Source organism: Vigna angularis, chromosome 11 (genome assembly GCF_016808095.1).
Source record: "Vigna angularis cultivar LongXiaoDou No.4 chromosome 11, ASM1680809v1, whole genome shotgun sequence".
Taxonomy (NCBI): Eukaryota; Viridiplantae; Streptophyta; class Magnoliopsida; order Fabales; family Fabaceae; genus Vigna; species Vigna angularis.
Genome location: NC_068980.1, coordinates 14,481,743 through 14,553,831, shown reverse-complemented (window position 1 = coordinate 14,553,831; position 72,089 = coordinate 14,481,743). Strand labels below are relative to the sequence as shown.

Below are 72,089 nucleotides of genomic sequence, written 5' to 3'. Positions count from 1 at the left end.
CCTTAAAAGTGTTATAGTTCACTTGGAACTGGCCAAATTCAGGAGGAAGAGAGTTCATGATAAATTGTACTAGAAAAGACTCATTCACCTCCATTCCCATTGACTTCAATCTTACTGTTATATTAGTCATTCCAGTTACATGGTCATGTATGAGTTGTGACCAGTCAAACTTTTTGGTAGCCAGCTCACTCATTAGAGTTCCCACAATAGACTTGTCAATTATGTCTGATTGTGAGTACTCCTTGATCATTTTCATGAATTCCTTTGTGTTTTCCATTTTAGGCATAGAATGTTTTACATTCTCTGCCATAGACATGTGCATCAAGTTTAGTGACAACCTGTCAGACCTATGTCAAGCCTCATAAAGAGACTTCTCATCACTTGTACTGGTCTTTGTAATGGTTGCAGGCATTTTATCCATCATAATAGCCATATCTAAGTCTAACACACCCAGTTTGAACTGAATTTGTTCTGACCAATCAAAATAATTTAGCCCATTAAACTTGACCACATTGTTGCTCAGACCTGATAGATTCATGTAAGTTGGAAATAATATACAAGCTCATACATTAATGTTTTGATTAAAATTAATGGATTCAAACAAAATAACTACGCTAGTCATATATTTAAGTTCACCTTTGGGTGACACTTAAACTGATAGGTAATCATTTAAGTTATTCATTTAAGTTCACCTTTGGGTGATTCTTAAACTGAAAAATTCCATACAATTAAGAAACTAGAATGCATATACTTTAATAAACAATCAATCATACTTAAGTCTATATGTATGCTATCTTTGGATATAAAACATATTTACTAAGTATATGAAATGTCTCACTTTAATGTCATCAAATATAAACAATGGTTCACCTTTGGGTAATCCATAATATCCTTATAATAATTACTAATTACTATATATTCATAATTTAACATCCTTTATATTATGAATAATGTTCATAATACTTCTTCAGAAATTGACCACATAATGGTACACACGGTAAATACACACTCCAATGGAATTTCAAAATAATGAATTTACATTCTCCTAATAGTGTTTTTGGATTCAAAACACCATAACATGAACAATTTAAAAAAACAACAAAATTACTAAAACTTTTAATTTTGATTAGAATTATAACTCACCCGAAATTCAACTTAATTGAATTTTCTTCATCTAAGTTTAATTAACAATTACATATAATTCATAAAACACAGCATTATGTCATGTGTGTCAGTATATGCACTTTTCTAATTAAAAGCATTCGTAACCTTCAAACTTTTAATTCATATTTGATTTCCATTTAATGCACAACAATGTTTAGAATTTAACATAAGCGCAACAGTAAAATTGCTTTACTCTCATAATAGTGCTGCAACAATAAAGTTGTGTGACAACCAAAATTAAAAACTTTTGGCTTCCAGGAGTTAAATTCAAGGGAATTGACTTTTCTTTCATGCAGGATTTTAATTTTGGCCTATTCACATTGCATCGTCGTGCAACAATAAAGTTGTTTTGATAAGACAATCAAATAAAAAAAACTTGTGGCTTCCTGGATCAAATTCATGTAACAGTGAATTGAAATTTTCTTTCATGCCAACAAAAACAATTGATATCATAAATAGTAAAATTAAACATTTGAAAATTTAAAATCCCTAAATTTTATAATTCAAAATCATAAAATCCAGAACCAGACTCTGATACGACTTGTAAGAAATTTCTTTAATTTTCAATTAAATGAAGAAACACACATGATCTTGAATTTCATAATCCTCACTATTCTCACATACATAGTAGAAGAAAACTTATCTGGATCCATTGTATAGTTCTTTCCTGTCAATTGTTCTCCCTTCTTTTACTCCTCTTTAATGCTTTTTTGATGATATGGAAATTTCCAAAGATGTTTTTCTCTGTCAAAGTCACTGTTTCTTTTTCTTTTTGAGAACATTACTTTTTCTCTTTCACTTCTTAGAAACTTAACGTGTCAATAGCAGTAAAATATTTTTCCTCTTTTATGATATTTAACCAAGTTTAATAAAATATCAAAATGTCCTTTATTGAAGTGAGAAGAAAGTGATTAATTTAAATAACTCTAAAATAATCCCTATAACTTTAATACCTTATATTCTAATAATCATCACATTAGCATCAAAGTTATACTTTAAATTACATGAACCCATTCTTAAATTAATATAATTTAAGATACTCATCTCATTTAAATTACAGAAGTACTCATAGTTCATTAGGTAACCTAAACAATTTATATGCATATACATATAATAAACACACACACAATATTACCTTAGTTTTTAGTTTTATAATCCTTCTTTTTCTTTCATTACACATTTCTTTCCTCTTTCTCCTAATTTTTTAACTTGTTTATATCTATGAAATTCACTCACTTTTGCAAAGAGATGTCCCTCTTATCATAATCTTTATACGATTAATTTTAAATGATGTATTATGAATTATAGTCAATCAAATAGTTTTATGTCTATTTTGATGACATGCCTTGTTTCCAAAATTGGGGGCCCAAGTTTATGGATTTGATCACATTCCTGCTTTGTATTATCAAGATTTTGAGTTTTCATCCACCTATGTTGAGTGTTTAGAGAGAGAGAGAGAGAGAGAGAGCTCTAAGGGGCTTTTATGTGAATGATTGGTATTTGTTCAAAGAAGGAAAATTTTATATTCTCCAAGGTTCACATAGAAAGCTCCTAATCTAAAAAACATATGAGGGGGATGGGCCATTTTGGGGTAGAGAATACCCTTAGTTTATTAAAAGAAAAATTCTTTTGGCCACATGTGAGAAAGAATATCCAAAGACATTATCATATATGCATCTCATGTTTACAATTTAAGTCTAGGACAATGCTTCATGAACTTTATATCTCATTACCAGTTCCTTCAACCCTTTGAGAAGATTTTAGCATGGATTTTGTTCTAAGTCTCCCCAAAACTCAAGGGGGTTGTGATTCCATTTTTGTTGTAGTTGATCGTTTTAGTCAAATTACACACGTTATACCCTGTCATAAGGTGGATTATGCAAGCAACATTGCTAGGCTCTTCTTTAGATATGTGGTGAGTCTTCATGGTATACCTTGCACTATAATGTCAGATAGAGACTCTAAGTTCCTTAGTCATTTTTGGAAAACCTTTTGGTCAAAACTAGGAACTAAGCTTAATTTTTCAATTTCTTGTCACCTACAAACTGATGGGCAGATAATTTATACAATTAATAAAAAATTTAATAAATATTTTGGTTCATAAAAAAATTTATTTGGTACTCTGATTTAAAATTTATACAATTATAATTTCTTTTTAAATATTTGATATTACAAAACAAGAATGAATCCCTTTACTATTGAATATTTGATAATATCATATTTCTTTTAGAGTGATTTTTTATTTAAAATTAATAACAATTAATTGATATTGAAATAATAAAAAATGGGTATGAGCATGAGTATAAGTATATACTTGTTACAAAGTGAGGATGGAGATGAGATAAAAATGTTATACTCATTAGGTATGAGTGTGAGGATGAGGATGATTATTTTTAGGAATATGCATTATATAAGGAAACCCTTCCTCATCCCGTCCTGTTGTTATCCCTAACTATACCTAAATAACTAGAATTTGTTACCAACGAGGAGCATTGGTACTTTGAAGATAAATGATTTTGATGATGCTGCAAGAAATAAACTCGAAGAATCAAGTTATAATTGTTTTAAAAGCACTTTTGTAGTTTTCAAATGTATTAGGAAAGATTTCAAGCATGTAAAAACTTAGAAATCTCGTATATTTAAGATAGTTACGTATATAATCGATTATGTGGTGAAATAATCGATTATCATGAGCTTTCCTGAAAAACCATTTCGCTCTGGAATAATCGATTATTACTTCAAATAATCGATTATCACTAGTCCTGATGAGAACTGCCCATGTCCCTGGAATAATCGATTGTTCCTCAAGATAATCGATTATCACTTTTTGAAAAACCTTGTAACGGACTTGAATAATCGATTATCACTAACAATAATCGATTGTTACTGGCAGTTGTAATGTGTCTTTTCAATTTCAGACCAGCTGTCTATATATATTTGTTTTAAAACCCTTAGAGGGTTAACTTTTCATTTTGAGAGTATTAGAGTTTTGTGCCTAAGGGAAGTTCTCTAAAAGTGAAAAGGGATCTATGCCATTTGAGAATACAGTTTGTCTGAGGAAGTTCTCAAGTGATAGAGTTGCATAAATATTTTAATTTTGACCTTGAGGCGTTGCAAGTTATCAACACAGGATTAATTAATTGTACATATGTTTTGATGATGTGAAATTGTTAGTCACGTCAGAAAAAACTAACAGAGTTAATCATAAATAACTAAATATTGAATTTTCTAAAATAAGAAAAACAAAAATGGATCAAAGTGAAAAAGAAAAACTAAAACTGAAATCATTATAGTTTGAAAACAAAAACATATTTAATAAAAAAAAATATTACGAAATTTGGGAAATTTTCTTAAATTTATTTTTGTAAGTTATTTTATGTTATTGTTGATTATTTTTATAAATTTTATCATGGTATTAGTCATTTTATCCCATTATATATTTTAACTATATTTATTTTATTTGTTTGATATAGTAGACTTTTTTATTTACTAAACTTCTTTTGAATTGAGCTGTACACCTACGATGGAGTTGATATTGACTTTGATGATTGCATGACTATATTTGGTTTTGATAGATTTGTGTTCATAATTAATTATGTTGACACATTGTGACTTCAATAAATAGAGTCAATATTAGTTGAGACGTGATAAGACTATTTATGTCATTCATAATGTGAAAACAACTACAAAATTAAATACAAGTCAAATAATAAATTATAACCGATTACTATGATATTCTTTTACAGTAACCGAACCATGAACTTAATTTTGTTTTCACTTTCGTTTTTAAAATTAAAATACTAATATTTTAATCTATGTTGCACCTAATTATTTCACTCTCTGTACCTAACGCAAGGTAAGTGATGAAATTTGCATATTTAAAAAAATAGTTAAATGAAAAGTGAGGTATTAAAGTGAAGAAAAAGAAAACAGAAAGATAGCAATCTTAAAAGGATGCAAAACGTCATCAAACTTTTGAAAGTATTATGTTGAAGCTTTTTTGTCATCAGTTAACCTTTTCATGTCTCGCATTATGTATTATGCTGAAACTTCATATTTAAAGTACAATTTACTTGTACAGTACTTGTTGAAATAGGCCTTGTATAATACTTTAGATATGTTATATTAATTAAAACATAATATAGATACTTCATTACTTTATATGTTTTAGATTTGTATTTTTGTAAAGTACAGTTTCATTTTGTACAGTGCATGTTGGGAAGGGACTGTACTTTTTCAAATAATTAATACTTGCGGTGTTTTAGGTTCAAAGCCTTTAAATAACCTTTAAAATACTTTTTCTTATCTTTCAAATATAAAATATAATATTTTATTAAACATTATTTATTTTTGTTCCCAACATTCTCAAATTTGGACCTCCAAACAGTGCTGTGGTTGTTGTAGAAAGAGGGTGAGGGGTGAAGAACCAACAAACGACAAGTTGCTGCTGCTGCGCCGTACATGGTAGCTAAGTTGCAGCCACCCAATCAATTAATCAAACGGCGCAAAATGGCCCCAAACCATTACCAATCTAACAATTCGGACAACTACTAAATAGATTATGGAATGATTTGTATAATATCTATATTAAAAAAGAACAACAAGAAGAGCTTTAGTTGATTAATAACATAAAAAGTATCATGACAGTCTAAAATGTTTAAATTTGAATTTTATACATATCATAATTTGTAACACGAGATTGACACTGAAGTAAAAAAAGTAAAAAGTTAGGTTTAATCTTTCGGTAGTTCTCTATTTTCGTCCAGATTTTTAAATAAGTCTTTTTCTTTTTCGACATCTCAATTGGATTCTTATTTATGTAAAATTGCATCGAATAGAGGTTTGCCGTTAAATTGAAAAGACGTCATTAAGGAGGGTGTTACGTGGCATGCTGACACCCTGGTGGTCAGCCACTCGGTTTGGTGGTCGGTCACTTAGTTTGGTGGTCGGCCTGATGGTTGGCCACTCGGCCTAGTGATCAGTCTGGTAGTGTCAGGAGACCGTACGATACTAAACAAGTCATATGTTACTGCTATAACAAATAATAAATCTTCATTGAATTGGCTTCTCATATACCAATTCTCATAAATCTTCATTGAACTGGCACTACCAGGCCGACCATCCACCAGGCTGACCAACCACCAGACCGAGTGACCGACCATCAGGTCGACCACAAAATTGAGTGGCCAACCACTAGACTGAGTGAACGAATACAAGGTCGACCACCTGACTGAGTGGCCGACCACTAGATCGAGTGCCCGACCACCAAGGTGTCAGCATGCCACGTCAGCATGCCAACTTCCCTTACACATGTATTCTGTCAGCATGCCACGTAACACCCTTCTTAACGGCGTCTTTTCAATTTGACGGCAAACCTCTATTTGATTTAATTTTACAAAAATAAGAACCCAATTGAGACGCTGAAAAAGAAGGAGACATATTTAAGATTATGGACAAAAATAAGAACCTACCAAAATATTAAACCAAAAAATTATAATTCTCTTACAAATACGAGTAAAATTATAAAAATGATTAAAATTTGTGAATCAATATGATATATCATGTTTGATTAGATTGAATTGAATTTTTTTTTAAATTTCAATATATATTAATTTTGAACTAATTCACTAAAAATTCGTGATAAGTTAAGTTGATTTATTAAATACCTTTTATTGGATTAATTATTTCGAGTGAAATTATTTTTATATAAAATAACTAAGATGAAAAATTCATAAATTTATATTTAATAACTCAATTTTATATAAAAACAAATTTAAAATTGTTATAAAGTTAATAAAAATTTTATTCAATAAATTTTGTATGGAAATAAAATTTTATATTTGATTGAATATAAATTTAATTTATTTAAAATATTTTTCTTTATTTAAATTTAAATTATAAATTGCTATATATTTTAATATAAAAATATGTAATTAAATAAGTTAATAAATCAATTTGTATAAACACTTATATATAATGGAATTAGGTTTTAATTTTTTTTCTCATTAATAAATAAATTGAATTATAATAACTCATTAAGTAACCCGTAATAAATCGAACAAAATAATCAGTTTTGACATTGATAACTCCACTTATGAATGCGAATGTTAAATTTTGAAATAAATAAGTACTAATCTTCTTTTTCTACTAAAAGCAAGATCTCTAATTCTTGCGGGCTTTCTTTTTGTAGAAACTTTAGCATCAATAAATTCCATTAACTAAATAAATAAATTAATTAAATCAGTTTAAAGAATTAGAAAATAAAATAAATTATGACCCCACGCACCCTTCTGACGCCATAGCCGGAGGGCGGCGGGGATGACCTAAGCTTTGTCGTCACGCGCGATCTGCGATCTCTCTCGGTTCACGCGCCGTGTTGTCTTTTTCAGCCTTTTTATCTTTTGTTTTTGTGTTCGTTTCTTTTTTAGAAATAAAATAAAATAAAATAATCACAATACAGCAACATGAACAGTAACACTTGAGGGAAAATTACGAAACACCCTTTTTCACCTTACCTTTTTCATTTTTACCCCAAAAAAGTCAACCGCCACCGTTTGTCTATATCTGAAGCAGACACAACCCGGTTTCACTGCGTTGGACTTGGACCGGCCGGTTCAGTCGATGTCCGTGTCCATCAAAATCAATAGCAATCACAAACAAGGAGTGTGTCTCCATCTGCAATGAGTTTCTGTGTTGTCTTGCCACCTTTCACTGTCAATTTTTTTATTTTTATCTCGAAAGTTTTTATTTTTCCACCACCCATGTTTGTTAACTTAAAAAGCTTAGAGCTTTAAATACACGCATATGTAAAAAAATAGATTTTGGGTTTGTGGGATGGGTGGTGTGGACCCAGATCCGGTTCTGATTTTGAAGGTATAGAGAGGGACTTAACATGAGGAACCGTATGTTGCAAGCCATAAAGGTTGCAACTCGGGAGGTAGGTGAGTGCTGAGAGTAAATTGTGGGGGAATTTCATGCCTTTTCGGGAACAACTATTAGAAAGTTGTTTCATTGTTAGAAGAAAAGAAGATAAGGTGGGTTTTTGATTTTGTAATTGGGGTTTGCATGTTTTTAATAATGGTTAAAAAGGGTTGGTTGTAACATTGGGAAATTGGGTTGTTCAGAAATGGGCCAATGATGGAAATGAGAAAAAAGAGAGAGAAAGAGAGAAAGACCTCAGCATGCAGATTGAAGAGATGATTTGATTTGATGTAAAGCCTGTGTAGTTGGGGCTGTGCTCTCAAAATCCGAGCATGATGTGTCAAACTCCCATGGCATCAATCTCTCACACACCCCCACCTAGCATCACCTTCCCCTTCTTGCTTGATAGTGATGGATTCGATTGGATTGATGATGGATGGATGGATGCGATGGCTGGGTGGGGTCATTCATTTTTTCAATTAACCAATTTCCTCATTTCAAAATCACACTGTTTAAGGCTCTACTAATTAACCCCATCATTAGCACAACAAGAGGTTAGAAAATGTGGAAACATGGAACATAAAAACATAACTAGGATAACATAAGAAGCATGTCTGTCTGAGTTTGTTCCCACGTATTTTTGTTTCCTGGGCTAATGTTTGTTGAGGAAGGAAAAAGGCGTCTCAAAAAGTGAGACATTATATCCAATGTCTTGGTTGATAGGCCCCTGTGGGTGTAAAATCAATGAATCAATCTTCAGCTGTTTATGCCCTTGCTTTCTGCTTCACTTTTTCCTCTCTCAGTTTCACAATACTCACTTTCAGTAACATTTGTTTTGTTCTGTGAATGGTCATCTGGTCACCAAATGTGTTATGGTATTAAAAGCTGTTGCCTTTGACATGTCATGATATTGATACCCTCTTGTGATTAGATTGTATATATAACAGTAATAATTCTCTAGTTTTGGTTGTATTCACACTTGTACAAGAGTTTCTCTCTGCTCTCACCGTCTTCTTTCTTTTTATCTTTTCTATTTTTGATATGTCATGTAAAATTGATGGCTGTTCAAAATTATGTGTACTCTGAGAAAAGAAGCTATTTCATTTTCTCTCCCACCACATAAAAATTCCTCTAGCAGCAGCTATGATTATGATACAACAGTTAAATGTATCAATCAACCATTGATATGTCATGCAAATCCTGCTAACTATCATGGTAATTCAGAGTTACTGAGCCTTTCTCTTTTGGAATATGAATCTCCAACCCACATGGTTCTAGATTTTTACAGTGAGATTTTTGAATTTTTCACCAGAGAAAAAAAAAAGTTCCATCAGATAAAGCTGAGAGCAAAGAAAATAACTAAAAATGATTTTAACAAATACCAATAAAGGTTATATATAAAATATGATGGGAAAACGAGGTAGGAAAATCCCATGACACCCCTACGGCTAGAAGGAAAAGAAGTCGCTGTGTATAGATAGTCTCAGTTTTTCTCGTAGCTTCGTATTAAAAAAAGGGAGCAGATTTATGTATTTGTCTTGTATATGTCACTAGATGTATGTCATCATCAGCAAGTGTAACTTTCCACATAAACCGTTTTGTTAGCCGTAATTAATTGAAGGTATATTTATGACATGAAAAATAAATAATATAATAAAAACAGGTCCTAATATTGTATGATAAAATCATCTTGGGACCAGAAGTACATTGCAATGTTTATTATCAGAGAGAGGATTTCGTGAAAGCATAACTAAAATAAAGGAATTGTTCTGTGAGTTGTTAGAAACCAAATGCAATTACGCTGTCTGCACCTTAAGATTTTCTTGTATTCTTGTGTTTTAGCTGTGTCTTGTTTAAAAAGGCCGAGAACACAGTAAATTAGGCTTGAACAAAAATAATAATATGTCATCACAGCCATAGAAGGCAGAATAAATTTTAATAGAGTTGTTGAGAATGAGAGTGGTGAAGCAAAAGAGTACCAAGTAATACATAAATAAAAAGTGGGGAAGTTGGCGTGTAATAAACATGGTTGGTGTTTCTGATTATACAATTTTTGTCCTGCGCTGACAGAGAAGATATGAAACAGCTTTATCGATACATATACATGGTGAAAAATCTCGCATTCTATTTTCCTATTTTAAAAGAAAAAAAGTTTTTTCTTTTCCTTTCTTTTTCTTTTATCTTTTCCCTTTATCACTATCTCTATTCTTTTTTCTGTTTCAATGTTTTCCTTTTTTTTTTTATTTTCTTACTAGTTGCGATATCTCTCATGAAACCACTTTCTGTTCCCTTTCTTACAATTTCTTCACTGACAAAGGAATACCTGCACATTTCCTCACGCACGCACGCATACTCAATCGCCACCACTCCCTCGTACATCACCCTCTCTTTCTCTCTCTCCCCTTCCTCTTTCTCTTTCTCTTTCTCTCTCTAGCTATGTGGATCATGATGAGGACCCTGTCAGAGAGTAGAGAGAGCTATCAGAAGAGGATAGTGCAGAGAAAACACAGATTTTTCCAGCCATATCATACCTTATTATTTCACCTTTTTCTCTCTGCCACCCGATTCATCAAATCCCCATGAGACCACCCCTTATAATCCACCCTCTCATCTCCAATCCCAAACCAAAAAGCCTCACCCTCTAAAGTGAAAAAAAAAAAAAAAAGTGACCACCCAAAGCCCAAGCCAAGTTATAAATCCCTCTTTCACTATTTTGTTTCTGTTGTTCCCCTTCCCCATGCCATGACTCTCATCTCCTATATATAATCAAAGCCATAAAGTGTTAGCATCCAAGATTCTCTTCTTCTGGTTTCATTAATTTCTCTCACACTTTTCACCTCCCTTTTGCTAGTGCTCCTTCTTCCTTTTCTCTGATGGACTCCTCCTACCATCACTTGGACCACACTGAAGCTCATCTGCCACCAGGCTTCAGGTTCCATCCCACTGACGAGGAGCTCATAACGTACTACCTTCTCAAAAAGGTTCTAGACAGCAACTTCACTGGTAGAGCCATAGCTGAAGTAGACCTTAACAAAAGTGAACCATGGGAGCTCCCAGGTACACGCTCCACAACCGTTTCTTTTTCTTTCTCTTTCGTTCACTTGTTCCTTGTTAATCACTTCGTACTTTCCATAGTGGTAGCACAAAGAAGTTTATTTTTGTTTTCCTTCTAACTTTTTGGTTGCTTCTTTCTGGCAGAGAAAGCTAAAATGGGTGAGAAAGAGTGGTACTTCTTCAGCTTACGTGACAGGAAGTACCCAACTGGGTTACGAACCAATAGGGCTACCGAAGCTGGTTACTGGAAAGCCACTGGGAAAGATAGAGAGATTTACAGCTCCAAAACTTGTTCTTTGGTCGGGATGAAGAAAACCTTGGTTTTCTACCGCGGTAGAGCTCCCAAGGGGGAGAAAAGTAACTGGGTCATGCATGAGTACCGGCTGGAAGGCAAATTTGCTTACCATTACCTTTCTCGCAACTCCAAGGTCAGTATTATTTTATTTAAATAATTTATCTCTTTAAAATATCCTATTTTGTGTTGTTACATTCAAAGCATTGAAGAATGTGTACCTTTTAACCCATGATGAGCCGCATTTTAACCATCCAAATTTGCAGTGAAGGAACTTTAGTTAGGTGGAATCTGGTTTTCCTTTAGCCTTCCATAAGTAGGTTCCATTTACCAATGTTTTTGATGAGTTTTCCCTTTCAATTCTTTCCATGTTTTGGTTCTCGATTAAGATTTTGTTTCTCTTACCTTCCTTGTTCTCGCTCAATCTCCTCACAACAAATGTTTCTTCTCCCTTTTGACCTTCAGTTATTACCCTCAGGTTCATCAAATGTTTGTCAATTTTCTTTCTGTCAAAACATGGTTGCATGAGCCCCACAATCTCAGCTAATTATTTAAAACGTGGTTATTTCTCGTGATTCATATTCCGTTTTTGCAGAATGATTTAACAGATTTGCACAGCAACAGCTTTTAACACTCGACTATGTTCCTAAGAACAATTTAAGAACAGTTATAATTTATTTGGTTCTATGTCACATGCATTAATGAATATTGTTGGTGTTGCACTAACACGAACCCTTGTAATTTAATGAAGGACGAGTGGGTCATATCTCGCGTGTTCCAAAAGAGCAACACAACCAACGGAGGCTCAGTTATGTCTGCTTCGAGTGGCTCCAAGAAAACGAGAATGAACACCACCAACAGCACTCTCTGCCCAGAACCAAGTTCACCCTCTTCAGTTTACCTTCCGCCTCTTCTGGACTCTTCTCCCTACACCACAACAACCCCAGTAAACTTCACTGACCGTAACAACTGTTCCTACGACAGCACCACCAAAAAGGAGCACGTGTCCTGTTTCTCCACAATTGCTGCAGCCACCGCTGCTGTTGTCTCCCCCAACAACTTCACCAATGCAAGCTTCGACCTTCCACCATCTCAGCCTCTAGGAGTGGATCCCTTCGCTAGGTTTCAGAGAAACGTTGGTCTCTCCGCCTTCCCAAGTTTGAGGTCACTGCAAGACAACCTCCAGCTACCGTTCTTTTTTCCTCCGGCAGCACAGCCCTTGGGCGGTGCCTCCCGTGAACTCCTCTGGCCGATGCCGGAGGAGCAAAGGCTGGTCGATGCGGCCCCCAACATTCCACTGGGTGTGTCGGAGCTTGATTGTATGTGGGGATACTAGTTTATCTTTTGAAGACCGTTGACAGCGAAATCAAGTCATTGATAAGCACAGTTCCTCATGTTATGTTTTTTAAGCATTTCAGTTATGTTCCATAATGGCCTTGTATGGCTTGAACTACGATTATCGCATTCAGTGTTTTTGTTTTCGTGTGTTAACTAGGGCTAGTTGATGTAACGGTAGTTTGGTTATTATGTGGTATGGTCCACTTTTGGATTTTTGTTCTTGGAAGTGTTTGCGATGTCTGACGTGTTTATCGTGAGAGTAAATGCATGTTATTAAAGAGTCTCAGATCGTGTGGGGTTTGATTTTGATCTTTGGACCATTACAGGATTTGTGTCTCTGGAAATCTTTGCGTTTTCTGCGTTTGAGTTATCGTCTATGAACCGTTATAGAATTACAAATGTTTGCGTTTCTGACCTGTGGGTCTTGTAACTAAATGCTTAATATTTAAGGAGTAGCAGCGCAGGATCTTGTTTGCTAGTGCTAGATACGTTTGCAACCTTGTACCACTAATAGATCTCCACATATTTTAATATTCCTCTAAGAAAAATTATATAGATATGTGAAAACATTAATATGATGTATAGAGGATTGTATCAGGTGAAAAACTAAATGGAATTATCCAAAATTAGATTCTTTAATGAAACATTGGTGCACCTTAATTAAGGTTTCGTGTGACCAACACCTGAGATGATGTCAGGTGATATAGATGATGTCATCTTGTTAACGATAGAAACAATCCATCACGTTATGAGTGATATATCTTTCTTTAATAATTATAGGTAGGCGTGATTACTCTTGAATATCTTGCTAGATGTGTAGCAAATCACAAGAATTTTGTGGTTTCTGTTTCATATTTTCCCAGTAAATGTTTTAATATATGGAAGACCAAACATAGACATGGAGCTATGGAACATAGACATGGAACTGTGGTGGATATCCTTCAAACATTAACATGAATATAAAGTAAATCTAAGTTCTCATTAACAATAAATTGAAATTGGAAAGAGTATGAAGGAAGAATAACATCAACGAGCCTGTTACTTGGTTTGTACGTGGATTTTTCTTTTATTTAGAAAATGAGATCAAATATCTAAAGGCAAACAATGTGAAATATCTTAATAAAATCGAAAAATCTTTGCAAATCCTTGTAACTAATTGATTTATCTTTGGTCTATTCTTCTCTTTTGTCGATATCATGAGTAGCGACCATTTAACTTAGTATGAAACAAGGTTAGGATATCATACAAATATATTTTGTTGAGGTATTTTCTTTTAAACTTGAGATTGTTTGAATCCTCCATTAATTCTCACACTTAATAATGTAAGGACCAAGGACGACTTAATAATGTGCTTAACAATATAAGTGGTCTAAAGTATAAATAAATATTTTATTATTTAACTTAAAAACTTTACAGATAAAAAAAATATATTTAAACTTCATTTATCATAAATCATCATCTAAGACACTTTTATTTTATCTTTGTTATAGAATTTTAGAAGATTTGTTTTCTTTCTTTATATTAGTATATCAATATTAGAGATTCTAGTGAAAAGTAGAACATAGTCCGATGAAAAAAATGTTTTGTACTTGCATGTGTTATTTCTATATACATAGATGACTCTATTACTTCAGGAGCGTGAGGGTATATTTAAATTGTTTTTTATAGTTTAGTTTAGTTTGTAATAGCTTTTCTATGAAAATAGTTAAGTTGAGAGTTTAATATTGGGTAAATAAGTCTTCTTTTCTTTATAATACCTTAGAATGAGGTGATGTGATCATAATATTTGAGGAACTTTGTACTGTTTGAATCTTGAAAGGAGTGGTGAAGATATTTATGGTGTAATATGATTAAGGCTTAATTGTTTGGGTAGTCTTCACTTTCAGGACAATGTATCTACTTGATCTCCGTTTTTTAAAAAAAGTATCAATTTTGTCCTCTAATGCGTTAATATCCATCAATCAAGTGTATTCCATTAATTTTTCAGAAGTAGCATTAACAATGTGGTGATGTGGCAAAACACAAATGAGTAAAAATGTGTAAATGTGCATTGCAATGGTGTTCTTCGCGTGTCTTTTAATGGAGAAGTCTGAGCCCTAGTAATAGACATTGTTGCAGTGCCTTTCAATTGGAAGCATATCCCTGAAAGTCGAAGGATTATGATGGATCTGAACCTCAACCTCCTATACATACTTTAATTGTCCCAGCCCTAACTCTTCCCCCTGAAAAGTCCACAAATCAGGCCAAATAACCATTGGAAAAGGAAACTAATGTTGTAAAGAATTTTAGATCCCCATGCACATTATATTTTTTTAGTGAGAAAATTGATTGTGACAGAGAACGCAAAGTTGTGAAAACAGAAAAGGCGAAAGAGAACAATGACAATCAAGCTCAAGAGTTGTATTACAAGACAAGCAAGATCTAAGGAAAAAATGTACTAGTGAATCAAGCAGGTATACTTACTCTGGTGAAATGAAGCAATTGGGTGTGCCATCTTCCTTTCGTTGTTCAAGAGCTGCTACTATTGTTGGCATATCTCCTTTTCCAAGTAAATGTCAACATCTCTTTCTTGGAGCGAAGTCACTTGCTAATTCCAAACAAGATAACAGTAATCTCTGTACAAATTGAAGTTTCCTAGCATAGGATCTACGAGTATTATAAAATCGCTTCTCTTCTTTGTTGTTGGAATCCCTAATTTGTAAACATAACTAATTAATGTTTATTTCTAAACCCTAATCCCAAATTTTCACACCAAAAAGCGCCTTTATGGGTTATAAATCATAAAACAAATGTCACGACAACACAAAATTCCCACCATAGCATGCCCAATAAGTTAAAGTTAACTATTTAAACGACGTGAACAAAAATGGACTTAATTGATGCACATTAATGCATTTGAGGACGAAATTGACACTTTTCTAAAAACAAGGATCAAGTAGACACACTACCCTAAAAGTGGTGACCACCTAATTAAGCAATTAAGCTTATGATTAAATGTTTCTTGTAGACAATTTGGTTACTTATGTGGTTTGCACAAGATATTAAAGAGTTGGAATTGTATTTAGATAATTTGTATAATTTGAGTGAGTAGATTTTAAATGAGATGTGTTGCATTCTCAATAGTTAAAAGTTGGAATATTTCAATTGGATGGAGTTGGTTCAAGTTGTAGTTAGTTTGGAACAATATATTTTATGTTAGGCATAAGAAGAAACATAGTTTAAACCATTTGAATGACTACATTCTACAACTTTTTTTTTTTAAATTATGGAGAGTTGTTAAACAAGCATAACTTTTGCTAAGAAAAATCAAATTAATTGAAAACTAAGAGTCATGTTGTTCGACGTGTCAAATTTGTGGAGGAGCTTTTTAAATAAAAACTTAATGGTTTGGTCGCTAACGAAGTCAACTTTAATTGAGTGAGTAAATTCTCATTTAGAGGGTTATTTGTACAAAAACTCCTATTGATTTATTCGTGAATACTTTAATCATTAAATGAGCAAAGTGTTGTTACATGTGTTTAATTTTCTAGGCAAGCAATGTGTTGGTTTAGTGAGAGACTATTTTTTAAACTTAAAAAAATGTTTCTAAATGCTAAAATTTGTTTATCTTTCACTACTTGTTTACATTTGAGTAATATATTATATTTTAATATAATCATAATGTAATGGATGGTGAATTACAATTTATTAGAATTTAAATTGAGTTAAAGATATATGAAAGTGAAATTTTGTGTGATGATATGGTTGCGATGTGACATGTGGTGTATATTGAACATAATTATTTCAAGGGAAAAATATGTTGAGATGTTTAGATTGTATAGTGAATTTGGGATTTTGAAGGACATAATTCTAACTTTACTAATACTAGACTTACATAAAGGAAATATTAATTAGTGAGAGTCGAAAGAGCCTCATATAATAACCTTTATGACATAAAAAAGAACTATGTATGGTAAATCGTAGGGATTTGTCTTGTCATATGAGTAGACTGAGTTCATGTTACACAACTTTGTTGTGGTGATGATTCAATAAATCTAAAAGGACAAATGGAAATCTTTGAGTCTAATTTAATGCAAGAATCTTCTAAAAGTAAATTCAAATGTATGTAATGTGTGTTAGTAGCTCGTCACATGAGATATAGTCTTTTGATATAGAGAAAGACACTGTTTTTTTATCAAAGTCCTCCTTTTATTTTCACTAGTGCAAAAATGAGATTCCATGACGTCATATAACAACAGCTAAAATGAAAACATCATCAAATGGAATGAGGTGTCATTTTGTAATTACGACAAACTTTTCAACAACGTTCTTAGACAATCATCATTAAAGTGGTGTAGTGAAGAAATGTCAGTGGTTATTTTACACAATCTTCACTAAAAGTTGGTGCATATTGTTAAAAAGTTGGTGCATCTTTTAGCTTCTCGCATCCATAAACATGCATTTTTTTCTCTCTCATTCCCACTCTCATCGGCATCCTATGTCGTTGTCCATCCTTTTCAGCCCCCACATTGTTACTGCCTTAGTGCAATGTCGTCGCTCGTGTGGCCAACGTTGTTGTTTGTCGCTCATGTTGTTGTCTACTCATGTTACCACTACTACGTGTTTTACTCATGATATCACTCGCTACCGCAAACCATTGTCGTCACAATTTGCGTGTCGCTACCCTCGTCGTTTGTTCCTCGTTGTTGTTGTTAATCACGTTGCACTGCTCACATTTGTTTGTGAGCGTTGCTATTGGTTCTTGTCGTCACCCATTCGCTTGTATCTCATGACACAATATTCTTACCCTCGTTTTTGCTTTCCGTTTGAGGTAAGTTTTCTTTTAATACGAGTAGGTTTATTATTTATAAAACTAGATATGATTTAGAAATATTTTATTAATATTTATTACTTAGATAATTGTTTTTCACTAGTGTAGAAAAGGCTTTAGACGTCTGTTATTTTGGGCTTTTAACGTCAGATCCCGATCCGACGTCTTTATGGGTGACATTAATGGGACGTCGGGTCTCTACAGGTCCGATGTCTTTATAGACGTCAGATTACACCAAAATCGATGTCTATAGACGTCGGACATGGCATTAACCGATGTCTACTACAACTCGTGTCTTTGGGTAGCGTAGTAGCACCTTCTTCCTTTGCTTGTTTCCTCATAAGAAAAGGTTACGTCTTTTGGACCTCTTATGGCATTTTAATCGAAAACCGAATTTGGGTCCTTGCCAAGTTCCATTCCAACTAGGCAATGAAAACGAATACGGTGACATGAGGATTAGGCAAGGACCCAGATTCGGTTTTGGGTTGAAATGCTATAAGAGATCCAAAAGATGCAAGCTTTCCTTACGAGGAAACTAGTAAAGGGAGAAGGTGCTATGACGCTACCCAAAGACACGATAAAAACTGCACCAAAACACAACGAAAACTCATTTTAATCGGTTCAAATGGAAGATAATCCATCAAAGACTAATTTAATCGGAGTAAACGTAAGTTTAAACGGTTCAAAAGAGACAAAAGACACCTAGAAATGCAATGTCGCAGAGAGAAAAGGCAAGAAGGAAGACGATGAAGTGAGCGTAACCGTGAGTTCGATTTCTGATTTAACAGGAAACTAGACGTTGGGCACAGGGGGCACCGACGTCTATTCTCGACTAGACGTCGGGGACCTCACTAATATGACGTCCATTCGATTTAAAAATTAGGTTTAATACATCATTTGGTCCCTACTTTTAGGGGTTTGGTTCAAAGTAATCCTACCTTTTAAAAAAGTTCAGTAAGACCCCATATTTCGTTAAAAGATGTTCAATCCGGTCCTTTCCGCTCATGTCGTTAAAAACATAACAATGCAAATGCCACGTCATCATCACCATCTCCAGACAAACCCTAATTTCTCTCCAAAAAACCCTAGCCGCTGCACCATTCAGCGCCGTCACCGCCATCCTCACCAGCAGCCGTCCTCACCAACACATCATGTGCCACCACCAAAGCGTCTTCTCCCTTCTGTTGCACCTCCATAACCTTCGCATCTCACCTTCGTTCTCGCGCCACCACCCAACGCGATCCCTTGCTATGCTGCGACTACCAATCTTCACCATTTTCACCCTCGCACCAGCCAAATCGTCGTTGCGCCAGTAGCACTACCGTCCAATCTCCACCACAGAATCGTCCACCACTAACCACCAGCCAAATCGCCAGCTGCTGCAGATCGCGAATCGCCACTCTTCTCCACCACTAATTGCGTCACTGCTTGCCTCCACCTGCAATCACAATCAGACCTGCAAGCAAACCGTGGAGACCTAGGGTTTCTCGCGTTCTCGTCGCATAGCTTTGGTGGTGGGTGTGATTTTTTTATGACACAATTCTTGGACTCAAATATGCATTAGCTTATGTTCAAAAAAGGTAAGCTAAGTATTTTGTTGATAGATATTACAATTAGATCATAGAACTTATATATGTTTATTAAGCTTTGTTTAGAACTGTATTTATCTATATTTAGAATTATATATGTTCATGAATCTTTGTTTAGAACTTATATTTGTTTATGGAGCTTTATTTATAACTTATTAAATTGTTGTCTTGCATGATTGGAAAATGAATATGTATCTGAAAATTTATGTAGATTGTGGCTTTCATAAAAATAGTCATTAAAATAAATAAATAAAACGTCATTTTTAGCCAAAATTTTGTAGTGAATCGTCTTTGTATGTTTTCGCTAATTTGTTTTTTTACTTTTTTTTCATATTTATCGACGAGCATGACAAAATCCAGTTTTTAATCTATTTACAAAGTCATTTGAATTGTTATCGTTTTGTCCAGACTTTAACGAAAATTATATCTACGATGATCCAAACGTTAGAGAACCATTTTGATCGTCATTGAAAATTCAATCTGTAGTAGTCTTTATTGTAAATATTAAACTTGAAATTAATATCTAATAATCCAGGTCTTTAAAAATTCAAAATCACTATAAAACCCTAACATAAATTATCTTAAAAGGTACCAAAAGAAATAATTTAATAGTTAGCTCTAAAGGAAGTAGAGATAGAAAGCTACAACCGTACTTACCTAAAGTTGTTAGGCATGTAACTTGTCTACTAAAGATATAAACATGAAGAATTTGTCTAATTTGATTTGCAGAGACGGCCATTATAGGTCTTACCTCCTAGTACATTCTCACATTTTGAAAATACAAAATGTTTTAAAGCATCACCAAAATATGTCACAATTTTTCATTTTGTAAATTTCGCACATAAACTTGGAACAAAAAGGCCTTCAAAAATGAAATAAGACCTAAGATAAATTCAAATATCAAAATATATTCTCTTGCCCAATGGCACTTCAATAATCTTATTAAAAAAGACTCTAACAATAATCCTAACATCATCTTAAGATGTGAACTTTAAACATAATTTAATTCTATTAATGAGATTTATCTTGACTTATATATTTTTAATTAGTCTGTGAAAGCTGTAATAAAAGATTTAAAGAATAATTCTGATGTATATTTCAAAGAGTAGAGTACCATACATATACATTCAAGGATCCTATAATTCTTCCTCTATTAAAAGAATGACAGGTGCACAAATCTGCACAAATTATAATATTATCTAAATTATAACTAACACAATATTTGATTGCCTAATATCCTTTAATAGAATATTTGGCATATCTTAACACCCCCACTCAAGTTGGTGCATGAATATCACACATTCCCAACTTGAATAGAGACTCATTAAACAATCTTCTTGACACTCCTTTGGTGAGAACATTAGCCAACTGCAATTCTGATCTTACAAAAGGAAATGAAATTATTCCAACTTCAAGCTTTTCTTTGATGAAATGTCTATCAATCTCCACATGCTTTGTTCTATCATGTTGCACAGAATTGTGAGCAATTGCTATAGCCGAAGTATTGTCACAATATAAACTCATAGCTTCATTTTGTTTAAAGTCCAAATCTGATAGCACATTTTTAATCCACAAAAGTTCACATATACTTAGTGCCATGCCTCTGAATTCTGCTTCAACACTAGATCTTGCTACTACAGGTTGTTTTTTACTCCTCCAAGTTACAAGATTCCCTCCTACAAAAGTAAAGTATCCAGAGGTAGATTTTCTATCATCTTTTGAACCTGCCCAATCTGCATCAGTGTACCCTTCTACCTTTAAGTTTTCATGATTTGAGAACAAAATTCCTTTTCCAGGAGCAGACTTCAAATATCTCAAAATCCTTTCAACAGCATCCATATGAAGCTTCTGTGGGTCATGCATAAATTGACTAACAACATTCACTGCATAGGTGATATCTGGACGTGTGTGGCAGAAACAAATTAATTTTCCTACCAGCCTTTGGTATCTACCTCTGTCTATGCTTGCTGAATCTGAGCATTGAAAGAGTTTATGATTTTGTTCAATTGGTGTATCGGTTGGTTTACTCCCAAGCAGCCCAGTTTCTGACAGTAAATCAATAGTATATTTTCTTTGGCATAGAAAAATATCATGTTTTGATCTAGCTACTTCAATACTCAAAAAATATTTGAGGTTTCCAAGTTGTTTCATCTCAAATTCAGATGCAAGGTATTGTTGTAAACTAGAAATCTCATCTTGGTCATTCCCTGTAACAATCATGTCATCTACATATATAATCAAAGCTGTAATTTTTTCTTTTCCTCTCTTAAAAAATAATGTGTGATCAGAGTTACTTGCTTTATAGCCAAAAGCCTTCATAAACTTGGTAAACCTTCCAAATCATGCTCTTGGGGATTGTTTTAATCCATATAGAGTCTTCTTTAATTTGCAAACCTTCATTCCAATTGAATCAGTCATGCCTGGTGGAAATCCATATAAATTTCTTCTGAAGTTTCTCCGTGTAGGAAAGCATTTTTCACATCAAATTGTAGAAGAGGCCAATCTTGGTTTGCAGCTAGCGGCAAAAGTATTCTCACAGTATTGAGCTTGGCTACTGGTGCGAATGTCTCTTGGTAATCTACACCATAAGACTAAGTGTAACCTTTTGCCACAAGTCGTGCTTTATACCTCTCAATAGTTCCATCAACTTTATGCTTAATTGTAAAGACCCATTTGCAGCCCACCGTTTTCTTCCCTCTTGGTAAGGACACAAGATCCCAAGTGTTGTTTTTTTCTAAAGCTGCCATCTCCTCAACCATTGCTTCGGTCCATCTAGGATCTGCCAAAGCTCCCTGTACATTACTAGGAATATAAATTGAAGATAATTGAGATACAAATGATGCATATGACTGAGATAACATGTGAAATGACACATATTTACTAATGGGATATTTAACTTTGGCTTGGAGGTCTGGTTCATATTTAACTGGAGGTTGACCATAGTTAGAACGAGGTGGAAGAATATATTGAACAATAGTAGACTCAGTGTTTGGTGGGCTGGTGGTCTCACGCAGACAAGAACCAATTCCACGATCAATTTCATCTAAATTAGTATTATCAGAGATAGGATGAGAAGGTACCTCTGAAGAGTCAAATTGAACCTGTGGAGAATATTGATCCAATTGGTTATGATCAGAAGACATTGTATCATCCAGAAAAGAAGGGTCCATATTTAGGATTGGCTCACTTCCTGCAGAATGATCCTCACACAATAATTTATCTTCACAATCAAACATACCAACATCATGATTATGCACTTCACTTTCATTGTCTCCCTGAAGTGGAGAATCAACATAAAAAAATTCATGCTCATTAAATGTCACATCCATAGAAATATAAAATTTCCTTGATGGTGGATGGTAAGCACGATAACCTTTTTGAGTTGATCCATACCCAACAAAAACACATTTGATTGCTCGTTCTTCAAGCTTTGTACGTTGATGTGGGTGTAAGTGAACATATATAACACATCCAAAAATATGAGGTGGTAAATAAACTATGGGAGGAAGGATACAATGATCAGACAACACATCAAAAGGCCTTCGAAAGTTAAGCACACTAGAAGGGGTTCGATTAATTAAATAAACGGCAGAGCTCACAGCCTCACCCCATAAATGAGATGGAACATTACCATCTATCAAAAGTGATCTTGTCACCTCTAATATATGTCTATTTTTCCTCTCAGCCACTCCATTTTGTTGTGGTGAATAAGGACATGTAGTTTGATGCAAGATGCCTTTAGAGTTCATGAACTCTATTAATTCAATCTTAAAATATTCCCCTCCATTCTCTAATCGAATGACCTTAATAGAAGTGTTAAATTGTGTAACAATCAAATGATAGAAGAAACGAACCACATCACACACATCACTTTTATATTTAAGCAAATATACCCAGGTTACCCGAGTACAATCATCAACAAAACTGATAAATCATTTTTCTCCATTATGTGTAGATTGCAAGGCAGGGCCCCAAACATCTGTGTGAATTAATGAAAAAGGAAAATCAGTTTTGTTATTGCTTAAAGGAAACACAACACGATGATTTTTTGCCAAAACACAAGTTTCACAAAAAAAAATCAGAAATATTGCACTTTTTTTTGTTTTTATCTTGTATGTGATCGTTCGCAAGACAAACCAATCCTTTTTTATGGTTTGATTGTGAGATATTTTCAAGATAATACAGTCCTTCACTCCCTTTACCACTAGCAATCTTCTCATTGGAATGGATGTTCTGAAAAAGACAATGGGTTGGGTAAAACAAGGCAGCACAAGAATGTGATTTGGTTAACTTGCTGATGGAGATAAGATTACAGTTTAATGTAGGAACAAATAAAACATGATAAGGAGGGTGAGAGGGATATAGTACCTATACCTTTAATAGGAGATGAGACCCCATTGGCATTAATAATAACAGTTTTAGAACAATTAGAGGAAAAATTAGTAAATATATGAGGATCACAAGTCATATGATCAGTAGCACCTGAATCAATTATCCAATCACTATCCTTAGTAACAACAGAAAGATTAAGGGTAGAGTTAGATATACCTGACTTGGTCACAAATCCAGTAGCAGTAGAAATATAACTCTTGGAAGCAGCTGAAGTTTCAGAATCATGTTTCTCCGATTGATTGTCATCAGAAGAAGCCATCAGAAATATTCAATGAAAAAAAGCATTGATTCCTATATCGTAGAAGATATCAGTGTTGGCTCTTGATATCATAATAAAAGATTTAAAGAATAATTCTGATGTATATTTCAAAGAGTAGAGTACCATACATATACATTCAAGGATCCTATAATTCTTCATCTATTAAAAGAATGACAGGTACATAAATCTGCATAAATTAAATTATAATAATATCTAAATTATAACTAACATAATATTAATATTTGATTGTCTAATATTCTTTAATAAAATATTTGTCACAGTGTTTAATTTGATTAGAAAAGTTGGCTAAGTAAAAGCATAGGTTCTGTAGATGATTGGGAAGCTCGAAGTCCGTGCAAAAAACAAGTACCCCACCTCAATAATTCAACATCCAGTTCTGGATAATCACTGTTGGATATAACTCAATCGACCAGCCATGGTTGATAACAATAATTTGGTAGCTATCACGTACCAATCCCAAACAGTTTTATTTATGCCAACATGCATTCACCAGGTTCTTCACACCACGTGCTTCAGATTTTGTATCATCATAATACTCATAATACAGTAGTAACTTTGTTTCTTAACTACATTTAATGAGAATATACTTCACTGTACGATAATGGCTTCTAAATTATGGGTGTGTCTCCTCTCCATGTCCTCTACTATACATCACATCTTTAGTCTTGCTTCTCCTAAATCAAACCTTCTTAGTAAATGTTTTCTGCACGTGTTTCATCATGTTCCCATGATTCCATTAATATAATAAATGAATAATTTAATTTAAATTAAATTAAATTACCATCATTATGTATTTGTTATTTAATAATAATAATAATAATTAACTCTTCTAACATTTTATATATATGATAAAATTATTACTTTTATACTAATTGTTTAAAAAATTATAAGATAATAATTTTTAATTGATTAACAGGGAAAAGATATTCATGATGAGAAAGTATAAAAAAGGACGAGGAAATAAATTAATCTGAGTACGCATGAAAATTTAAATGCACCTTCAACAAACCGAGGTTCACACCATCTATATGGTACATCGAAATTTTTATTACAGTCCTACAAATAGCCACCCATTTTTTTAAAAAAATATGCTTATACATACACCTTTTTTGTGCTAAAAATTAAATCAAAGTTCATATATATAAAACACTTAGATATATGTTTTTATTTGTAATAAACGTTTAAGTTTTATGTGTAGTCCTTAATATTTATTTTACTTTATTTTATTTTTATGTTAAAGTTGATTGCATAATACTATGAACAGTAAAATAAAGTAATTTATATAGTGTTTACAGGCAGAAAAAATTAAATTTATTAGGGATTAAAAAAGTTAATAAAAGTATTAAGGAACAACACCAAAATTGGTGACCTATCAATTAGTCTATATATATTATTAAAAAATATAAAAGGCATAGCATTGTTGCTCATCTATTTAGTCATCTTTCATCCGAAACTTTAGTCTTCACTCTTCTATGTTTCAATTTTCTTTATTGAAAATCACTAATTTTAATGGATTCTGCTTCCTATATTTAATGGCTAATTCTCTTAAGTTAGAAAATTTTGTTTCCGGTAAAAGTTCCAATTTTAACTCCGTAACATATCAAGGCTTATTTTAAAAATAAATTAATAGTAACATGTACATCGATCAAAATTCAAAACAAAAATACTATTTTTTTATATATAAAAAATATAAGATATTATTTTTTATATTACATTTTTTCATATCAATTTTCTATACATTTCTGTCTCCCCAAAATTCTAATTACCAAACGCAATATTCCAGAAAATCAATTTCATGCAAGGGGTTCGATTTCAGATTGAATGAGAAACACGATTTTGTCCCATAAGAATCCGAATTGAAAATAGTTTGTTTAACTAAGAGAATGTTAATCATTTCATAAATCAAACACCTCGAGTACGTTATTCTGACGCGATGCAATACCTTTTCTGTTAAAGAAACGTGCGTTGTGTATGGTGAAGACGAGACAATCGCAGAGGTTGCTATGGCTGGGGGTGTTGGTTTTCCATTGTGCCAACAACTCTTTGACGTGCAATGATGAACCGACATGGAGGATTATTTTTAACGTAAGTTTCGGAACGAAACTATAAAAGCATAGGGCGTTTGAGTTAACGGAACAAAGCTTCATAGGTGGTGGACCTTCTTCAGAAATTACCACCACCTTTTAAAACCCCACTACCACATACACATACTCATTGATGATGATCCTCGGTTTTACGTTGGCATACCTATGACTCCAACAAATTTTAAACTTGTTGTTTGGATACAGAAAGACTGCGCATGTTTGAGGGATAAAAAAAATGATAATTATTGTATGCTAAAGATGAAACTGGTTGAAACTTAAAAAGGGTTATAGTTATGAAGGAGAAAGGTTGGTTGTGTTGTTACATTTAATGGGTAGTTGTAGAGGGTGAGGAAAACAGTGTCTTGGTTGATTTTCACGTGGAGGTTCTGGTTTTAGTTCAGTTTTGGACTTGGTGACCATAGGCTATGGCTACACACTTCCTACTTATGGGAGGGACAAATTTAATGCACCTTCTGAGAACATTGTAACCCTTTTTTTCTTTTGAATTTCTTTTTTGAAGGTTGAACCTTTTGAAACTTTACCCTGGCCCCCTACTCTCATCTTGTCCCATTGTGAACACTGTAACAGGTAAATTATTGCAATTGTGGGTGAAGCAGATGGTGCCTGCCAGCCATAGCATCAAAATGGAAACCTACATAAAAAGACACTTTCAAAAAATGGGCGTGTGCCATCACCATGGCAAAACAGTGCTTAGTCTTGGGAACAATGGATATTCTGTCTTTTCCATTACTTATCACCTTCTTAGCAAACACCTCCTAAAAACTCATCCCATTTCCTTTTAATTAAAACTCAACATTGCCATATTTTCGTCTCATGTTCATTCACAGAGTACCAATTACACGGCTGTTGGAACTCTCCACCCAATCTGCATTTACTACGCTTCATAAATTCTAATGTCATATTAACCATAATTACATGACATCTTTTTTAATCATCAGTTACGTTGCAATTTAATATGTTTTACAAACTTTTAAGTTCAAATTATTATATTTTTTATTTTTAAATTTACAACATATATAAATTTTAATTTCATGTCCAGTTTAAAATTTTTTAAGCATATTTAATTTTTGTATAAATTATTTATTCTTATATATTTTAGTTTTTTATAATCTTTTTAAGCTGTAAAATTACGTCACATTCATTTAATTTTAGTGTGATCAGAACATTTTCTATCATTAAATATATCTTCTCCTTTTTTTCATACATATTCTTTAGTTGTTTTAAATTATAAATATTTTTAAGATCCACTTAGTACATGCTCTTCATGCATTATCTTCATGTAATTGTTTATTTAGTTGTTCTTGGACGAAATTAGAACTATTAGTTTTTCTAACACTGTTGATCTTCAATTACTTTTTCATAAATTGAAATCATTTTTATTTTTCGACGATAATAAATTTTCCAAATTTAATTTAATTTTCAACATATAATTTTTCTTTAATTTTCTATTACTATATATAAAATAAAACACTACAATAAATCATAAAGTTATATTTAGTGTGTTTCCTTATTGATTCATATATATTAAAATAGTCCAATACAGAACAGACATTATTACATTGGATTTGTTTTTTTCCTTTGCAGATGAGTAGGGGTTGTTTTTACCTTGAAGCAGTGGGTGGATTCTTAGCTTTCAACTGAGAAAGTGGGTTCTTATTTCCCAACAACGAATCAAACATGGTTCTGAGTTTCTACCCATTGCTGCAGAGGCACTAACAACAACCATGATGATGGCTATGTACTTATAGGGTTAGCTAAGGAAATGTGGTGGCATGATTGGGTACAAGGATCATCATAATGATGGTGATGATGAAATTGGACTTTGAGGTACATTAAGGTTGAAACGGTGTGCATGATTGGGGTAGCAATAATGAGTGTTATGGAGTGTGTTTGTGACTGTGATATTGATCATGATCATGATCATGCATCAATCGGTTATGGACAAAGAAAGTGTTACGCCAGCTGCGTGTGCATGGAAATGGCATGGCACGCGGTGTACCCTACTACTGAACTCAACACAGTATATTATATAATATGGTTATGGTTTTGGAGTTTCTCACAATTATTTGAGGGTCATAATCTCAGTGCTTTCGAGAGTTTAGGTCTCAACATTGCGATGGGTCTGAAATATAAGGGAAAGAATAAGATGCATGTGGTAAAGGCCAAACGCCAAAAGCTTGGGTTTGGAACTTATACAAAGACAAGGGAATCATGAGGTTGAAAACTGAGGTGGTTTTGTACTTGGTACTTTGTCTCTGCTTCATTTTTTTATTCTTATGTTGTTTGGCTTTCTTTCATCTTCTTATCCTCACACATGTATTTTCTTTCTGCTTTCTCTTTTCTTGTACTAATGATTCAGCCTCTTTCTGCTTCTCCTCCACACCTTTTTAACCTTTGTGGTGAACTATGGAACAGGGTTTTAATAGTTGTGCTTATAAGTACTCCTAGTTAGACCTCTGTCATGTATGCTATTCGTCTTTTCATCTACATGTTAAAAACTACCATCAATAATTATATAAACTAAACAAACTTTTATTTTTATTTTCATTTTTGCTTTTAAAATTGTTATGAAAAGTTTTCATCAAGCAATTACTCTTTTTTTAAACTTTTAATAGGTTGAATCTTAAGTCCAATCATTCCAAATTCGACCACTCAATAAAATAATCATTTGTCAGATCTTATTTGTCTATCAACCGAGCTAGAATAATTTAAGATGAAATTTTGAAACACGGGTAAATCGTCACACTGATTAAGTTGTTTGAAGCATCTTTTGTAAATAAACTCGTAATAAAAATTATATTTTTCAACTATTTTCATCAATAGAAATATACTATTTATAATGTCTTTTTAAAATCTTTTATACGGAAAGCTAAAATTCAATGCAAGATAAAAGGGAATAAATAAAATTAAAAAAAATAATCTTAGTCATATTTTGAGCTAATAATCTTTTTTGTTTTCTTCCATCCAAGGATACAAATAGAATGCGTTTAAAACAGTTATTATTTTGGGTTTTTTTTCAATGGAATTATAATGGAACAAAGGAAGATTTTTAAGTCAAGAATGTGAAATGAGATAAATTAACTTACTATCACTTTTAATAATTTTATAATTTAATGACTTTAGAGAAGAAGAGAATCTTTTATGGGGTTTTTTAAATTTATATTACATCACATTGCATTTATTTGTATGTGGTAGTAGACTCTTCGATTATATCAGTCTTCAAATAATTAGTTAATTAGGCACCAACATGATATCACTTACTAGGTACTTATACCAGGTGTCTTATGACCAGTAAAAACTAACATGACAATTATCGAATACTTTGTAATAGATGAGTTATCTATCGACTACCAAATACTACACTTCGGAAGAAATAAGTTCAATGTTTTATAGCGGATACCAATGACCGAATACTAGATACTATGTTTCCCAAATCAAAAACTACATGTCATCATATGATAAGCACATTCCTCACTAAAATAGGGTGTCGTCTACCGATATCTACTATTGTCTACTGAAGATATTCTCACATTAGGTAACTTAGCGAAAAATGATTGTAATTCGTCACAGGTAAGCTGACCATTGGACCTATGAGTCAATAGGCTCATAATTGAGACCTATTTAGGTGAGGACCCATGATCAACAAATCAGTTCTATAAATATTATTTTAATCATATATTTGACTTCACTTTTTGAATTAATCCAACTTTGACTAGAATCTCAAATCTAGAGCACTAACTTGAGCAAAGGAGAATCTTTTGCAACCATCCTACTATTTAGTAAAGGAGGCTTGAAGGATGAGTACATGGTAGTAGAAGTTCACTAAGTGGAAGAAGACTTTATAGGGTACATTCAACTCTGTAAAACTATGAATAAAACGCAAAAGTCAAGTAATCGGTACGCAAAAATATCATTCATTAGCAAAAGATGTTTACATTGTCAGCCTACACGGCCACGCATCTAAAGTAAAAACACACAAAAGGGTTGAAAACAAAGAACAAACTACAAATTTTCCTTTTGTTACAAAAGTACCTTCTATTGGTTGACTTCATCATCATCATTATTCTCCTCTTCAACAATCATGGTGTCACCAATAGTGGAAGGGCTAACTCGGGTGCCCTCCTCCCTAGATCCCTCGTCGGCATCCTCCTCGATGACAGCCTCTTCGGCCTCCCTCGCAGTTGCCATCTCAACCTCTTCGGCCTCCCATCCCAACCTCTTCCTCAACCCCTGTAGAGTTCTTGGATACTGACTCTGAAGAGCTCAAGGTTATTCTTTAGTAGTCGTTGGAAGACTCTCAAAGGATGCCTACCATTGGTTGCTTCCAACCTAGACATGTCACTCTCTATCTCGCAAAGTCTAAAAGGCTACCAAATTTTGTTGAACATTTAGACCTTTGCATGCCTTTAGAGTTCTATAGGAATCTATCTTTGATGTTGCTTCATCAAAGTCGATATTGATTGAAAAGGATATTGGATGTCTTCATTGTGTTTGAGAAGATCGCACCGCTTAGACTTGAGGTCATTAAAGAACTAGAAAGTTGAGATGCTAAAAGGTACTCGTCCAGCATCCTCAAGTCCAATGTTGGCCAACCCTATCCAGACTTAGCAATAAAGTATATTCAACCAGACATATGTGTTTATGTCATTCCATGCCAGTTTAAACCAACATTCAGTAGACGAGTTTGGAGAAGGAGAAACTCCACCAAGTTCCTACTTCTTGAAGCCATGTCCAACCTTTCACTTTGATGACTCTAATTTCACTTTGATGACTCCTTCCAACGTTTACTAGCAATGTTGCTCTATAAAAAAAGATAATTCTTCCCAAGTCTTGTTGCCTTGAAGATTGATCTCCAAAAGTTGTCCATCTCCTAGTAAGTTTTGTCATGCATGCCTTATATGAAGTAGTTCATCAAGATAGTTGTGTTCGTCAAACGATTCCCTGTTTGCATTGAAGATCTCTTGAAGAAGAGGAAGTTCTTGTGTCAATGAATGATACTTTGGCTACATTAAACAAACCTCCAACCCCTATAGTTTAACCTGACATGCCCTCACCTCAACCAAACGTCTGCACAGTAACCTCTATCACCCAACAACAACAACCATTCACCATGCTCCCTCCATAAAAGACCATTATCCTCTCAAAAGTCACATCCACCCCATGCATCCTTAACCAAATGCATGTCCTCATCCTGACAACAATGTGTGTCAAGAACCAAAAATTGTTGCAATGTTTCAAGCCAATAAGGAAGAACAGGATGTCAAAATTACCACAATCATCAATACCCTTAACACCTTAGTTAACCAAATCTTCACACCTAGACTTGACCTAACACTACCACTACCACCACCACCACATCCTCCTCCAACCGGGCAATGATGTTGTTTCCAAACCCTTTTGATGTTTATCAAATAAGTCAAAAGAAATTATGTTGATACATTTTCTGTTTAAGGTGAGAAATATATTGTCTAGGAAGAGGAAATCTTTTTGAAAATAGAGGGCAAAATGTCTTTTAGGGGGAGAAAATTCTTATGTCTAGGGTGAAATTTTTTTTTTAAGACATATCATTTAGGGGATAATTTCTTTTTAAAATATTCTTAGAAACCATGCACATTTACATCAATTTCACATGATTCTTACATGCTCTAATATTATAATGGTTATTATGATATTTTGCTTTGATATAATGCATTTATACTCTCAAACATTCATTTACTTACATGTGCTCCTAACAATGATTTATGACTTATGGAAACTCATATATCATTCATACATACTCATATTATCTATTATTTATATGCTCTGATACATTATCTCAATTTCTTATACTAAATTTATATGCTTTGATACATTATATGCACTCTGATGAGCATGTCTATGTACTTTGTTATAAACAACTAGATAAATGTGATGGTATGAATAATTACTCTGAATATACAAAATCATAATTAATTGATTAGCATGATAAAGTTGTTCTATTCTCCTATGCTCTGATAAATCAAACAACTAGATAAATGACTAGTATGACAAGATTATTTTTTCTAAAATTTGCTCTTATCAATATTCCTATAGTTGCACTGATCAATTCTTATATGTTTATGGCCTAATATAATAGCTAAATGAGTAGCATGATAGAAGTCATATAATGCTCTAATCAATATTTATCTTATCTCGTTGATATTCTCTAATATTTATTTGGTTCTTGCATAAAGGTTTGTTAAACATAAAAAAGGAAGAGTGATCGAGGTCGTACTTGAATCAAATTAATGAGAAATTAAATGCAGTATATACTAGGAGAATGACCCCTAGGTGGTCTCTCAAGGACTAAATATTAGTTCAAGCAACACGTCAAACACTTGGTAGGGGGAGTTTTCAAGGTGGTTTTGTTAAAAGAAAGGCATTGATTAAAACTCAAATTAAACACTGATTAAAGACAGTTTGTTCATTAGCTCAGTTACAACACTTCCAATCATCGATTAACAATCAATTAATCACTGCTCTTACCCTATTCCAACACCAATCAATCAACTAAGCAAAGATTAATTAAGTTTTCCTAAAATCGAATTAAGCAAATGAATTGCACACATTTAATCAATCCTATACCGAATAGATTAATTAACTAAGTGATAATTAACCCAAATTAGACCACTAAGCGTGTTCTAATCTCCAATGCACAACAAATTCAATGAAATGCAAGGTAAAATGCAACAGATTTACATTTAATACCAAAAAATCTCAAGGAAAATGCTGCAACATTGCTAGTGACAAACCAAATCATTTAAACTTCCATTAACATGAATTCAAAACAGAACCAAGCATTAAAATGCAAACACGGAACTGGAACAACAAGGGAAAACAAACAACAACTTGAAACACGAACTTCAAATGCACAAACGAAACTGGAACAATAAAAACGCAACTGAAACAAATTCGAAATAGATTCAAAACAAAATTGGAACATTACAAAACGAACCCATTGCAGAAATAAAAACCTAGAAACGAAAAACCCCTAATCCTAAAATGAAAATGATACCCAATGTTGGAATTCAGCAAAACACGAAATTAAACACAGCAATTAGACTCGGAAAATGAATTGGAGGACAAACCAAAGTGCAGAAACGAAAATGAGTGTTGGAACAAAATGGAAAACGAACTTTAAAATGAGCAATGGAAGTGTAGAGGCATAGACGAAAATGGAGAATACAATTAATTCAAAATTTGAGTTCAATACAATAAAGAAGAAATAGGAAATGAAAATAGAAGATGAACCTAAACTTGGAGAGCTTTCATCTTTCCAAGAACAAGCCAAAAACATAAATGAGAGAATTTGGGAGAGTAGTGAGGTCTGCCTCCCTTTGGGCACTAAAACCTAGGTCAAGCCACTAATGGGTCTCTCCAAAAATGACCCAAAACGGCCCAAAAAGTTAAATTTGTCAAAAAAAACTCCTAAAAATGAATTGACAATTTAATTTAAATGAAAATTCTGATGTAGCAAGTGAAGAATGACGTAGCAACTCTCTTGATGTCCCAAAGTAATATTACAAATAATTCCCTACAATTAATAATGGAAATAATTAGTCTCAGATAATTCAAATTAGTTAAAATAAGAATTACTGGTCAGATTAAGCCCAAATATCAAAACTAAGGAAAATTGAACAATTAAACTCAATTTTCTAATCAAATGTAGTACAAAAAGCTAAGTGAATAGTATAAAAAAATTTATTAATCAAAGAGATTGCTAAGACAAGATCGTCTAGCAACTTTTATTTAGATGTTTAACAATAGTACCTAATGAAATAGGATCTATTAAAAATGAATAATCTAGGATAACACATTAAACGCTATACATGTGTAAACAAATCCTAAACGTGTACGTTACTCTAAACAAAATTCGCATAAACGTTATATAGTACAAATATCAAGCTAATCACTAATGAACACCTAACGTTTAAATACATGTTCAAATATTACTTTCTTGCTTGTTGTGTTGTTTTCTCTTTATCTGTGTAGATCTACAAAGGACAAAGCTTTATTCAAAAGTTTTGCATTGGTTTAAAAGAACATTAAGAGATAGGAAAACATTATGGGAATGCTTGTTCAATGTCTTCTATTTGACGTATCCGTACAAGCAACACAGTTGCCTATGAAAAAGCAACATAACATTTGACCTCGTACTAAAAGGTTACACACCTATGTGAAAGTCAATGTCGAGTAATAAATCTTTTTCGAAGAAGCCTATATAAAGAAGACCATATGAAGAGAAGAATACAAGGATTTAAAGAAGAATCATTATTGCATATTCTTATGCGGTTAATTTCTCTTACGTTTGCGACATGTAAGCTTTCTTTGAAAAAAAACACAAGTTTTTCAAATATACTTTGTATTGCAAAGATATCCTCTCTAAGAGAGTTATTATCTGTTTTCATAAAAACACTTTGTTATTTTTTATAATCAAAAGTGATTTAAAATATTTGTTTATTTAATTCATAAAGTTAAACGATATAATAAGTTAGAGTAATTAATACCACTAATGATTATAATCATTGTAAACTACAAATGATTAAACACGTAATTTGGTCAAAATGACCCATATAAGATTTCAATCAAAACTAAAAAACATAACTCATTTAATATAGAATTTAACCGGACTGTTTTTTTTTTCATGCACTCCCAGTAAATTCATAAACAGAATTATATATTTTGAAAAGTATTTTTAAATTTAAAAATACATTCTAGAATATATATATATATATATATATATATATATATATATATATATATTTAAGAATATGTCTTTTTTGAATTGTACAAGTCTTTTTTTTTCTTTCAAATTATGTAAATGATTTTAAAACTATCTAATCGAAAAGTCATTTTTCTCATAAAAAAAACTTTTGATTTGTATAATTTGAAAACTAAATAATTTCTTAATTATATAATCAAGTGGTTAATCTTTTTAAGATGAATTTTAAATTGTATAATCCAAAATTTATTTTTAACTTTCAAAATAAACAATTTTTAAATTGCTAATTTGTTTAAAATAAATAAAAATAATTTATTAATAATGTTATAATTTAATAAAATAATATAATAAACATAAAAAAGGAAAAAAGACTCGTGTGTATGCAGCGGTTCGAAACTAATTTTTTAAAAAAGAAACGACTTCAGGATTGTAAATCCAGAAGTTATTTTTAATTTCTGGCACATAAAGCTTCCAGATTAATCGAGAATTTTTTTTTTCAAATTATATAATCAAAAGGATCAAAATAGGAAGTTTTCTTATACGGGAGTGCAGAAAAGAAATTATGGTGGTGCAGGAAGAATCAGTCTTTCTTTTTCCACCTGTTTATTCACATGTTACATGGGCTTGAGCTTGGTCATGGCCCACAAATGTAAAATTGGGCTTACTCAAGTTTTGAGGGGTGTTGTTCCCTCCACCACCACCCCTTGCTCCCTCCACCACCCCATTCCTGTTTTATCCCTCTCTTTATTTTCTCATTCCTATTTTACCCTTAGTAAAATTTTCGGGTTAATGTTTTTTAACCTCTCTACATGTATGAAGCGACAACTCTTCTTCCTCTTTATCATTCGTCCCTCATTGTTTCATTGTGTTCTTCTTCCTCTCATGTTCCACTTCTTCCTCTCGTTCATAGAATTGTGGTGAGAGTGTGATGAACTTTCAGTGTGCTTAGTGAGAGATTGCAAGTGGTGGAAGCAATTGATCAGCCATGCCAAGATCGGTGTGTGGTGGTGGTGTGGTGGTGCTTGAAGGTGCAGGGTGAAGGTGTAGAGATTCGTCGTGACGGTGCGTAATAAACCTTAAAAAATAAACGTATAATCTTTAAACAGATGTGAGCATCCGTCAGTGGATGTCAACATCCGTTTAAGGGAAAACTGATGTCGATATTCGTTTTTCCTTAAAAGAATGTTGACATTCGCTGACGGATGCTCACATCCGTTTAAAGATTATATGTTTATTTTCGAGTTTATTTTTATTAGTTTATAGTTTTATATTAATTTTGGAGATATTTTAATAATGTAATTTATATGTTTTGATGTATTATTTTTTAATATATTTTTTATGTATTTTAATAATGTATTTTTGAAGATTGTTATTAGTTTATATTTATATTTTTTTGTATTTTACAAGTTATATATAATTAGTTTTTTGTTTTAATGTTTTTGTATAATATATATTTTTTATATATGATTTTTGTATTCTTTAACAATTTTATAATTATATAAAAAAATATTTATTAGTTTAATTATATGAAATATATAATTTTATTATATTAATATTTTTATATTTGTTTGATTAATTATTAATTATATTAATAAGACTTATTATAATTTTACAGGTGATTATTGTTTAAAATGGATGAATATCTTCATATGGATTCTCAAGTTGGTTCTAGTTTAATATCCGATTTCTCTTCATTCATTAGCAAAGTTGGAGAGGAAGATTTGACAAATAAATTTATCACAAATGAAATATTTCGTTCACGGGAGCACTTAATTGATTGGGTAAGAGGGATGCCTTATGATTTAGGATTTTTTGTGGTAATAGTAAAATCTGATATAACTACTGGTGTACGTGAAAGAAAAACGTTCGTCATACTTGTATGTGAAAGAGGAGGGAAATATCGAAAATACAAAGCTGATCCGGTGCCTAGTGTATACGACACTCGTAAATGTGAGTGTCCGTTTAGATTAAAGGGTAAACCATGTTCAGACGGGGATGGATTGGTGTTGAAGGTGATGTGTGGACATCACAACCATGAGTTGGCTGAAACTTTAGTTGGACATCCTTATGCTGGCAGGTTAAATATGAGTGAGCAATCATTACTAGTTGATATGACAAAGAGTAAAGTTACACCTGCAAATATTTTATTAACCCTCAAACAAAATAATGATCAAAATATCACAATGATTAAACAAATCTACAACGCAAGGCAAACGTATAAACGATCATTGAGAGGGTCCAGAACTGAACTACAACAACTTATGATGTTGTTGGACTGGGATAAGTACATTCATTGGAGTAGGTGTGCCGACGATTCAGAGGTTGTTACTGACCTGTTTTGGACACATCTTGATGCGGTGAAATTGTTAAACTCATTTAATGTTGTATTTTTTATGAATTCCACATATATAGACTTCCGTTGCTTGAGATATAGACTTCCGTTGCTTGAGATTGTGGGCATGATGACTACAGGGTTAAAATTCTCTACAACATTTGCTTTCTTGTCTACTGAACGACAGAGTAATTTCACATGGGCTTTGAAAAAGCTGAAAGGTTTATTTTTAACATCTGAAGCTGGTCCTAAAGTCATTGTCACTGACCGAGACTTGGCCTTGATGAATGTTATTTCAAATGTATTCCACGAGTCATATAAGATGTTATGTCATTTCCACATCCTTAAAAATGTTAAAGCTAAATGCAAAATGTTAGTTCATTCTACTGAGGTTTTGGATGTGTTGATGGATGCATGGCAAAATGTGATGGATTGTGCTGATGAGAGCTTGTTTGTTGAGTATGTGAATGGTTTTCAATATGCGAGCAGTTCATGGCCTTTGTTCTTTGAATATGTGAATCAGACTTGGATTATTCTGTACAGTACTTACTTTGTAAAGTTTTGGACTAACAGAGTAATGCATTTTAGGGAACACAACCACAAATAGGTATGTTGTAATGTTATTTTATTTATTTTTTTGTAGATAAACATTTATTTGCACTTGTTGATGGGTTTTTTTTTTATTTCAGGGTTGAGTATGCTCATTGGAGTTTGAAGAAAGTTTTGGGCAATAGTATGGGTGATTTGTGTTCTTGTTGGGATAGTAGTCATAACGTCGTTATCCTACAACACAACAAGATTAAGGCATCATTTGAAAGAAGTCTGTGGCTCACGAGTGACCCTTTTAAAGGATACAGATATCGAAAACTTATTGGGCGTGTCTCTATGCATTGGATCTCATTGCTAAGGAATTAGAAAGAGTTCAGCAGATAGGATTGGACTCATCAAAGTGTGGGTGCGTATTGAGATGTACATTTGATGTCCCATGTGCATGTGAATTAGCATGGTATGATGTTGGATTGATCTCTTTAGGTGAATTTCATATCATGTGGCGAAGATTGCATTTCTCAAATGTTGAATTAAATGAAACCGAGCCCGAGTTATCCATTAAAGATGAGTTGAAACAAGTAGAAGAACTATTCAATGAGGTTGACATTGGAGGTAAAGTCACCATCAAGTAGAAGTTACTTGACATTACTTGTCCTACATTGACATCAATGGTCCCTCCATTACATAAAGTCAAGACAAATGTTTCTAAAAAAAGTAAAGTTCAACGAAGAGAAAGGTCTACTACGCGGGATCCATCATATTTTGAGTATGTTGATGCCTTTCATTCAACCATATAATCTTCAATTGTGAAAGTAAATTACAATCAAAGCCAAATGTAGTGAAGAAAAAGAGAGTTTCAATGATAGACCAATTTCATTCTATTACTCACCCCTTCATTGTGGATGTTGTTGATGTTGTGACTGATGGTCACTATGGATATAGATGCATTGCTGCATCGTTGGGACTCAAAGAAGATTCATGACCCGTTATCAGAAATGATTTGTACAAAGAACTCAGTCAATGGCATGATGAATACGCAAGCCTAGTAGGAGGGTATGATAGAATAGAAGATCTGAGGAACTCTTTGTTGGTACAGTCACAGTCGACGGTAAGTGTTTCTTGTTTTATGTATTTTATTTATTATATTTATTTTATCTAACATCTTCTTTTATTCATAACAGGCTAAGAGGAATAAGTGGATGTCATTACCAGACATTACCAGACATTGGTTATGCAATTGCTAATCGATATAATGTCATCTTAGTGTGTATGTCATCATCTCAAAATTATACTATCTTCCCACTACGTTCCACACCACCTTCTGATATAACTCAACATCAGTTAATTTGTATAGGACATGTTCATGGATGTCATTTCGTGCAGGTAATTATATTATTTTGTGATTTCATTTGAAATATACTTATGACTCAATTAACTATTCTAATTTGTATTATGGTAGGTTAAGTTACAAGAAGGTTGTCCTTTGCCCATGGTGAATATCATCTCCTCAACCCACTGTTATCCTAAGGCACGAGCGTGGTCATCTATTTATACTAGTATGATGCAAGCATTTGCAAAGTTGATGGGCGTAACGATATCTTATGTTGACTTGGGTGATTTGTGATATTTATGAAGATATGTAAAAATACACCATTACTTTTTGTTAAGGTGTAAATTCAATTTTAAGTTTTGTGAACCAATGATTTTGAAATCCAGGCAACTGACTGTGATGGAACATAATTAATACCATTAATACGAGCTCGATATAAACCCCAATAATAAATGTTTAATTGTCGGAAACATTAATTATGCGATCTAAATTTTATATTGAGGAAATACAAAAAATTTTAAGAAATGAAAATGTATAGCTACATTAACAATGCTAAAATATTAAATGCATTATCATACACTTGTTAAAATTAAAAAGTACAGCTACATTAACAATGTAAAACATACAAAATGTAATAATTTACTTAAGGCCAAATTTTGGAAAAGAAAATTATTTAACGAACACTTAAGGTAAACATTAGTGTATCTCAAATAACACATAATCTCGTGAGTCATAACTTGTTAAAAAATGAAATACAAAGTCCTATCAATTAGATGCCGACCGTCTACCACGCACATGCCTCTGTCCTTTCCTAGTCGGAGAATATTCGTCGATTCCCTCATTAGCAATCTGAAGCAGGTCCACTAACACCTGATGTGCAATAGTACCCTCGGTCACATGACGACACGATATCAACGATTGTAACATTCTCGTCATTCGCCTAAATCTAGCCTGCATTATAATTATATCAAACAAATAAAAAAACATGGTTAAGAAAATTTAATAACATAAGAAATGAAAAATAACATACCACAACGCCAAATGGTGAAGGTGGAGAGGATCTACAATGGGGTTGTGCCTCCTGTGGAACATCGGGGAGCTGTGTAGGCCCAAGAGCGGGTCCCGTGTCAGGTGGAGCAGGAATAATATAGGGATGTGAAACCCTCCTAAACCACTATATGTATCCATCGACACATTCAGAAGAGTAGGATGCCTGTCTCACATTCATAATAACGTGATTCATGAAGTGCAACCATGGATAATCAACAGTGACTACATCTGCATCTGCAACGACAGTGGGTGGTCGTGGAATCTCCTGGTATAACCCAAACTGCCTTATCACACGCTCAGGCAAATGACGGGAAAGGGTGTCACCAATCCGAATCCATCCAGAATACATATAGATGTTGAAGAATGAACGAATGCCCCGATGTCCCTCATATGGGTGCCATACAACTCCACTATATGTCAGGTCATCCAACTGCGACCGAATCTTTGCAAGATTCGAACTCTGCCGAGGGCTTTGCCACCTAGCTGCACGTGGTGTGGTGTCATCATAAGAAGACACCAACTCCCTCCTTCCCATGCTAGGGAAATGCTCGTATATCCAACTCTAAAAATGCAATTATTCAATTAAATATCTTTCGTCTTTGAACATGGAAATAAGTACATCAAATAAATGTTAAGGGTATATGTCTGTACCTGAAAAAAAGTTAGATATCCAGTCATCTGCTTCGTGGAAGCCAGACTCGCATCCCCGAGCTGGTCATACAAATGGGCGAGTGCAGCAACACCCCAAGCATATCTGCCGCACGCGTGTACATCTCTAAGTAATAGTAGGTAAGACACGCATATAGAAGTGGCACTTTTATTTACAAAAATCGTGCATCCTACTAGATGCAACAGATGTGCTCTGGTAGCATAGTCCCTGAACATATATCTCTCTGAGCCAGTTGAGTCTAACTTTCGGACCACGTGCATCCTCCATCTCAGCACCAGTTGTGCCACCATCAACGCCGAGCAGGTCTACAAGGGTTGTATGAGCCTCCTCAAACTCAAACTCCTCTAAATCACATAATTGTCCCAGTACTGGGAGGTGAAGTAAAGTGGAGACATCGTCAAGAGTGATCGACATCTCCCCTATAGGGAGATGGAAACTACTCGTCTCAAAGTGCCATCTCTCTATGAAACCAAGCAACAAGCCTTTATCAATGTAATCATAGCAAATATATGTGAGAGGCTTAAAGAGGAATTCAACACAATGTGTTGAATTCCTTCGGCGCACAGTCCTAACTTAATAACTTTTTTACCATGGGAGATCAACTTCAGTATCCCCTCGATCCTACACAAAAATATTTAATATCATTTGTATTTGAAAAAAACTTAATAATTAAAATTTAAGTTATGCACTCACCCGGCCCTGCGAAATACCATAAGCAACATGTTGAACATAGTGTGTCAACAATGAAACATCACGTGGACCTCCAGGAAATCCACCGCTATCCTCCTCATTTATGTCAGGAACATCGACATGTTGATACAAGAAGGCCTAGCACCATTGGGCCTATCACAAGAGGGATGATTAAGAAGCTACAAGATGAGTACTCTCCCAAAGGCCAAACCCTCTTTGCTATCTTTGGATGGAAGATTGGAGATCTAGAAGATGCTTTTAAGATGCCAAAACATGGAGAAGGGTAAAAGTGGACTTTGGCACATGGGGGGTGTGCATAGTAGCCTAAGGGGTAGTATTAGCTTATTTTAATTTTCCTTATGCGCCTATGTAATAAGCCACGTGAATAATATGGCTTCTAGAAATCAATCACACTTTGCACATGTGGGTGAGGTGGCATTTGATCCGTATTTTATGGATCTACTTACCTCACATGCATAAGCATTGCATGGACTTGAGATTTAGCTATATAATCTCCTGGGCTAAGCATGTATTGTACTTTTGGAAATATATAGAAGATGAATTCTGCACTTTGCAAATTTCTCTCATCCGAAAGTCCTCTTTGCTTGCTTGCTTTTCCATTGCTATCTTCTTCCATTGTGGAAGCCGCCTGAGATAGCCTACCATTCCCTCAAGCCAACTTCCATTTCACTTCATCTAATCACTTCAATCCGCTACACACATTCCACTTAATCCAGCCAACACAGAGAGCATTCTCTGCTACAAATTCTCCAGCACGATTCCATTGATTCTTCAATTGCAGCAGAGCTGATTGCTTCATCCAGACTCACGGATCTGCTCCTATGCATCCTCCTTGATGCATCACATGTTCCTCCTCCTCATTATCATCGTCAGGGGCCTCAAATGCCTCCTCCTGAATAGGACCCTCATAAGCTTGATATGCCTCCTCCTTAAACGCTCAGTCCTCGACTATAGAGTCATCCTAAATAGAAGTTGCACGTCTTCTCCGAACCAAAGCTGTAGGTCGTCTCCTACCTTCACCCTGTGCAGAACTCTCTCCTCTAGAACTCTCTCCTTGAGAACTCTCTCCATGAGAACTAAAAGATGCACCTCGTGTTCTTACCATTTCTAACAAAAACATTTTTAATTAAATTAATAATTATTTCATTAAATTAATATGGGTTAAATATGTTTTTCGTCCCTTAAGTATCACACGATTTTGGGTTTAGTCCCTACTCGAAACTTTGATGGCTTTTAGTCCTCATAGTTTTGAAACTCTTACTATTATTCCTTAAAAATGAACGGCGTTAACTTTTGTGTGATGTGGCAAACGACAAGGACACTCTTATGCCAGCTTCCATCTTAACTCTCTACCACGTTGGTTGTTTAATTTTTAAAATGAGATTAAGTATGTTTAATTTGGTTGAACCTTACTTCGTCATCTCTTATAAATGAAATTTTAAGCAGTTGGGTTCTTCTTCATCATTGCAGTTGGGGGCAAAGAAAGCTGAGGAGGTACATCTGAAGGTCGTCTTCTTGAGGAGGTAAGTTGATAGGTTTTGTTTTTCTCTTCTTCGGGTGAATATAAGGATTGGGGATAAAGGGTTTGGGTGTTGCGAAATCAGTCTCGAAAAATTCCATCCATGAATTCTCGGTCAAGGTAGAGGCGATACTCATAATTTCAACATCAGAAAACCTTTATTTTTTTATTATTTCATTTTGGAAACAATTATAGAAACGTGAACCTCACCAACCTCCCAGATCTCCTTTCCCCTTATTTCCTAAACCTTGATAAATAACATTAACAGTGAACGATTGCTTTCGTTTGTTGGGATTCTAAATTTGAAGCGTCAGAATCCGTTGGAATGGAGGGAAGTGGCAGTGGCGGTGGCGCTGCTCCGTCATATGCATCGGTGAAGCAATATTTGCAGGAGTTCTCTAAGTTGTTTCAGTACTATCTCGACAAATCTACCCCCCATTCCATCTACAGATGGATTGGGACATTGGTCATGGCATCCATCTACGTCTTGCGTATTGTTTATGTGCAGGGGTTTTACGTTGTCTCTTACGACCTCGGAATCTACCTCCTCAATCTCTTGATTGGTTTTCTCTCCCCTTTGGTTGATCCAGAGCTCGATCCCTCCAAATTAAACATACTTAATCTCATTTCAAAAATTAAACAACCAACGTGGCAGAGAGTGAAGATGGAAGTTGCCATAAGAGTGTCCTTGTCGTTTACCACATCACACAAAAGTTAACGCCGTTCATTGTAAGGACTAATAGTAAGAGTTTCAAAACTATGAGGACTAAAAGCCATCAAAGTTTCGAGTAGGGACTAAACCCAAAATCGTGTGATACTTAAGGGACGAAAAAAATATTTAACCCAATTAAAATTATTATTTTATTAATTTAATAATAAGTATTTCATTAAATAAAATAATTTTAATTTAGATATAAATAAATAACAAATAATAAAAAAAACACTAAATTTAAATACTCTATAAATTAATTAAAAATACAATAAATTAATAAACTAAATAAAATAAAATAAAATAACTACGTGACAAATAAATTGAAAATAAAAAATTAAAATTAAAAATTAAAATAAAATTAGTTGATAAAAATAACTAAAAAATTATAATAAACTAAAAACTAAAAAATATAAAAAAGAACATCCAGGCCTGAACAGATGTCGCATATCTGTTTGGCCCGGAAACGGATGTGGATATCCGTTGACGAATATCAACATCCGTTTCAGGGCCAAACAGATATCCGACATCCTTTCATGGCCTGTTATCTTCTTCCTCCGAACATCCGCACACACAAAGCTTCCTCCGAACACACGCACGCACAAAGAAAACAAAAACCACAGACAAAACACGAACCACATCAAAGACAACATATTCAATACATTTACAAAAAAAAATTAAAAATATCATGCGAAGTAAGAATGAAACGGATATGCGACATCCTTTCATGGCCTGTTATCTCGTAGACCCAAGACGCGAAGCACCACCGCACACACCGCACACACTGCACACACCGCCCTCACAGCCGCACCGCTGAAGCAAGGAAATGATACTTGGAGAGTTGGGGTGGGGCTGATGAGAAAACGGATATGGAGGAGAGAAAGAAGAGACGAGAGATGAGAAGAACGGATGTGGTGGAGTTTGTGTACAACAACGAATATTTAGGGCTTTTAACGGCGAATTCGCGAACAACGTCATATCATGAGACGTTAAATTGACGTCGAATTTTAAAAAATTCAACGTTAAATTAACGTTGAATTTTGTTAATATACGACGTTAATCAATTTTGTTTTGTCTTTTTTAATTAATTGTGATAATTTTTTACACCTCTACGAGACCTGAAAAGTAGAAAAATAAAAAGTTTCAGTTTATGGTATTTTATAAAGTAAGAACTATGAACGCAATATCAACAAACAACAACAACAACAAACTAGTTCAATCAAACAAGTTCAGCCAAACAACATAAAATAAGTTCAACAAAAAAAAAACAAAAAACAAGTTCAACAAATAAGTTCTTCAAAACGAAAACGAAAACTAACTTTAAAAAGGTGGGTTCGTGAGAATAAAGTGTCGTCATCGATGCCAAAGAAAGCAGAATGTACCTATGAAGAACAAAAACACGAAAATAATCGGTCAAAACAAACGAAAATCATACATAAAATGCATTTGTATCAAATGAAAGAAAAATTACATGTGATGATCGTCAAACTTCGTTTGAGAAGAGAAGAGGGTGTCGCGCGCTAAGATAAAGTGAATGAATTTTCAATCTCCCACTCAATTTTTTATTGAATTCACTAACCTTTTGACGTCTAATGCTGGATCATTCGACGTTTTATATCATTTTACTTCAAATTACAATTCTAAACGACATTTAATAACTACGTTTATTTACAAAAATGACACCGGTCATTTTTAACGTTGGCTATTCAGTGGTTGAATGTTAAACGCGTGAAGTTATATATTGTTTTTGTACTAGTGGTAGAAGCTAGATTACAGAGACTTTGTTAATGAAATTAAGAATCAATTTGGAAAGACAATTAAAATTCAGAAGTGATAATGCTAAGGAATATTTTTCTGTTGCATTTTCTTCATTTTTATCTTCCAAAGGAATTTTACATCAGTAAACATGTCCTCACACTCCACAAAAAAAATGGCATAGCTGAGAGAAAGAATAGACATCTCATTGAAACAACACGTTCCCTGATGTTAAATACTAATGTTCCTGTTCATCATTAGGGGGATGCAATCCTCACTGCTTGTTTTTTGATCAATAGGATGCCTTCTTCATCTCTTGACAATAAAGTTTCTCACTCCGTAATTTTTCCAAATGATCCTCTTTACCTTGTCTCTCCACGTGTTAATGGGAGCACTTGTTTTGTTCATAATGTCTCCCCAGGTTTTGATAAACTTTCTCCCAAGTCTATTAAATGTGTCTTTTTGGGATATTCTCGCATTCAGAAAGGATATAGATGTGATTATCCCTCCACAAGAAGGTATTATATGTCTTTTGATGTCACCTTTTTTGAGGATACACCTTTCTTCTTGTCTTCGAAGGAGGATCGTTCATCTGTTCAAGAGATACTTCTTATACCATCATGTGATCCCTTGGTCATTCCCACTTCTCCATCTTCAGCTCAAACTTAGAATGCACAAGATATTGTTCAACCAACTTCCTCCTTGCTTGAAGATCCTCGAGACTCAGCTCCTTCTCCATCAGATTCCTAGACCATGGATCCTTCATCCTCCTCGTCCTCTCTTGACTCAAATCAGGCTTGGCCTATTACTCTTCGAAAAGGTATTCGATCTACTCATAATCCTTATCTTGTTTATAATTTTTTAAGTTACCATCATCTGTCTCCTACGTATTTCTCCTTTGTTTCCTCCCTTTCTAACATCAAAAATCCTAATAATGTTCGTGAGGCACTTAATCACCCTGGACGGCGACAAGCCATGATTGATGAAATGCAGGCACTTGACAATAGTGGCACTTGGGAACTTGTACCTCTTCCTCTTGGTAAGAAACCCGTGGGATGTAGATGGGTATATGCTATTAAAGTTGGTCCTACTGGTGCAATTGATCATCTTAAAGCTCGTCTAGCCGTAAAGGGATATACTCAAGTTTATGGTCTCGACTATTGTGATATTTTTTCTCTTGTGGTCAAAATCACTAGTGTTCGTCTATTTCTTGCCATGGTTGCCATTCAACAGTGGCCACTTCACCAATTGGACATTAAAAATGCCTTTCTTCATGATGATCTGGAAGAGGAGATATACATGGAGCAACCTCTTGGATTTGGTCGTGTTGCTCAGGGGGAGTCTAAGTTAGTTTGTAAATTACGTCGTTCACTCTACGGCTTGAAACAATCACCTCGAGCTTGGTTTGGTAAATTTAGCCATGTTGTGCAAAAATTTGGATTGAAACGATGTGAAGCAGATCATTCAGTGTTTTATGGGCATTCTACTCCTGATAAATGTGTTTATCTTATGGTTTATGTTGATGATATTGTGATTACAGGAAATGATGTTGCGAGAATTGCTCAATTAAAGGATAATTTGTTCAACCACTTCCAAACCAAAGACTTAGGTCGTTTGAAATACTTCCTTGGTATTGAAATGGCACAATCAAAAGAAGGAGTCATCATTTCACAAAGAATATATGCCCTTGATATTTTGGAGGAAACATGTCTGACAGATTGCAAGCCCATTGATAGTCCTATGGACTCAAATAAAAAATTAATGAGAGACCACAATGAACCTTTCTCAGATCTAGAAAGATACAGAAGGTTGGTTGGAAAACTAATCTATCTTACCATAACAAGATCTTTCTTATCCAGTGGGAGTTGTGAGTCAATTTATGTAAAATCTTCATATTGATTATTTGAATGTCGTGGTACGCATCCTTAGATATGTAAAAGGGAATCCAAGACATGGACTGTTGTATGAGAACAAGGGAAGTACTAAGTTAGAAGGATATTGTGATGTAGATTAGGCTGGTTGTCCGAATGATCGAAGATCTACCACAGGATATTGTGTACTCCTTGGAGGGAACCTTGTATCATGGAAAAACAAGAAACCAAGTGTTGTTGCTCGATCTAGTACAGAAGCTTAATACCGATCTATGGTCATAGCTACATGTGAACTTTTTTGGATCAAACAACTCCTTCAAGAACTAAAATTCTGTGAAAATAAGCTTATGAAGTTGTATTGTAATAACCAAGTATCTCTTCACATTGCCTCCAATCTAGTGTTCCATGAGAGAACAAAACATATAGAAATTGATTGTCATTTCATCAGAGAGAAGTTGTTGTCCAAGGATCTCATTACAGAGTTTGTCAATTCTAATGAACAATTTGTAGATATTCTGACTAAGTCTTTACGAGGGCCTATGATTCAATTTATATGTTCCAAGCTTGGTGCATATGATCTATATGCTCCAGCTTGAGGGGGAGTGTTGAAATGTATTAAGTTTATGTTGTTTTGTGTGTGTGCACCCAACTTAAGAGGTGGGTTGTATTCTGTAATGGTACAAAAAAAAAACAATTATTACAGACGACCAAAATCCGTCGAAAACGTCCAAAATCTGTCGGGAGTTTGGTCCGTCGATAATAACGTTGTCAGTAATATTTATCGACGGATTATTATGGCCGTCGGTAATTATCGAAGGACAAATTCGTCGGTAATTACCACACAAATATCTCGGTAATTACCGAAGGAAAAAGTCATCGGTAAGTCCGTCGGTAAATATCTCGATCTGGTTCATCTTCTTCCTCTTTCCCCTTCTTCGGTTTCCTCAGATTTTAATTTTTTTTATCAAACTTTCTTCATTCCTAAATCAAAACAACAATTCAATTCATTCCAAAACCAAAATCAAAGCCTCTACTTAGGTTCTCCAATTGTTTTAGAAACCCTAAAATTGGAAAAAATCCCCAATTAGTTTTTGACCATCCCGACGACAGCACTACTCCGCATGGTTCTCCGACGACAGTGGTGGCGTTCTCCCATGGCAATGGTGGCACTCCCCAACGACAGTAGTGGCGCTCTCCAACGGCAGCGGTGACGATGGCAGTGGTTCTCCCACGGCAGCGGTGGCGTTCTCCCACGACAACGGTGGTGCTCTCCAACGGCAGCGGTGGCACTCTCCAACGACAACGGTGGTAGTGTGGGAAGATGGTTGCACGAGAGAGAAAAATTGTTGTAGAGAAGGTGAGAAATGGTCTTGAAATGAGGGGAAAGAAAAAATGACGAAAGTGATTTGTGAGATAGAAAAATATAGTCTTCTTCGCACAGGAGAATTTTGCCACACTTTTTACTGAAGGCTATACCGACGAATTTTGGTCGTCGACCGTCGATAACTAAAATATGTATTATCGACGGAATTATCGATGAATTTTATCCGTCGATAATTACCGATGACTTTACCGACATATTTTGATCATCGATAACTACTGAATGACCAATTATCGTCGATAATTACATTTTTTACATCCGTCGATAAAATTCTTCAGTAATGCATCATTTACCGACGAAAATAATTCTGTCGGTGAAATTTCGTCGATAATTCCATGTATTATTGTAGTATATATATAGAATACCAAAACTTTATTAGATTTAATGAATGAATAAAATGTTTCAGTTAGTTTTCTAACACTCTTATTAAAATTGTGTTGGAGTTTATAGTATTTGATTACTTCTATGTAAGAATAACAAATGTAGATATAATAACTTTGTCTTATCTTCATTTCTATCAAGAATATATCTATACTCTATACTCGTGCTTAAATATATTTTCTTATGGTTTCAATATTAATTAATTAATTTTTATAAAAAAAATCAAAATAATGAGAAATGATATTATAAAATATTTAATATTAAAAAGATATACTATCATTTCTTCAATGTCAAATGTTTATAAAAAAATTATAATTATATAAATTTCAAATCAAAGTATCAAGTAAAAATTGGATTAAAGTGAAATAATTATATAAAATATTACATAATTACACATAAATAAAATTTACCAAAATATATGATATTGCCGAGAGAAGAAAGATTAAAATAATAATAATTTAAATTTATACATAGATATTTCATCTTTTTAAACTTTAATATATGTTGAAAGGTGGGTGACAAAATTACAATAATATCATCATATTATTATATTATAATAAATAATACATCTTTATATACTTTAAGTGATAAAATTACAGTTATGAAAATAAGATATGAAATAAAAATAATTATATTAAAAATCATCAAAATAGTATTTTACATAATAATAATAATAAACAACAAATAAAAATAATTTTTTTTTAAATGATCAAATGTATATCTCAAAATCGATTTGATACACCATTAAATGAAATTGCATAAAAAAAAAGAGAAAAATATAATTAAATTCATGATGAAATGGAAAGTGCCTTTGGAGATCCGAAAACTTTTCATTGAACTAGTTAAATTGTTGATAAATAATGAAAATTATTTTAACTAAAGAAAAGTTAAAAATACAAGAATTAAAACTAATAAAAAAGATAATTTTTTCTATATTATATAGTAATTGAAGGATTTACACACTACACACTTAAGATTAAGAGTGAGAATCAAACATTACTATTTATATGAGAAAATATTAAAAGAGAATAAAGTAAATAAATAAAGCAAAGGCATGTATTAGAAAAAAAACAAGTAGCAAAAAAAATTGTGAAAAATTAATAAAATAAACAAAATATATAAAGTAAAATTAAAAAAAATAATAATGAAATGGTCACCTTATTTTAAACTACAACATAATTTTAATTGACATTCAAAATGTGATGGATCCTTACCCTTAACTGACGTTCAAAATGTAGTTAAGGGCTTGTCGGCATTAGAATGCCGGTTAAGGTTCAGTAATACTTTAAAGTACGGTGACCCTTAACCAATCTTTGAACGTTGGCGTGCCCTTAACCGAATTTCAAACACCGGTTAAGGGTGTTCCACAATCTCAACTTCTTACCTCAAATGTCAGCTTCATTATCTTTCTCCTTCGATGAACCATAGCACCACAACGACCACCACCAACATCCGAGACCAATGCCAACACACCAAGACCACTACCAAAACACAACTTTAGAAGCTCACGCGCCAAGCTCTCACACAAAAAACAAAGAACAAGAACAAGCACAAGCAATGACTAGCGAAGGAGTGTAGGGTTTATAGAAGCAACCATTTATTACTGGTTGTTGGAATTAAACCAACATCATTAAACCATGATCGTTGCAGAAGTTTAATAAATGAAGGGCAAAAAAGTCCAGTGAAAGCTGCAAGCTGAAATTGATGAGGGCAAACTGAAGGATAACACCTCATATATATATATATATATATATATATATATATATATATGATTTTACATTAATTTTAATATTTATATAACTTTTATATTAATCATGTTAAAATAAGTAAGTAAAATTATATGAAAAAGAAATATTGACGTCACTAAATTAACGAAAAAAATTAGAGTGCAAGAACTCAACTAAAAATAAAAGAGTTTTGACTGTGGAGAAAACAATTAATAGAAAGAAGTAATATGCCATGAGAATGAACAGAAAATTATGACAATTATAATTTTCAAAATTATTATTGTTATATTGAGTACATAAAACGAAAAGGCGGTAAAGACCAAAAGAACAAACAGAAACTGAGGCCCGTTGTTTATAATTTATCTTTTATCATTTATAAAACTTAAATAAATGGGAATCTTGTTTGATATGCCTGAAAATATAATTTTCTTTATATTTTTCACTTTTAAGCTGGTCATTCTAAAATGAAAAATTTGTAATAACACAATATTTTAATTTTTTTATAGCCACAAGACAATAGTTGTTGACCTAACCAAATGATTCGCACAATAAATTAAGAAAAATAGGTTATAGGGTTTGTGGCTCACATCATGCCTGCAACAGAACAAAGATGAGAAATTGAACAATTTTAGGTGTAACTTTTTATAAGAGATTATAATCAAATTTAATTTAATTTAATTATATATTTAAGATGTGTATATGATTAAATTAATTTTAGATTTACATGGAATTTGGTTGTTTAATTATAAGTTAAGGGATGTGAGTAATAATTGATAAGATATATAACAGCTCACTCCAACCCTTCTCTTGTTTTTATTTTGAGGGACTTCATTGTTAAGAAATGTCATACTCTTTGCTTAAAAATGATCAACTACTGAGAATGAATATCAATAACACTACATTCAGCAAATAGAGAAGAGATTATTTGTTTCAAGGGAGAAAAACAAATCTTCCAATTAATAAAAAAAGAAAAAAAAAGTTTGGAAAACTCTCAAGAATTTAGGTTAGTTTATTTAATGAATGTTGTATCTACATATCGTACTGCAAAGTGACGAGAAATGTATCAAATTTTACGTACTTTTAAATATTAATGTATTTTTTCCAAGTTATAAAAAATATTAATTAAATAAATCGGATTTCATTATTCTTATAAAAAATATCACAAGATTTATATATACCTTTTGATTTTTTTGATGGAATTTTGCAGGACTTTTTCATTAATAAAATCTTTTAAAATTCTGATCAAATCATTTTGTCATGATCTTATTTAATTATTTAATTTTAACAGGAGAAAAAGAAGTTAATAAAAAAAAGGTGATTCAGTGAATGCTGAATGGGAAAGATAAGGTATGGAAAGATTCTTTTGTGAACAAGATTGTGTTTTTTTTCTCAAGTCCATTATCAATGATTTCGTTTCATTGATTATAGATGTCACCATCATCAATGTGTTTGATGAGACAAATACTCCAACAAGCAATCAACCAAAAACAGCATTAGAGTTTAATCCGTCTGAAACATCCAACAAACCAAACAAACAATAATTCAAATGGCTCTTTCTCATGTTATCGTGTTCTTGTTGTTAGTTACTCCTTCCCTTTAAGATGGTTCAAGGATTCCGTTTCAGAAATACAGAAAGTTAATAACTTTAATAAAAAGTGAGAAAAAAAAATCTTAAAAAAATGCATCACTTGGAAAAGGAAGTGATGCATTAATGTCTTTTTATGACAACCACCGTTCTTATCAGTGCTCCTGTTCCAATATATTCACGTAGTGGTTTCCAACACACACACACAGTTTGATTACTGCTTTTGAGTGTTTCCTTTCAATATGGTGAATCCCACTGTGCCTTGGAAGGCCCCTGGTGAGTTTTTTGAGTTTCTGGGTTGTCTTTTGTTTATGTGATCCCATTGAAAAATTTAAACTTTTTTGGTACTTTAGCAGTTTAGCCTTTTCAGTTGAATTAATTTAGTGTAATGTAATGCTGTTATTTCTTCTTTTATATCTTTTTACTTAGTTTCTTTATTGGGGTGTGACAGAGGTTGAAAATGATGACGATTTTAGAGTTCATGTGTTCTCTTCATCATCCGAGGTGAGATTTTTAAGCATTTCTTTCTGTGCCATCTTAATTTCTTCAGATTATTCTATAAATAAATAGATTATTATGGAGTTAAATTGATTAATCTGTGTATGTGGAAGAACCCAAAGGCTGTTGTTTCACCATTGGAGTTGGTAAACCAGATAAGGGAGAAAGTGGGGAGGATCAAATTTTTTATTTTCTGAATCCCCTTTTCAATTCACCAGGATTTGCATAATAGTTGAACATTCCATCAAGATCTCATGTTGACTTGTGATGTGACAAAGATATAAAATATAAGTTGGGAAAATTTTACTTTGGGTAAATCTATAAAGTAATGTTTTATCCATTAAACTTTGCAATTTCCGTTGGATTGCTGTGTTCAGTTGCTTGAAAAGCTTCACGAAAAATGGAGTTCAGTGGAGAAACAACCATACCCTGCTATGTATTCAAGTATTTTTGGAGGTATCACACTTGATCCAGCAATGATGGTAATCCCCCTCGATGATCACATGGTACACAGAGGGCATGGTGTGTTTGATACATCCATTGTTCTAGATGGGTAGGTAATGCTAATTGTTTTGGGTTACTCTATGCAAACTCAATTACAATACTTGGATGTTCATGTAACATAGCCTTGAGTTTACTTTAAATTTTCATATTTTTTTATTTTTTTATATTTTTTTTTTTGCATTTGAAACACATATCTGTCTGATTTTTGTCTTTGTGATGTTTGTCCTCTGCAGATACCTGTATGAATTGGATGTTCACCTTGATAGATTCCTGCTGTCAGCCTCCAAAGCAAAGATATCCTCTCCCTTTTCTCAATCAACGCTTCGCAGCATTATTATACAACTGACTGCAGCATCAAAATGCAAGAAGGGAACTCTAAGATTTTGGCTGAGTGCAGGTCCTGGTGATTTCTTGCTGTCATCAGCAGGGTGTCCAACATCTGCATTCTATGCAGTAGTGATTGACCATGATTTTTCCCAATGCAAAGAGGGAGTTAAAGTGATTACTTCCAACGTGCCAATGAAGCCTCCTCTATTTGCCACAGCTAAAAATGTGAATTATCTGCCAAATGTCCTTTCAGTGATGGAAGCTGAAGAGAAAGGAGCATCTTCTTCTGTATGGGTTGATGACGAAGGTTATATTGCTGAAGGTCCAAATGTGAATGTTGCTTTCATAACACAAGACAAAGAATTTGTCATGCCTCCTTTTGATAACATCCTACATGGTTGCACTGCAAAAAGGCTTCTTCAACTCGCACCCAAGTTGGTTGATCAAGGGCTCCTGAAAGGTGTAGCAACTAAAAAAATATCTTTGGAGGAAGCTAAAGCTGCTGCTGAAATGATGTATGTGGGAAGCACACTTCCTTTGTTGCCTATCATAGAGTGGGATGATCAACCCATTGGCAATGGTAAGTTGGTACTTAATAACATACTAACAATAATTATCCTGTTAGAGATTTAAGAATGAGTTTAAGTTTCACAATGAATAAAATCAGAAGGTTGAGTACCATATAAGAAAGAATATCCATAAATCCATTGTCTTAAAGTTTTGAATTAAAAACGATGTCAATTGCTTATATGAGTTGGGTTTAGATCATATTTATATAATCTCTTCCTAATGAATCCTATCCATCAATGATATCTATATCTGCATTTGTATGGCATGTGAGCTGAAGCCTTAACCTTGCTTACTTTCTTCTCATTGTTGGAGCACACGAACATTGTTACGATGTGCTGTTTTGACATAATTCATGTTGTATGGGAACGAGAAGAGCAAACCAATACATGAATGATTAATATTAAGGACTACTTTGGTCATAAACTTCTTTATAAACACGTACACAAGAAAAACTAAATATTTAGAGAAATTGATATGAGAGTTTACAAATTAGTTAATTTGAAGTTATAAAACATTCTTTTTCTACTTTCTCCTTGAAGTGTTTGCGGATAAACGTATCCAAATAGGGCCTTAAAGATCACTTGACTACTTCACAAAATTACAAGACTTTCTGTGTTTTAATCTTGACTGTTAGTAGTGATCAAAATTTACTTCTCTTTCTCCCATTTTTTCTTCTTTTTGTTTATTCAATTATATATGTTTGACAGGAAGTGTTGGAGAATTAACAATGGTACTTTCAAATTTGCTGTGGGATGATATGGTAACTGGCTCTGGCACACAGAGAATACCTGTGCCTTACGTTTAGTGAACCTTCAAACTCATCAGATCAAAGTCTGGCAACAGCTTTCTTAAATTTATGCGTCGCGTTGTCGTTGCAGAGATCTACCAAGAGGTTTCTCTTTGTATTGCTTTATGTATTTTAAGTGTGAACACTGAACAAGTGAAGCAGCAGTTGTTTCCTGCTACACAAAATTTACGTAGCAGATAAATAGTCCTTGAACTGTTTCACACTGTTGTATTGTACTGATAATAATAGCTTTGATTTTTCCACATGCTTCAGTTGTGTGCATGCATTTCTTTTCCAGTCTACTGCAACAGCAATTCTGGCCCAAGTTTCTAAGCAGAGAAGTCCATTATTTAATCTTACTTCAGATTAGATATGAATCAAACTAAAATGTGTGAAGGAAAACTTCCTTTCACAAGATGAAGAGCTAGAGAATTAGTAGTCCATTCTAAATTCTTACACTTACACAAATTGATTTTAGATGAAAACAGATAAACTCATACACAACATACAAGGGTGTGGCTTTTTGTGTCCTTTTCTCTTTCCCTTTTTTACTTTGTTCTCTAGTGATCTATAGTTTCAGATTCGTATTTTACATGTGAAAAATTAAAACCATTCAAAATAATGTGGCATCTGAATCCTACTAAAATAGAATGGTTGCATTTGTATAAAATCTTAATATTAACGTGTAAGTATTGTTTATTTTAAATATCAGTCAACTAAAAATAGATTACAATTCTCAATAAAAAGACGTTTATCTTATTTAGCTTATATATCTCTTATGCATTGTTCTTTTGGATGTATTTGGGGGAGATGATTTGAATGGATTTAAGTGGATTTGAGGGTAATTTTTTAGTTGTTTTTTTTAGTGGATTTGTAGGTAATTGAGAGTGGATTTGAAAGTAAAGTTTGTGAAAATTAGTGTAGAATTTGATTGATGTGATAGATTTTAAAAATTAGTTTAATTAGTAGAAATTAAAGACTATAAAAATGCCCCTAGTTATTAAAGTAATATAAAATGTTATTTATTAATGTTATATTTAATTGTAAAAATGTTTATAAAGAGAAAAAAATTATAAATAATTTATAAAATTAATTTTTAAAAATTATAAAAATTATAATGCAGTAAAATGAATTTATTTTTAAATGTAGTATTTGTTTGTAATATAATTTACTACCAAGTAGTATCAATTTATTTGTTACGAAAGTGAGAATAATTAATTTTAAACAAACAAATAATTAAAGGAAGTTATAATATCACATGACCTAAAAAAAAATTGGCAACATTTAAACATACAAATATATTTGTAATAGTTCATGATGATGTTGCTTCAGTAAAGTATCCTTTCAATGCATTTATAAAATATTAGAAGTTCTTTTTATAATTCATAAGTATTTTGTCAGTTCAATAATCTCAAATAAATATAATATAGCAAATTTTAAAAAAAATATCACTATAAATTAAATGTATATCTAATTTAAAAGCAAAATATTATAGTAGTTTAGAAAAAATTTATATATATTAATGACGTGGGCCAATGAGAATAGGACAGAGGTGTGTGAGTTTGATCCGACAGCTAAGAATAAAGCATGTGGTGTCTCTTAGCATTCAAAAGCGCCAAAAGAGAGAAACCTAACAACGCCATAGTGCCTGTGGTGTTAAAGCATAAAGTTTCTGAGTTTTTGTTTAACTCAGAGAAAAGAAAAGGGTGTGTTTGGGGCTTTCTCCTAAGCTAATCTTTTTTCCAATTTTTTTTTGGGCCTTTCTCCTCTCGCAGGCCTAGCTTTAGGCTGTCTGGTGAAGCTCGCAGAGCAGGGAAGCTTCATTCCCTTTCTATTTGTCTCACGTGAAAAGGTAGCTAGGGTAGCACCTTTCTTCTTCTCCAACTAAGAACTCCAACAATGGGAGTCTTGTAGCGCGCACGGGGAAATTCTTTCCCTTTCTCTTTGGTTCGCACAATCTCTTTTTCTTCATGGACAAACCCAGCATTGGGGTCTTTTGGTCGCGTCGCCGGGGAGCATTTTCTCTCCTTCTCCATTTCAGGGAGGTCGCGAGGCCAAAAGGGAGATACCCTTCTTTTTTCTCTTTCCGTTTTGGACTGCTTGCAAGGGAACCACTTTTCTCCTTCGTCTTTGCTCCAGATCGCGCATCCAACCCAGCGTTGGGTTTCTTCGTCTCACGCGAGAAACTAGGAGACCAACCTTCTTCCACCAGCGTAATTATACAAATACCACAGGACATATACGACTTTTCATCCTAAATCATGCAAATCTTTGCAAAATTGGGAGAGCCTCAAAAAGAAACAATCCTCGCAAATCACTCCTTTTACACGTAAATCCGTCGTTGCAAATCACACCAACCGAACACCATTTACCACGCAAATCCATCCATACAAATTCACGTCTATAGTAAATCATCCCAACCGAACGCAGCGTTAATGCATTTTATCAGTATTATTTTTTGTTAAAAGCTTTAGATATTTGTGCAACGCACAGATATATAGTGTTAAGTAAGTCTTTAATGCTTTGTTCTTTTGGAGTGATTTGGGGGAGATGATTTGAATGGATTTGAGTGGATTTGAAGGTAATTTTTTTGTTGTTTTTTTGAGTGGATTTGTGGGTAATTGAGAGTGGATTTGGAAGTAAAGTTTATGAGAATTAGTGTAGGATTTGATTGATGTGACAGATTTAAAAAATTTGTTTAATTGGTAGAAATTAAAGATTACCAAAATGTCTCTAGTAATATAAAATGTTATTTGTTAATGTTATATTTAATTGTAAAAATGTTTATAAAGAGTAAAAAATTAAAAATAATAATTAAAATTAATTTTTTAAAAGTAAAAAAATTATAATTTAGTAAAATGAATTTATTAAAAAAATTATAATTTTTAGAAGTAAAATGAATTTAGTAAAAACATTATAATACTTAGAAGTAATTTGCAAATAACATCTATTAGAACATCAATTTTCAATTTTTGGAACTGCTTATCAATTATAATAATTAGTTTTAATTATATAAAAAAGTATTTGAATGAATTGATTTCATCATTTGATTATTGTGGTATAAATTACAAAATTGATAACCTAATTGGAAAGAGTAAAGGGGACAAACTCTACCAATTTAGCTCTAACAATTAACCTAAATAAAGGAAAAATAGATATACAACAATTTGCTAATAAAGACTAATTATTATAATTTAAAACTAATTATTATAATTGATACTACTAAATCTATAATTGGATTTATTCCTACTACACTACCACACCCACAATGTTGTTTATTTATGCCTGCAACAGTATACAAAATTGTTAATAGGCAAAAAACCACTATGAAACTGGGTTAGCTAAACACAATCACCCTTTCACAACGTTGGCTACCTTCACAAGTGCAGCACAGAGGTCCAGTAAGACCAACACATTCCTACAACAGCTTCACCTATCTCCACGCGACTTCACCAAACTCCACCACCTTCACGTACGTCCACAACGTTGACAACTCCTTCACCTGCAAGAAAAACACAACAAAAGGTTACGGTGCTGTTCCATACTCGTGCTGCTTCAACGACTGCTGCATCGTCCCCTTCCTCACTCACTACTTCTACACAGTCTACATCCTCCGGTCCTTGGTGCACCTCCTCATCTCGCCCTCATGCATCCACTGCTCCATAATCCTCTTCAACTCATCCTCCTTATTCACGCCTACAACTTCGACTGCCAACCATTAATATTCAATCACACCACCGACGATGGCAAGCAGGGAACAACGATGAAGGCTGCTGGAACCGCGACTTCAACGCTTCAAACAAAACGCAAAAACCAACCCTGTAACCGAATAAATTTCTGCGTAACCGAATACCCAAATACAACTTTTCTCTGTGTTCTGCGTAACCCAATACGCCAAACCAGTCACCGGATACACCTTTGCCATTCCAACTTCTGCACCAACCCTTCACGCCGAACTTCTCCATCTCAGCGCCTCTTCCTCATTCAACCTCTCCTTCCCCATCTTCAACGCATCTTCATTATCAACAATGGCAGCCAATCTCTGCATTGCTAGGCTGCCACACTTACATACTTGGGCTGTCAAAGTGAAGGTCGCCAAACTTGGGCTGTCAAAGTGAAGCCTATGTGAATTAGTGAATGCAAAACCCAGCAAACCCGGTCAGCCATGCTCACACTGTTTATGCATTATTATTTATTATCCACTGGAATCGAATATGCACTTCATAAATCCAATATATTTGTTTTTAGTATCTGGTATAATGAAATGTTTTAAGGGCATAAAAGCTTTTTCCCATTAATTCATCGCAAATCTTCTCAGTTATGCGAGTGATTCAAAAACCCCCTATCCCGCAAATTGCCTCATTTCGCTCCTCACAAATCGGCTGAAGCGAACACGGCTGAAATGTGCTTTCGTCGCTCGCAAATCCGCATGAACAGTAAAATTTGTTCATGTGAACACAACGTACGAGATGTAATGTAGCACATGATCTTCTGCTACTCAAAAATGATTAAGCATAATGTACTAATTAACTTTTTAGTCATTGAAATATGTGTAACAATAGCATCCTGCTCTAAATTGAGTATAATGTCTACAAAGAATCCGTGGTTAACTCTGTATAGATAGATATATCAAATCTTGTTTTACTAGTGGTTTAAAAGTAAACTATTGTAATTATTATTGATATGGCTAATAGTCCCGAGGTTATTGTAATATACGATGTTGAGAAAAGATCGTTTAAATAAATCTTGTTTTGAAGTTTAACAAAAGCTTCTAAACGAAATAATGTTTAATAATGAAAACCATCTAGGATAAAATCGCAAAGTGCTAAAAACTATACATAAAACTTATCCTAAACGCTAAGTGTTATTTAAACAGACCATACTTAAACCCTTACTCTTGTATTATGCCTAAACGCATAGGAACGTATAACACTTTAAAGCATGTATGTGGTAGTACTCTCTTGTCTGTTGTGTTGTACTCTCTTTTTCTTTATAGATAATCTCAGTACAATACATTTATACAAAAGCCTGCATTAGAGTTAGAAGAACGTTTATAGACCAAAAGATATTCTAAAAATGTTTCCTTCATACCCTCTGTTTGTCTCTGATGAATCATTATTTTATTCACTTCATTTAGTTTATTGTGCTAGAATTAATCAGGGAATTGTGCTTATTTGTCCAGTATTTTCCCATTTTACTGAATTGAGCCTAATCCGATCAGAAATTCTTATTTTAATTAATTTGAATTATCTGAAACGAATTATTTACATTATTGAGTGCAGGAAAAATTTTGGAAAATATTTTTGGACATTTAGACTTTCTGTACAAATTCCCAATTTCTCTCGGGTAATCGTTTACAGGGGTGCTGTAAACGAGGGTCACCCCACACTCCTTGGCCTCACATCACATCACCATCCACCCTCTCCCACCATTGGAACACCTGAACAAGCCTCAGACAGGGGCAGAAGTGCCTAAAAGTCAGTTTTTTTGCCAATGGTGACCTGTGTTCACCTGACTGAGTACCTGTGTTGGACTTTCTGTACAAATTTGCAATACCTCTCGGGTAATCGTTTACAGGGGTGCTGTAAACGATTACCAGTGCTGCGTGAATGTTGTGTCAACTTGTGTGTCTTCGTTTGAGTTCAATTCTTATCCGTTTTGCATGCAATTTTTTTTCATAGTTTCGTCTGGATGTCTATTTTCACGTATAGTTTTTACTTTGTTCAAATTCGTTTTGTGCTGTTCCCAGTATTTATTTTACTCTCCTATGTCAGTCTAGTGATTACTATTTGAGTGACTTCTAATTTGTTTGCATTGTTTGCTTGTTGTTTGATACTTGTGGTGGCTAGAATTGATCATTGGACGGTGATAAGACCTCCCAACACTCAAGGATTCAACACTCATATTGGCACAATTTAGAACTCATTTCAAGAAGTGATATTGGTTGGTTTGGAAACCATGCATAACACACTTTTGCACGTCCAAAGCTTACTAGATTAAGCATTGTTTTTCTTGGCTGGAACAACTCTTTGCTTTCATCCAAAAATCAAGTGAAGATTGAAGGAAGGAGCCACATTTAGTGGAAATTCACGTTGGGAAGTTCCTTCCCTTGCCATGTCACGGGTACATATCCTAAGCCCATGAAAAAATTCCTTTTGATGAAGCATTCAGCAAATACACATTTGGAATTAGAGGAGGGGACCACCATGTTGAAAGCTCATGTCCAAAACTTCAAAATGAAATGCTGATTTATTGAAGTATATAGCACCCGCGTGCTTCTTATTTTGTCATTGAAGAAAATTTTACAATAAGCCAAAGGGAACATCTAACATCAATGGGGCCACCATAATGCAAAGGAATTTGGCAAGGGCTCCACGTGAAAGTGGGAAATTTCTATACAATGAATGGCTTGTTTGTTTGGAAGAAAAGCACCACACAGCCATGTACAATTTATTGCAGCAAATTCACTCACGGTCTTGTGTTTAGCTTGGCTGCATCTCACGTAAAAAAGGAGAAGAGTTATGGAGAGCAGCAGCATCAAACTTCACGGTGCAGCACCTTAAAGAAGAAGTCCAGCAGTTTGGAGCAGCCACCATTCACGGTTTTTGGTTCAGCAGCTGCAGCATCTATGGCTTCACCCAATTATTTCTTTCATCCAAATTGAAGGTGTACTTTGTTAGAGAAAAGAAGCAACATGTTGAAGCATCAAGTGATTCATTGGCTGGAAGAAAAGCACATAAGGAGCAACACTTCGAGAAGAAGAAGTCTCGGCCCTTGAGCAGTAGCCACCACCAAGAAGATGTCTTCACTTTTCTCCATTGGTTCACGCTTGGAAGAATGAAGGAGATGGAGTTGAACGTGTGAAAGAAGACAAACAATGGAGGGCCCACCTATTTCTTTGGCACCTTTAAGAGTTGAAGAAAGTCTCCAACCTACGAGGGAGACAAAAACAAACGTGAAAGTGGGAAGGAATTCATGCTGTCAATTGAGAACAAGACAAAACAACTATGCTGAATGAGAGAGAGGATCCCACGGGAGTTGGTCAGAGAATTGGTTATAAAGAGCAGTAGGCAGAGAAGGAAAAACTCAGTAGTTTTAGGAGTAGGAATTTAGAAGAGTTTTACCTACTTTTATTTTTCCTCCTCCCCTTTGGGGAGGTCTTGGATTTGTTCTTGTTTTCCAATTTGTTTTCCAGTTTCAATCTGCACATTTAATTTTCATGTTGTTTTCCAGTTTGTTTTTCAATCGAAATTTAATTTACAGTTTGCATTTACAATTTCATCTACACGAGCTGCAAGTTTCTGGTTACATCAATCTCCTTTAAGTTTCCTTACATTTATTCGTTTTGCAATTTAGCTATTTCTGAATTTACCGTTTTCTATACATTTACTGTTTCATGCAATTTATTTACCGTCTTACTGTTTTAATCTTATTTTTACAGTCTGTTATTTTTACTGTCTTTCCACTTTAATTTTATCGTACCAAAAAAACCAACAAACCCCCCCTTCGTGTTAAAATCTGAGACTGAACCCAAAATTGGTCCTTGAGAGACGACCTAGGAGTCACTTCCTAGTTATATTGCATTCTTAATCGCACATCAAATTTGTATGACCGCGACAGTCGTATCAAATTTTGGCGCCGCTGCCGGGGACCAATGGAGGTTTGGTTTTAGATTTTTGTTGTATAAAGTTTTGTTCTGTTAATATGTTTGTTTTGTGTGTTTTGTCTTGTATATTTTTGTAGGCGACAACGACACCTTCAGCAAATTTTGGCGGCGTTGTCACTTCAGTTCTAGGTTTTTTGTTTTAGATTTTTACTGTGTTAATATATATTGTGTATATATATGTTTAATTGTGCTATGTTCTGTATTTAGTTGTAATTAAAAAAAAAATTAAAAAAAAAAAAATTTAATTAAATCTTTTACTATTGATGTTCTGTCTTATGTGTGCTTGTAGCATGTATAAATGTGTTGTGATTTATCTGTTTAGTAATTTTTAGTATTTAGTTTTTATTTGTTTTATTTTTATTTTTCCATGTCTACCTATTTTGATTATGTGAATAGTTCTTATTCTGCGAGTGCCTGTAATTATGATTCTCTTTCTGCATATTACTCTGATTCTTGTGCTGATTTTAATACTGAGAAAAATATGGATCATCCTCAATTTCCTGAGCTCACTCCTCATGAGCCGGTCCCACCTACAAAGGATGATTTTTATTGTGTTCTTAGCACTGGACTGATATATCTGCTCCCTAAGTTTCATGGTTTTGCTGGAGAATGCCCACATAGACATTTGGAGGAGTTCCACAATATTTGCTCTTCAATGAAGGCTCCACATGTCCCTCTTGATCACATTTTCTTGAGGGCATTTCCGCACTCATTACAAGGAGCAGCTAAGGATTGGCAAGACTCTCTTCCTCTAGGATCCGTTACCGATTGGGGATATCTTGAGCTTCAGTTTGTGAGAAAATTCTCCCCTGAGCAGTATGGATACATCAACGATCCTGAGTGGAACAATCTTAACAATGAATGGTACGATACCCCAATCGATCATTATCAAGAACCACCATTCGAGAGTCCTTTCATGCCTCCACCAGTTCAGCAATATCAGAGTCAGCAGTATAATGCTTCTGCCCAAACAACTCCTCAGCCTTCAACTTCTGAACCTACATTGAAGGAGTTATTGGAGCAGATGACCATGCAGAATCTCAAGTTCAAGCAAGAGAGCATGAAGATCCAGCTGGAAACTAAAGCTGCCATGCAGAATCTGAGTGATCAGATCGGGCAGATGGCCACTCTTGCACCTGAGGAGAATGCTGAATATTTTGAGGACCAGGCAAGAATAAGCAGGAGTTCTGAACCAGGTAGACCACCTTCGTCTTCCCACACTCTAGCAATCTTCAAGGAAGAGGAGGTAAGCATACCACAATTTGATTATTCTATTGATTGTGATGATGATAGGTATGCTAATGACTATATTGTTGCTGAGCATGATTTTAATTTTCCCTCTATGCATAATGAGAACCAATTTTTGCCATCATATCTGAATACTTCTTATCCATGCACTGAACATGAATCTGAATTTGTGGTAGATAATGTTTCTGAAATTAAAATTGATTCATGTTCTGAGGATGTATCTAAGGTTCAGCCTATTACATTAGGATTGGGTGTTATACCCCTGCATGAAATTTTTGCAGTGCCAAATTGCACTAACCATGTTGCAGGAGGTACGTATAAATTTGATCAACATACACCCACAGTGGAAAACAAAGGTGCTGACACTAACAATTTGAAGATCAACAGGCACCTGCTGAATCCGCTCAGTAACAATATTTGCTGCTTGGATCCGGCGGTGGAGGACATTTCGCTGCTCGATCAAATCTGGAGGATGAAGCAGTTCGTCCTCAACAATTTCGTGCTGGATCCTGAAGAGAAGAACATCTCCCTACAAATCCAAAATTGGCAACTGCCACCCTGACCAGGGAAGTTTTCTTTTTCTTTCTTCCCCGTTTTCATATTTTTAGTGCACTTGTCCTTTATCTGTTTATTGTTTTAATTGATGATCTTATGCTTAGAAAAAATTTAGGACAGTGTAGTTTAAGTGTGGTCTCAGGAAGATTCTGCATTTTGTTTTTCTTTTAAGTTTGTTTTTCCTTTTCTTCTTAGTTTTCGAATTGTTATCTTAAAAAAAAAACATAAAAAAAAAATTGTGTTAAAAAAAAAAAAATTGTTTAAAGCGTGCAAAATCTTTCCTTTCAATTAAAAATTAATTGTTATGAGATGTACATATATTTATTTTTCATATATTTAAAAAAAAAAAAAAATTTTTCTGTTTTAGGTCTCTTATTTTGTTAATGTATGTGTTTTGTTTGCTGTTTTTGAAATATGTGTTTTATTTGGTTTGATATTTTGATTCAGTATTAGCTCTTTTGTTTCGTTAATATGTGTTCTGTTTTTATTTATTTAGTTTTTTGTTATAAAAAAAAAAAAAATCAGAGAGTAAAGTTGTAGTAATGGGGCAGAGGTATATAGTTTGAGCAGAGATGCTAATTTAAGTGTTTTTATTAATAATAATAAAAAAAAAATGCAACAACAAATATAATAAAATACATAAAAACATAAATATAGCTGTTCGGGGTTCGATCTTCCACGATCGTTAATATTACAAACCTTAATAAATAAATAAAAAACATAAAAAAATTTAAAAACATAAAAAAATAATAATTGTTCATATTACATGCCTCATTAATATTCTGGCCACACTCGGCCAACAAAAACATAAAAAAAAAAAAAAAAAACACAAAAATAACATAAAACATTAAAACTGGAAGAATTCACGAGCTGGTTGTGGTGGTCTTAGGGATAGCACCGTTGAAGGAGCTCTGGTTCGGAATGCAGGGGGCGTAGGTGGCGGGATTTGCCGTTCATCTTTGTCGTCGTCGATTATGATGGGAATGGGGAAGAGGTCCAACAGCCTCGGTGCCCTCATTATCACCCAGTTGTATTCTTTCAACAAAAAAAAAAAAAAAAAAAAAACTTGTGTTAATAATAGAAAAGGAAGAAGTGAAAAATTTAAATAAAAAATTGAGGTGTGATCAGGGTCTTACCATACATGTACAGCGGCAGTTGTGAAAACTGAGTGCCAGTGGGGTCTATCTCCGCTTGCCAGCGCCTGACCCGATTGCCGTGGTTGTTGAACCAACAGTGCACGTTGTATTCGCTGGCATCTCCAAAGATCCTTAGTCGAGATGTGATCTCGACGACTTGCGCTCGGCTTGGGTGTGTGACCCCAAAGTTGTAGATTCTGGTCATCATCTGGGTCTGATCTTCGGTAGGACGCCACCGCTGACTGGTGTATCTCTCTGATTCCATCTCGCTCGTCATCTTTCCTCTACTAGTATTCTAAAAAATAAAAAAAAATATAAAAATAAAAAGAACAAAAACATAAAAAAAAAACAAAACATAAAAATAAAAAAAATATTAGATTAGTCTGTGTTTTCTTTATTTGTTCTTGTTTCCTTTTAGATTTATTTTGTCTTGTCTGTCTTTGATTGTTTCTGTATTTGGTCTCAGATCTGTTTCACGGTCCTTGCAAAAGGGTCCTAAACGGATCTACGTCCAGTTGTCCTTGTCCATATTGTTCTTGTATATTATGTTTCTGTGTTTATTTTGTTTTAAGTGGGGTACGTGGCGTTGTTCTACCCGATTGTCTCTGTCATACCTTCAAACGAAGGGAGATTAACGTCTGGTTTCCAGCCGATATACCCCTTAAATTTTAAGACAATTGTGTTTTATGTGTTTTATGTGTTTTTTTTTTTTTGTTTAGAAAAAAATTGAAAAGGAGAAGAAGGAAAGCAGGAAATGGAAAATAAAAGGCAGAAAGAAAAGAAGAACGAAGTGCATAAAGGAAAGGAATAACGGAAAGCTTAAAGGGGAGAGCAAGAAAGCAAGAAGGAAATAAAGGTAATTAAAAGGCAAGGGAGAGGGAACGAAGAAATGGAAAGCATAAAAGAAAATAATCGACAGAAGAGGGAAATAAAAGCAGAGAGAGCGTAAAAGAAAGAATTTACATGAAGGAAAGAAGGAAGGTGTATAGGACTTACCTGAAGTAGTAGGGCTTGCAGAGGCTCCTCGAGGTTCTCAGACTCTTCAGAAGGCGCGGTGGCAGAGGCTCCGCGCAGACTCCAGATGCTCAGAAGAGAGAGGAGGAGAGAGGAGTAGAGAAGAAAGAGGAGCAGAGAGAAGACAGGAGCAGAGAGAGAGTGGGAAGTCAGGAAATGCCACTCAGGCGCTGAGATTGGCCTATTTATAGGCAAATTGTTTCCACTGTAGCAACAGTTCCGGTTGTTGCCACTGAGACTATTGTCACAGTACCGGTATCCTTTTTCAAAAAAAAAAAAAATATTATTTTTAGCATCTACTGATGGGTGCTAGGTGATTTAGACATCTGCTGATGGATGTCACTGATAACATCTACTGATGGATGTTACTGAAAATTTCTTCCCATTTCCTAACTTTTTATTGCACTTGTCTATATTATTTGACTGCTCTAAAATTGATAATCTGATGATTGTAACACACTGAGGACATTGTGTGATTTAAGTGTGGTCTACTGGGGAGAAATTTTGATTTTTATGTTAGTTTATGTTAGTATGTATTTTGTGTGTTAAATTTTTTGTTTTTGTGTGCTAATTTTTTTCTGTTTTAAGTTGTTTTAGTGTGTCTTGAGTGCAATAAATTTTACATTTTTCTCTTGATTTCTGGATGATGTATAAGTTGTAGATTTTTTTCCTTCACTTACTTAATACTTATAGTTTGTAATCCTTGTTTTTCTCTGCCTGGAAAGATGATTATGTGTTTAAGAGGTTGATTTAATCGTGACAAAAATACCCTGTGTGAGATTTGAGCCACTTAATTTTCTTTCTTGTGTGTGATATGTATCTTGATTGCTTGCACATATGCCTTGGCTTGATTCTTTTTGATATACTTGATTGATATGCATGTTCAGACGTGATAAAGGCATTTTTGTTCTTGAGCCTCTTTAGCCAAATAAGCCTACCTTGTTATTATCCTTTGATAACCCCTTTGAGCCTATACTGTATATATTTCTTTGTGTTGAAGCTCATACAATGATCCTAAGTGAAAAATAAATGATTACCTTAACCTTAGGAAAGTCTGGAGCTATAGAAGTATTTTGTGAATAAGTGTGGTCTCCTTGGGAATTCTGATGAATTGGCTAGTTGGTTCCTCATCATGTTTTGAAATGATAATTTATATCCTGTTGTGTGATAAAAAAAAAAAAAAGCAAGAAGACAGAATGAGAAAAAAATGATGAGAAAAAGAAAAAAAAATTGAAAAATAATTTTTGTGAATAATGGAGTCGAGAAGAGGATTGAATTAGAGGTTTCGGTGAGATTTCACTGTGTTTACATTTTTTTCCTAGTGCACCTCTATTTCTTCTGAGCTATAGCTACTTATCCAAATTTATCCTCCCCTGTCCTTGGCCCCATTACAACCCTGAAAGACCTTTAGATCTGAACATGCATATGTTTTAAGTGTTGATATTAGAAGCTTGCCAAGTCTACTTGTGTTTGCTTTCTTGAGTGCATTGAGTGACATTGATTTACCTTAAACACTTGAGAGAAACACTGTGAGTGCATCTGTGAGGTTTTGTTATTTTTAAATCACCTCTTAAGCTGATTGATTATTTTTCCGTGTATTGAATTGCTTGGAAGATTTCTATAAGTATCTGCTTTAATTGATTTGTGTTGGATAATTTCTATTTCTTTTCGTTGTCTAGAATTCTTGAGAACTGTGTAAAATTCTGTTTGCTTTCTTGCGAGTTTTTATTTTTCTGTCTGCTGAGTTTGTGTCATTATTCCCAAAGTCCTTTGAACCATTCCCTGATTTGCGTCTTAATTTTGCCCAGGAGTGCAAAAGACTAAGTGTGGTCTATTTTGATGAATCATTATTTTATTCACTTCATTTAGTTTATTGTGCTAGAATTAATCAGGGAATTGTGCTTATTTGTCCAGTATTTTCCCATTTTACTGAATTGAGCCTAATCCGATCAGAAATTCTTATTTTAATTAATTTGAATTATCTGAAACGAATTATTTACATTATTGAGTGTAGGAAAAATTTTGGAAAATATTTTTGGACATTTAGACTTTCTGTACAAATTCCCAATTTCTCTCGGGTAATCGTTTACAGGGGTGCTGTAAACGAGGGTCACCCCACACTCCTTGGCCTCACATCACATCACCATCCACCCTCTCCCACCACTGGAACACCTGAACAAGCCTCAGACAGGGGCAGAAGTGCCTAAAAGTCAGTTTTTTTGCCAATGGTGACCTGTGTTCACCTGACTGAGTACCTGTGTTGGACTTTCTGTACAAATTTGCAATACCTCTCGGGTAATCGTTTACAGGGGTGCTGTAAACGATTACCAGTGCTGCGTGAATGTTGTGTCAACTTGTGTGTCTTCGTTTGAGTTCAATTCTTATCCGTTTTGCATGCAATTTTTTTTCATAGTTTCGTCTGGATGTCTATTTTCACGTATAGTTTTTACTTTGTTCAAATTCGTTTTGTGCTGTTCCCAGTATTTATTTTACTCTCCTATGTCAGTCTAGTGATTACTATTTGAGTGACTTCTAATTTGTTTGCATTGTTTGCTTGTTGTTTGATACTTGTGGTGGCTAGAATTGATCATTGGACGGTGATAAGACCTCCCAACACTCAAGGATTCAACACTCATATTGGCACAATTTAGAACTCATTTCAAGAAGTGATATTGGTTGGTTTGGAAACCATGCATAACACACTTTTGCACGTCCAAAGCTTACTAGATTAAGCATTGTTTTTCTTGGCTGGAACAACTCTTTGCTTTCATCCAAAAATCAAGTGAAGATTGAAGGAAGGAGCCACATTTAGTGGAAATTCACGTTGGGAAGTTCCTTCCCTTGCCATGTCACGGGTACATATCCTAAGCCCATGAAAAAATTCCTTTTGATGAAGCATTCAGCAAATACACATTTGGAATTAGAGGAGGGGACCACCATGTTGAAAGCTCATGTCCAAAACTTCAAAATGAAATGCTGATTTATTGAAGTATATAGCACCCGCGTGCTTCTTATTTTGTCATTGAAGAAAATTTTACAATAAGCCAAAGGGAACATCTAACATCAATGGGGCCACCATAATGCAAAGGAATTTGGCAAGGGCTCCACGTGAAAGTGGGAAATTTCTATACAATGAATGGCTTGTTTGTTTGGAAGAAAAGCACCACACAGCCATGTACAATTTATTGCAGCAAATTCACTCACGGTCTTGTGTTTAGCTTGGCTGCATCTCACGTAAAAAAGGAGAAGAGTTATGGAGAGCAGCAGCATCAAACTTCACGGTGCAGCACCTTAAAGAAGAAGTCCAGCAGTTTGGAGCAGCCACCATTCACGGTTTTTGGTTCAGCAGCTGCAGCATCTATGGCTTCACCCAATTATTTCTTTCATCCAAATTGAAGGTGCACTTTGTTAGAGAAAAGAAGCAACATGTTGAAGCATCAAGTGATTCATTGGCTGGAAGAAAAGCACATAAGGAGCAACACTTCGAGAAGAAGAAGTCTCGGCCCTTGAGCAGTAGCCACCACCAAGAAGATGTCTTCACTTTTCTCCATTGGTTCACGCTTGGAAGAATGAAGGAGATGGAGTTGAACGTGTGAAAGAAGACAAACAATGGAGGGCCCACCTATTTCTTTGGCACCTTTAAGAGTTGAAGAAAGTCTCCAACCTACGAGGGAGACAAAAACAAACGTGAAAGTGGGAAGGAATTCATGCTGTCAATTGAGAACAAGACAAAACAACTATGCTGAATGAGAGAGAGGATCCCACGGGAGTTGGTCAGAGAATTGGTTATAAAGAGCAGCAGGCAGAGAAGGAAAAACTCAGTAGTTTTAGGAGTAGGAATTTAGAAGAGTTTTACCTACTTTTATTTTTCCTCCTCCCCTTTGGGGAGGTCTTGGATTTGTTCTTGTTTTCCAATTTGTTTTCAAGTTTCAATTTGCACATTTAATTTTCATGTTGTTTTCCAGTTTGTTTTTCAATCGAAATTTAATTTACAGTTTGCATTTACAATTTCATCTACACGAGCTGCAAGTTTCTGGTTACATCAATCTCCTTTAAGTTTCCTTACATTTATTCGTTTTGCAATTTAGCTATTTCTGAATTTACCGTTTTCTATACATTTACTGTTTCATGCAATTTATTTACCGTCTTACTGTTTTAATCTTATTTTTACAGTCTGTTATTTTTACTGTCTTTCCACTTTAATTTTATCGTACCAAAAAAACCAACAAACCCCCCCTTCGTGTTAAAATCTGAGACTGAACCCAAAATTGGTCCTTGAGAGACGACCTAGGAGTCACTTCCTAGTTATATTGCATTCTTAATCGCACATCAAATTTGTATGACCGCGACAGTCGTATCAGTCTCCTCTGTACACATAACACATTTGCCTTTGCAAGACGCAACATAACTTCTGACTTCGTACAGAAGATCATATCCCTATCTGAAAGTCAGAGCTCGGAGTAACAAATCTTTTTCGAAGAAACCTATATAAGGATGACTGCATGAAGAGAAGAATATCAAGAATTATTCCTTTGCATTATCTCACACTACTATTTTCTCTAAGCTTACATTGTGTAACAGTTGTTCTTTGAAAAAGGAAAAGTTCTTTAAGGGTTTTCATAATCTCTTTGTATAATTTTATATTCTTTCTAAGAGAGTTATCTTTATAATCTTATATCTTGAAAAACACTTTCTTGTTCTTAGATTCAAAAGTGAATTTAAATACTTGTAAATTTAACTCAGTGGAATTAAATAGTCTAGTTAGTGAGACTAGTGTACACTAGGAGTGGTGATACTTGTCCTAACCAGTTGGATTAGTTGTAATACTAAGAGTGGTTAAACTCGTGTATAATCTTTTGAGATTAGAGAAACTTTTTAAAAGTATTTAAGAGAGAATTGGACGTAGCTCAAGTTGTGAGTGAACCCGTATAAAGCAAGCTTTTCTTTCATTTTCAAAAGTTTTCCTAAACGTTGTTCATATTATTTAAGTGTTTAACATTTATTGTAAACTGTCTAACCCCTACAAAAGAGTCTAAACACTTGCGAAAAATTTTAAAAATTCTATTCAAACCCACACCTTTCTAGATTTTTTTTTTGTGTTTCATATGAAAGTGGTTAACTTTACCTTGCAAGTTGTTAATAAGGTTATGCAACTTTTGGCGTGGTGAAGAGTTATAACTAAAATATGTTTCACAATATAGGAAAACTGAACAATGTTGAATTAATCTGTTTTTGATCATGTGATTTACTACATACCTGCCATAACTACTTAAACTGCATGAATGAAAAACTGAATATGTCTAACGTTTTACAATGTGACACTTATTTTAGCAATGTTTTGACTAGTGAGTTTTGAGAGACTGAATCTGTGAGTGCTTTTCCCTACACTGCCACACCCTTCTCCCCGTACCTTCCCATTCCCCATTTATCCTTGTTAGAAATTTAAAGCTAGTGGTTAAAAAAAGTTACTTTTCACCAAGATTGAACCACCTCATTTTTTGCGGTCCCCACTATATAAATATGCACTCC

At 33.9% G+C, this 72,089-nt stretch overlaps 3 protein-coding genes across 3 annotated transcripts; all 3 read left to right on the top strand.

Moving 5' to 3' along the window:
- The first annotated feature begins 10,345 nt into the window (after positions 1-10,345).
- Positions 10,346-13,055, top strand: LOC108333533 (protein CUP-SHAPED COTYLEDON 2). Its single transcript, XM_017568999.2, has 3 exons — positions 10,346-11,142; positions 11,284-11,567; positions 12,183-13,055. Exons 1-3 carry the CDS (start codon positions 10,959-10,961, stop codon positions 12,765-12,767), a joined length of 1,053 nt encoding a protein of 350 aa, XP_017424488.1. The 5' UTR covers positions 10,346-10,958; the 3' UTR covers positions 12,768-13,055.
- Positions 13,056-36,316: 23,261 nt separating this feature from the next.
- Positions 36,317-37,932, top strand: LOC108330388 (PKS-NRPS hybrid synthetase cheA-like). Its single transcript, XM_052870202.1, has 2 exons — positions 36,317-37,554; positions 37,707-37,932. Exons 1-2 carry the CDS (start codon positions 36,317-36,319, stop codon positions 37,930-37,932), a joined length of 1,464 nt encoding a protein of 487 aa, XP_052726162.1.
- Positions 37,933-52,118: 14,186 nt separating this feature from the next.
- On the top strand, positions 52,119-55,204 carry LOC108332432 (D-amino-acid transaminase, chloroplastic). The gene is made up of 5 exons (XM_017567695.2): positions 52,119-52,531; positions 52,707-52,759; positions 53,131-53,306; positions 53,491-54,164; positions 54,862-55,204. The coding sequence occupies exons 1-5, from the start codon at positions 52,498-52,500 to the stop codon at positions 54,957-54,959; spliced, it is 1,035 nt and encodes a 344-aa protein (XP_017423184.1). The 5' UTR covers positions 52,119-52,497; the 3' UTR covers positions 54,960-55,204.
- Positions 55,205-72,089: the final 16,885 nt, after the last annotated feature.

Excerpts from the sequence above, each read along its gene's own strand:
- LOC108333533 (XM_017568999.2), top strand. The coding sequence starts at position 10,959 with ATGGACTCCTCCTACCATCACTTGGACCACACTGAAGCTCATCTGCCA. Across the intron at positions 11,143-11,283 it reads TGAACCATGGGAGCTCCCAG|AGAAAGCTAAAATGGGTGAG; the intron begins GTACACGCTCCA and ends TCTTTCTGGCAG. Across the intron at positions 11,568-12,182 it reads ACCTTTCTCGCAACTCCAAG|GACGAGTGGGTCATATCTCG; the intron begins GTCAGTATTATT and ends AATTTAATGAAG.
- LOC108330388 (XM_052870202.1), top strand. The coding sequence starts at position 36,317 with ATGGATGAATATCTTCATATGGATTCTCAAGTTGGTTCTAGTTTAATA. Across the intron at positions 37,555-37,706 it reads AATCAGACTTGGATTATTCT|GGTTGAGTATGCTCATTGGA; the intron begins GTACAGTACTTA and ends TTTTTATTTCAG.
- LOC108332432 (XM_017567695.2), top strand. The coding sequence starts at position 52,498 with ATGGTGAATCCCACTGTGCCTTGGAAGGCCCCTG. Across the intron at positions 53,307-53,490 it reads ACATCCATTGTTCTAGATGG|ATACCTGTATGAATTGGATG; the intron begins GTAGGTAATGCT and ends TGTCCTCTGCAG. Across the intron at positions 54,165-54,861 it reads TGATCAACCCATTGGCAATG|GAAGTGTTGGAGAATTAACA; the intron begins GTAAGTTGGTAC and ends TATGTTTGACAG.